The sequence below is a fragment of the Bombina bombina genome, chromosome 3 (assembly GCF_027579735.1).
Source record: "Bombina bombina isolate aBomBom1 chromosome 3, aBomBom1.pri, whole genome shotgun sequence".
Taxonomy (NCBI): Eukaryota; Metazoa; Chordata; class Amphibia; order Anura; family Bombinatoridae; genus Bombina; species Bombina bombina.
This window is the reverse complement of record NC_069501.1, coordinates 845,392,771-845,464,859: the sequence shown is the minus strand read 5'-3', so window position 1 is coordinate 845,464,859 and position 72,089 is coordinate 845,392,771.

Here is a 72,089-nt window from a genome sequence, read left to right as displayed (position 1 = left end):
ATCTGGGGGCTCCCACCCCGGTGATCGGGCCTGCATAGCGACAAGCATCGCCGGGGTTTCACGTTATGTGCAGTGACGTCACATGCAATGACGTGATGACATCACCACGCAACTTTATTTATACTTAATGTTAAGTATAGGAGCAGGGGGCATGCTGCTTAGAAGCCTGTATCTCAGGCATCTAAGCAGCTACAGACCCCCAAGACCCAACGTTGGAAAGGTAATCGCCTAACCTTTCCAACAGTGTAAGTCTTGGGGATCCGGGGAAAAAAAAGTTGGAATTTTTTTTCCAAAAAATAAAAAAATACCTTAAAAAAAAGCTTAGCACCCAGGTGGGAAAGTGCTTAGCACTCAAAGGGTTAAAGGAGAAGTAAACACCTTCAGATTTTTATATAAAATGTTTGGTTATGCATAATGATACAACCTTATGATATATTTTCATTATTTTTTGGGCTACATTTTCAAGTAATTTAGCTCTAAAAATTTAGCAATTTCTAAAAGAATTTGGAATGCACCCTGCTCACATATCAAGGCTAATCCTCCTACATATGTGTCTCTAATTGACTTTATCAGATAACAACTGCAGAACAATTCACTTTACATTAAGTTTACAACCTTGAGTAGCCTTGTAGTCTGTGGACAAAATCCCAGATTAGCATCTTCAAATGTAATTACAAGGTGTTTACTGTCCCTTTAATGACCATTCTGTTCAGGGATGCATACAATGTGCGCTAAACTCTTCTTACCTCAGTTCCTCAACTCTTTTGTCATCCCCTGATTCCCCGTAGCATATAAGCATATGAGACCAGCTGTCCTGTATATCACCTTCATGTATGCTACCTTTGCATATTAAACCTATGTTTACTGCTCTTCCAAAACTGTTGGCAGTCTGTATTTCTGGAGACCACTGGTCAAGTGTTTATCTCCAATGGGGGCCACTTGATCTGAGTAAGTGCTCTGGAAATGTAGTAAGTAGTAGTGCATGGTGGGAGTTGTAGCACAAAATAGACACACGCAGCTGTCTTTATTTATCTTGTGAGTGCCAAGTGAAGTGATCATTATGGAACTGTAAAACAACGTACAAAGTGACATTTATCCAAGCAGTGCATGGTGGGAGTCTACACTGGACACTTGTCTTTTTATTTATCTTGTGAGTGCCTATATAGTACATCAATTAGTTACACCTCTTAGAAACCCTAAAAAAGAGCACAAATTAAAGAGACAGTAATCTACTAGCCACAAACTACCTTAGAATGGTTACTTACTACTCACTATGTTATTGCATTTCATCCTGTTCCTGCAGCTCTTTCCAAATCCGTTCTTCTGTTTTAATAGTGTAAAGGTGCCAGATACTGAAGCTTCACCTCTTTTTTTACTGGGGTTGCCATCTTGGAGGCGGAGCCCGTGACAGAAGCTGGGCACACTCACAGATCAGTAATATCGCCTATTGTTTTTACAGCTGTATAATGTGCTTCAGGTTAGGGTGCATGATACAAAGCAGGAGATGTCCCTTTTTGCTGTGTCTGCATTGCTCTATATTATTGTTGAGATCTTTTTTAAATATATTTGGTGTAATTGTAAAACTGTGTAAAAAATGCATAAATGTAAACCTCACATGATGTATCACGCACACTAACCTGAAGCACAGCTGTAAAAAAAGTGGACAACATTACTGACCTGTGAGTGTGCACTGCCTTTGTCACAGGATGAGAATACTTGATCTCCAAGATGGCAGCCTCCAGTACAAAGAGGAGGAGCTTCAGTATCTGGCACCTTTACGTTTTTAAAACAGGAGAATGGATTTGGAAAGGGCTGCAGGAACACGATGAAAATGCAATAACGCAGTGAGTAGTTACTATTATTTTGTAGCTGTGCACAACAATGTAATGCCCCTTTAATGGTTAATGAGATGATACTTTTAGGTATTAGTCCCTACAAGTTTGTAGTCTAGCACAGTGTGTTTCATAGTGTGGGTAGCATGCTAATTTCAGTAATGAGGAGACTTCATAGGATATCAGGCAATATCAAGTTAAACATACCAAAATCTGTGTGGCAATATTAAAGGGACGTGCAACCCTTTGCATAGATTATATAACATTTAAAGCATGTGCATACTTTCATTATTTTCAGAGTGGTAAACCAGTGCTGCTAAAGCCTTCAAGTAAGATGGTCTACGTCTTTTCTGCATCTCCGTTGCGTCATATGGAAGCCTAGAGGTAGCTCACTGCATTCAATTGCTGGTCTTAACTCAGTGATTTAAAGGGACAGCAAACCCAAAATTGTCATTCATTATTCCAATAGAACATACAATTTTAAACAACTTTCAAATTTACTTTTATTATTACATATGCTTTATGTTCTTGTTACCCTTTGCTGAAGGAACAGCATTGCACTACTGAACCCATCTAGTTAGCCAATCACCAGAGACAAATATATGCAGGCACCAATAACCAGCTAGCTCCCACTAGTGTAGGATATGTGCATATTACATTTTCAACAATAGATACTAAGAGTACAAAGCACATTTGAAAATAGAAGTAATTTTAAAAGTGTCTTATCTGATTCTTGCAAGTTTAATTTTGACTTTCCCTTTAAAGTAGTGAACTCTCCCATTCTTTACTACTGCAACTGTTGAGTACCATTGAAACTAAAGAACTTGTTACTAAATTACAGTGGCATCTACAGAAAATAATTATAAGGCGCTTACCAGAGGCACATCATTGTTGTGGGTGGAGATGTGACTGAGCAGGGCTGGGGGAGCCTGGGCATAGTGGGTTGGGAAAACGAGGGCCAATCACATTTGAGTGGCACATGGGGGCCAATCATTAGGCTAGGGGGAGCTAGTGCTCCTTTGGCGATGCCACTGCTCTGATAGGTACATTGCAGATTATGGCCAACATTACAAGTGGAGCTTAAAAATATTTGTGCTGTAGTCTTAACATCATGCAAGTAATATCAATAGATATTCTATTTTTGCCCTCATTTCACAAGTCAAGAGTTATTTTCATTGCATGTGCTCTAAATCCCTCACAAAACAGATTTCTATAGAGAACACAGTAAAATCCTTGATGGATAAGCTAAGGATATACTAAACTGATGGTGCACAGGTAGTGGATTTCTTCATGAAGTTCTGTACTTAATTTGGGTCTTAAAAGCGATACATTTACAGTGGTATTTTGTATTGGGCTAAACTGCAAAACTAAAGGGACAGTCTACTCCATAATTTTTATTGTTCAGAAATATAGATAATCCCTTTATTAGCCATGCCCCAGTTTGCATAACCAACATGGTTATATTAATACACGTTTTACCTCTGTAATTACCTTGTATCTAAGTCTCTGCAGACTTCCCCTTATCTCAGTTCTTTTGTCAGACTTGCATTTTATCCAATCAGTGCTGACTCATTAGTAACTCCACGGGCATGAACACAATGTTATCTATATGGCACACATGAACGAGCACTGTCTAGCTTTAAAAAATGTCAAAATGCAGGGGGTCCTTCAAGGGCTTGGAAATTAGCATCTGAGCCTATCTAGGTTATGCTTTTAACAAAGAATAGCAAGAGCACAAAGCAAATGTGATGATAAAAGTCAATTGGAAAGTTGGTTGAAATTGCACGCCCTATCTGAATCATGAAAGTTTAATTTTGACTAGACTGTTCCTTTGAGTCAACACTTGTAATACCAGCACAGAAGTTAACAGTATAGCGTGCTCTAAAAAAGGTTCAACCATGGTAAGATGGTTTTGTTAAACTATTTACTCATCCACTTGTAATAGCAGATTGTTGTGCAAAAGATGAACACACCCTGTGCTATTACTGTGCTTCACTTGTATTCTAGCCCTATGTTTGTGCAAAGTAATATATCTCTATAACAGAAACTGGGTTTCCAATGTGCTCTCCCATGTATCCCCAACACACAAAAGTGTTAGATGTACACTCCAATACAAGAGATGGCAGTGAACAAAATCATTTAATTATAAAAACAGCCACATATGACTTTTCTGTTATGCCCTATCAATTTTTTACACTCCACCTGTTCTTTACTGTACTTTTGTCTATCTCTGTTAGATATAAGTCAGACACTGCTATATAGATATTTAAATCTCCAGAGCTTAGCATTTCTTTTTTTTGTAAGCAAGTGGGTTATCATGACACTTACATCCAAATTATAACCCTTTAAATATTGCAGCAAACTACAATCTCAATAATACAAAGTCTGATCCTCATCTCTTTTTCTGCCTTGATCTCTTATGTTATCAATGTGAGTATATCTGGATGTAATTATACAGCACACATATATTACTTATATCAAACTGAATTGTTATCAATGATGTCAAAATTAATGCCACTCTCAAAATGTCTGGATTTTATTAATTTACAGTTTAAATGTGCATGTCTCATATAGAATTCCCATTACCCACACTTGTCTTGACACTCACCATTACTACCAAAGGGATCAGCTGCTCTACTCTAATTATGACTCCCTTTGGATTAAATTTAACTAATCTCTGATGAATCAGTGCAATATAAATAGTATGTGTATTGTTTTACAGTGCTATATGGCATATGTTACTATCCATAGACCTTCCTGATTATGGGTTTGAAAGAAAAGGATCAAAGAATACTGATCTGCAATATGTCCCATGATTCCCAACTGCCTAATTTTCCAATTATGCCATACAATCCTTGGCTCTTACAACTATAAATAGAATTGTTTTCATGAAACTCTTGTATGCATAGTCACTTCCTTGCATTTCAGCATTACTTTTCAAGAGGAGGTTCAGTTGGTTATGACATATCTTTTCTTAAAGGGACAGTCTAGTCAAAATGTTAAACTTTCATGATTCAGATAAGACATTTGATTTTAAACAACTCTCCAATGTACTTTTATCATCAAATTTGCTTTTTTCTGTCAGGGTACCTGATAAGTAACATTGAATAAACTACACATTTATCACAATTTAATAATTCATGTAAGCTAATGTCTCCCCTGACATGAGTCGAATGGGCCATGGCCACAATGGACCAACCCCCCTTTTCCTGATTACAGAACATCAGAGAACAAAAGGAACAAACATTTGTGTAGATAAAAAGGTAGGTCTTTTCAGAGGAATTTTATCACATACCTTCAGATCTAAAAAGCCCATATATAGAGTTTCCTGCCCTAATAAAGATCCAAGAAGATAACGAACTCCTGAAATGAGGGAGTCAGTCTACAATATTCAGCTCTTTGAAGCACAAGTGTATGCACAAAAAACAGGTTTTCATGGAAGTAAACCGCTTTGCATGCAAAAGTTAATTACCCCACGCTGAGTTGAATATACAGAAACCTAGACTCCTCGGCTGAGGTAAAGGTATCTAAGAAAAGCATATAAGAATCTTAATAGCAAAAGGAGAAGTTAGAAATTCATCTATATGAACTGTATAATTCTCAAATATTTCATTGATACTTAGACTGTATAAATATAAATATAAATATATATATATATATATATATATAGTAACAAAAAAGATCAGCACTCAACAACGTTGTAACCACTCAGTGCACGGCCAGTAGATAGATACAAAGGTATGAACTGCACAGGGACAAGACCTGGTGGTGATCTGTATAGTCCCACGCAAAGAAAGCTAGCACACGAGATTAGAAAAAACACCTTCTTTTAATGCCAAAGTAGCATGCTACTTTGGCATTAAAAGAAGGTGTTTTTTCGAATCTCGTGTGCTGGCTTTCTTTGCGTGGGACTATACAGATCACCACCAGGTCTTGTACCTGTGCAGTACATACCTTTGTGTATATATATATATATATATATATTTATATATATGGACCTGGGAAATGTATTTCAGGTTTGTAATAAATTAAATGAACAACTGTATTACCTTATTTTAAAATACATAACATAAATAACGTCTTCTGTGTTTTTCCGGGAATCCATAAGCATTAGAGGTAAGGACCAGGTGTGAAGATGAGATTTCTAAATAAGTACATATACTATGGGGCCTATTTATCAAAGGTCTTGCGGACCTGATTCGACAGTGCGGATAAGGTCCACAAGAGCTCGCTGAATGCGGAGAGCAATACGCTCTCTGTATTCAGCTGCTGGTGCCACGCCGCCCCCTGAAGACTCACGGCCAATGGGCCGCCAGCAGGGAGGTGTCAATCAACCCGATCGTAATCGATCGGGTTGAATTCCGGCGATTCCTGTCCGCCTGCTCAGAGCAGGCGGACAGGGTTATGGAGCAGCGGTCTTTGTGACCGCTGCTCCATAACTGCTGTTTCTGGTGAGTCTGAAGACTCACCTGAAACATGGGACCACAAGCTCCATTCAGAGCTTAATGAATGGGCCCCTATAAGTTAACTTATAAATGCATCATAGATTTCAAGCCTCTTAAACACTGTTGAGACATGTATAAATCAATAACTATAATGTTCATCTGTATGATATAAGATGGTGACTGGGAAATGAAATATGTACCAGTATATCAAATGAACTGATATACAAAATAAGTCAGATATACATATATTTAATATTGGTTTATAGTCCCTCAAAAAAATGTGACTTTTAAACGCATCATTTAAAATATTATAGGTAGTATAACATGTTTAGTATGGAAATACTCAGATTAAATAGTATGAATTGGTCCCATATATGTTGAACATATAATTTATTATTATCAGGTCAGTATATTATCAGTCAGTATATTGAATATACATTTGGATATGCTAACAAAGCCATTTCCTGCTCATGCTGCCCTCTAGTGGTGTATGCGAGAATTGCAACCAAGGGGGGGTTGTGGTGTCAAAGAATCTGAAATGACCATGTGCATTCTCAGAGGATCAATGAAATGTTCAGCTTCGTAGGGCCAATGGAAAGACAGTTTAGAAAGGGCCTATCAGAGACAAGCATCGAATGGTGCGTATCCTGGTTTTCACCAATGATTAGAATAGAAGTGGGTTTTATCACTTGACAAAGTCTCATGCATAGAGAAAAAAGAAGACACATACTGCTGAATTTTGACTGAGTGACTAACTTGCTGCCGTGGACACAGTCTCTAGAAAGCAAAATATTTCTAGAATTGCAATACCTCTCTTATTAAGGTGAACGGATTTATCTGAAAAAGATGAAACTTTCAAATTGGTTTATTTTGTGATGTATACAGTTGATCTATATTTTTAATGTTTTAAATCAAGGTATTCTAAAACTATAGTTAAAAGGGTATTTTGTACTTTAAATGTATGTCCCATTGGCCTGTGTAGCTTAGAAATAATTATATTGATGCTAAGTTATTTTATTGCTAGGAAAAATAATTTGTATTTTGGTATTTATAAGTCAGTCTTAATTATTGTGAAATCTCTTAGATTAATTGGCATATAAATTGTCTGTTGCATTAATAATATACAATTTCTGGTGTTTTAATTGAAGTTATATAGAACCATTTGTGGGCTAAATAGTTTAATTATACTTTTCTGAAAGTTCTCTTAGTTTTATTCAGATTCAGTAAGATTTATGTGAAGTATCTTGTTATAGTGTTAACTAAATACTGCTAAGTTAGCAGTTCATATTTCGGCATTGGACTAAGAATTGTTGGCCAATTATAGACTGTTCTGGTATTTTCATTTGTGGTAATTTTAATAAGTAATTCATTGTGAGAAAGGTTAATTTTTAGAGATATATTTCACAATCTGTTTTGTATAAGAAATAACAGAATAAGCGTATATAATTGATTCATAATCTAGTTTTTACATAAATATAATTCAAGGTATCTATAAAGATAACTAATCAAGAACAAAGAAATTAATATTAATTATTAATATTCATAATTATAGGATATACAGTACAACATTTATTGGATGGCAACTGCTAAGATAAGTACACAAACATTTTATTGGAGGTTACTGCTGAGATAATAATAAATTATATTGTAACCCTAGTATATCCAACAGTTCTCTGCATATTTTTTGTTGAAAGCTAAACCTAGGTAGGCTAATATCTAAGCCCTTGAAGGCTCCCTCTTATCTCAGTGCGTTTTGACAGTTTTTCACAGCAAGACAGCGCTAGTTCATGTGTGTCATAAGATTACATTGTGCTCACTCACATGGAATTATTATGAGGCAGCACTGGTTGGATTAAATGCAAGTCTGTCAAAAGAACTTAAATAAGGAGGCAGTCTGAAGAGACTTATATTTAATGCTCCCGCTCAAGCATTAACTGCTTGTATTATGCACTCGTATTATAAGTTAAAAGTAAAATGTTATCACTCACACGCCAACCCGGTGCATGCAAGAAGCCAAAGTTACAATATTGCGTGCGCGACAACCTATTCCCCCATAGAAGTCAATGGAGAATAAAAAGTTATTATATATAGGTATAGATATATACAGATATATATAGGAAGATCTATTTTAAAATACATAAAACATATTCTGCTCTGTGAAAAACATTGTAATGTCAAATATTCACATTAAATGCACAGTATAACACTTTATTAAAATTAAATATTTCATAAATATGCTTTCACATGCTTAGATACAAGGTAATCACAGTGGTAAAAAATATATTATTATAACAATGTTGGTTATGGGGAATGGGTAATAAAGGGATTGTCTACCTTTTTAAACAATACAAATTCCGGCGTAGACTGTCCCTTTAAGTGTAATAATAATAACTACTATTTATATAGCGCCTTTCTCCCAGTGGGACTCAAAGCACTTGCTCTCGGAATTCACCAAATCGGCAGCTGAATAGTAATAGTTGTGACCTTGGATCTTTTAAACAGGTTTTTTGTTGTAGTCAGGGCATTTACCAACTGAGCTAACTCACCAGGCTGTTCTTGACTGCCAAATGTCCTTTTGAATAAGGAAAACAGTAAAAGTGTAGGTGTGGTTCATTTGATTGTGTGAGGATAAATAATTTGTTATAAAAATATATACATTTATCCTAATCCTATCACTATTTACTCGTTATAAATAAAAAGACAAAGGGCCCTATTCCTGGATTAAATCATCACTCTTGGAAGTCTCAAAGAGTGGAATTGTGTAAAATGTAAAAGGTAACAATGAAGCTCTCTGAATGTTAAATCTTTCAGGGGATTCTTTCAGGGGATTCAAAGTGTGACAAGGAGCCCCCAACAATCGCCTAGATTACAAGTTTTGAGCGCTAAAGGGAAATTAACAAACGTAACAAAAGTGGCGATATTTAGTCCCCTACAGCGCTGCCATTACAAGTTTTAAAAAACATAGCTTGTGCGGGCGATATGGTGCTTTTAAGCTCCATACCGCACCAAAAACAAGCGCTGTTTTGACGTGCTCGTGCACGCTTTCCCCTTAGACATCAATGGGGAGAGTGGGTCAGAAAAAAGTCTAACACCTGGGATCGCGGAAAGAAAAGCTCTGTAACGCAGCCCCATTGATGTCTATGGGGAAAAAGAAAATACAGTTTAAACACCCTAACATAAACCCTACGTCTAAACACCCCTAATCTGCTGTCCCCAACATAGCCAACACCTATCGCCGCCACCTAAATAAAGTTATTATCCTCTAATCTGCCGCTCCTGAATTCGCTGCAACTATATAAAGTTATTAACCCCTATTCCGCCGCACACCAACATCGCCGCAACTAAATAAAGTTATTAACCCCTAAACCTCTGGCCTCCCACATCACTACCACTAATAAACCTATTAACCCCTAAACCGCCAGCCCCCCACATCGCAACAACCTAAATTAACATATTAACACCTAAACCTACCTCTTAACCTAACCCTATCCCTAAACCTAACCCTAACCCTAACAACCCCTAACTTTCACATAATTAAAATAGAGCTAAATTAAATTTACAATTATTAACTAAATAATACCTATTTAAAACTAAATAAATTTTTTATTTTGGGGGGTTGGTTAGGTGGTGGGTTTTACTTTTGGGGGTCTGTATTTTTTTTTTTACAGGTAAAAGAGCTGTTTAACTTAGGGCAATGCCCTACAAAAGGCCCTTTTAAGGGCCATTGATAGTTTATTGTAGGCTAGGTTTTTTTATTTTGGGTGGCCTTTTTTATTTTGATAGGGCTATTAGATTAGGTGTAATTCTTTTTTATTTTTGATAATTTCGTTTGTTATTTTTCATACTTTAGTGTTTGAGAGGTCCCAACGCTGCTTTTTAACGCCCACTGGTATTACGAGTCTGGCAGGAGAGAGTCTATCGCTCACTTTTTTTCTGCGACTCGAGCTTACCGCAAATCCACCTACATAAATTGCGTATCCTATCTTTTTAATGGGATTTGCCTAACGCCGGTATTACGAGTCTTGGAAAAAGTGAGCGGTACACCCTCTCCTGTCAAGACTCCTACCGCATTTAAAAGTCAGTAGTTAAGACTTTTATGGACTAACGCTGTAACATAAAACTCTTAACTAAAGTTCTACAAAGTACACTAACACCCATAAACTACCAAATAACCCCTAAACCGAGCTCCCCCCCCACATCGGAAACATTTAAATAAAGTTTTTAACCCCTAATCTGCCGACCGGACATCGTTGCCACTGTAATAAATATATTAACCCCTAAACCGCCGCACTCCCGCCTCACAAACACTAGTTACATTTTATTAACCCACCTATCTACATTTATTAACCCCTAATCTGCCGACCCCAATGTCGCCGCTACTATATTAAATTTATTAACCCCTAAACCTAAGTCTAACCCTAAGTCTTACCCCCCTAACTTAAATATAATTTAAATAAAACGAAAGAAAATTACTACAATTAAATAAATTATTCCTATTTAAAACTAAATACTTACCTATAAAATAAACCCTAAGCTAGCTACAATATAACTAATATCTTAGCTTATATTTATTTTACAGGCAACTTTGTATTTATTTTAACTAGTTACAATAGTTATTAAATACTTATTAACTATTTAATAGCTACCTAGTTAAAATAAGTACAAATTTACCTGTAAAATAAATTTTAACCTAAATTACACCTAACACTACATTATCGTTAAATTAATTACATAAACTGGGGAACTTCCGGGAGGCGGCCATGACAGGTCGCACATTTCTACTCTGCTCTAACTTCTCAGAAATTTTTGCTTGACAAAATCATTTTGTGAGCTCATCTGTTAACTCCACAATCATATTTACACTTTACCAGAGATCCTGCATCAGATGATCTCATAATTTTTGTGATTAATGAGATTTTGAGTGCCCAGAGCATATTTTAAGGCTGAGGCCTTTATCTTACCCCCCCCCCCCCCACCCGGCGAGGCACATCTGGGGCTTGTCGTTAAGCAGCACGCAGTGCTGATTCCAACGTACCTGTAGTGTACTGCTCATTATACCTTGAGGGGATCCCACATCTTTATTTATCAGATGGAGTCAGATGGCACCCTTTCATGCAAACAAACTAAGGAGACGCTAGATGCACATTTCTTATGTCTGGGGAGTGCTTTAACTACTGCTTGAGTAAACTCGCAGCCTAGCACTAACATCGACAGTGGAGTGCACACAGTACCGGTATCAATAGCCAAATGTAAGGATATATTCGTGCTGCAGCGAGCTGATATTCCGTTGGGGGACAAGTGGTGCATAAACTATACAACTGTACCAACTCGGCACAAACATCTGGTGGAGTTCGTGGGGATAACCCCTAATATGCCTTCCCAAAATACCTGATGTCCTGTATCCAGGTCCAGCATTAGCTCTGAGTGCCATGGTCTAAGCGATCGCATGGAGTGGCTCACCGCTACATATTTAGCTGCTGGGACCCTGCAGACCGTTAAATTGCCTCTGGAAGGTGTCCTGTGTGCACCCGTAATTCCGGCCCTACTTTCACCCCACTCCGGATTTAGTCTTTTGGATTACACTAGCTGGCAACAATACAGGCAGCACCTTGGACTTGTGTCTTGCAAAACAGGTGTGGGCTAAACGCTAATGCATAGATGATCAGAGATGCTGAACAATGACTTTATGCAGGCATCTCTACAAATGGACAATCAAGCTTTTACGGTCATCATTGGGACAATATTGAGAAATAATGCTCCCTAAAAAGGCCCTCTATATCGTAAGGTTTTATGTTCATTTCACTTGCTCCTAGTTGTATTTTTCTGTTCACAATTCTAATATTGACAGTCTACCTACTAGTTAGAGGTCTATTAAGGCCGTTAGGTTAAATTGCTGCAGACATTTTTTCCTACATATAGATAACTGGTGGTTAATGTTTTATACAATGCTTGACTAATATATAATTACAGGACAAACTACTATATCTATAACGATCCTGATGCATAGCCCATATTTACATTTTTTATATTTGGATGTTTTCAATTTTTATAATGATTTTGTACATGTCAGTTTGAGTCCCTATAAAGTACTTAGAGCAACATACTGAAGATGACTATCTTACAAAGACCTGCTGGGTATAGCAATAGAAGCCGATACTTATATAGCATCTACTGGACTGAGCTTTGAAAAGAAAGATAGAATAGCGAACCAAGGATATTTGATGTAAATGTAACTACATGCAGAAATTTGTGTATATTTGCTGGTCAAATGTAATTACTTTCTCTTTCTCTGAAGAATAATTTTGCCAAAGCTTTTTCTTATTCTGGTTTCCAGAGTTGCATCTGAAGGCATCTATTTCTTTTTCCTAGTAGCATGTCCTGGATCTCGCTGTCTAGGATTCTATCAGCCAATCGGAATTAAGGTAGGAAAAAACCTATTGGCTGATGCAATCAGCCAATAGGATTGAGGTTGCCTTCTATTGGCTGATTGGAACAGCCAATAGAATGCGAGCCCAATCCTATTGGCTGATTGGATCAGCCAATCGGATTGAACTTCAATCCTATTGGCTGATTGGATCAGCCAATAGGATTTTTCCTACCTTAATTCCCGATTGGCTGATAGAATCCTATCAGCCAATCGGAATTCAAGGGACGCCATCTTGGATGACGTCATTTAAAGGAACCTTCATTCACCCGCTCCGGATGGATGAAGATAGAAGATGCCATCTGGATGAAGACTTCTGCCGCTTGGAGGACCTCTTCTGCCCGGATCAGATGAAGACTTCTGCCCCTCTGGAGGTCCACTTGTGCCCGGCTGGGTGAAGACGTCTCAAGGTAGGGTGATCTTCAAGGGGGTAGTGTTAGGTTTTATTAAGGGGGGATTGGGTGGGTTTTAGAGTAGGGTTGGGTGTGTGGGTGGTGGGTTGTAATGTTGGGGGGGTATTGTATTTTTTTTTACAGGTAAAAGAGCTGATTACTTTGGGGCAATGCCCCACAAAAGGCCCTTTTAAGGGCTATTTTGTAATTTAGTATAGGGTAAGGAATTTTATTATTTTGGGGGGCTTTTTTATTTTATTAGGGGGATTAGATTAGGTGTAATTAGTTTAAAAAATGTGCAATTATTTTTTTATTTTCTATAATTTAGTGTTTGTTGTTTTTCGCACTTTAGTTTATTTAATTTAATTGTAGTTAATTGTAGTTAGTTTATGTAATTAATTTAATGATAGTGTAGTGTTAGGTGTAATTGTAATTTAGGTTAGGTTTTATTTTACAGGTATATTTGTCTTTATTTTATCTAGGTAGCTATTAAATAGTTAATAATTATTTAATAATTATTGTACCTAGTTAAAATAAATACAAAGTTGCCTGTAAAATAAAAATAAATCCTAAGCTAGCTAGCTATTAGTTATATTGTAGCTATCTTAGGGTTTATGTTATAGGTAAGTATTTAGTTTTAAATAGGAATAATTTATTTAATTGTAATTATTTTATTTAGATTTATTTAAATTATATTTAAATTAGGGGGGTGTTAGGGTTAGGGTTAGACTTAGGTTTAGGGGTTAATAACTTTATTATAGTGGCGGCGACGTTGGCGGCAGGAGATTAGGGGTTAATAAGTGTAGGTAGGTTGCGGCTACCTTGGAAGGGCAGATTAGGGGTTAGTAAATATAATGTAGGGTTTGGCGATGTTGGGGGCAGCAGATTAGGGGTTCATAGGGATAATGTAGGTGGCGGCGGTGTCCGGAGCGGCAGAGTAGGGGTTAATAATTATAATGTAGGTGGCGACGATGTCGGGGACGGCAGATTAGGGGTTAATAAGTGTAAGATTAGGGGTGTTTAGACTAGGGGTTCATGTTAGGGTGTTAGGTGTAGACATAAAATGTATTTCCCCATAGGAATCAATGGGCCTGCGTTAGGAGCTGAACGCTGCTTTTTTGCAGGTGTTAGGTTTTTGTTCAGCCGGCTCAGCCCCATTGTTTCCTATGGGGAAATCGTGCACGAGCACGTTTAGCCAGCTTACTGCTACCGTAAGCAACGCTGGTATTGAGGTGAGATGTGGAGCTAAATTTTGCTCTACGCTCACCTTTTTGCGGATAACGCCGGGTTTAAAAAAACCTGTAATACCAGATTTGTCTTAAGGTTACCGCAAAACTCATAATCTCGGTGATAGTTTATAATTTTTAGAGTAGTGTTGGGATTTTTTAATGCGTAGTTTAGTTTAATTTAATTGGAAGTTAGTTTAATTTTAGTTTAATAATTATATGAGTTTAATTGTTAGTTTAAACTTAGTTTTTTTTTAATTTGACAGGTAAAATTTAATTTAATTTAAGATAGGGAAATTGTAATTTTAATCTAAAATTAGGGTTATGGTTAGGTTTAGGGGTTACTAGTTTAATTTAGTTTATTGTGATGTGGGGGGCTTATGATTTAGAGGTTAATAGTTTAATTTAGTATATTGTGGGGGGCTTGTGGTTTAGGGTTTAATAGGTTTATTATAGTGGCGGCGGTGTAGGGCTTAATAACTTTAGTATAAGTGGGGGCGATGTGGGTGAATGGCGAGGATGGTGGTTTAGGTGTTAATATGTTTATTATAGTGGTGACGATGTCAGGGAGCAGCGGAATAGGCGTTAATAAAAAAATTTAGTGGCAGCGATGTCGGCAGCGGCAGATTAGGGGTTAATAAGTTTAATATAGTATTTGCGATGTGGGAGGGCCTCAATTTAGGGGTTAAGAGGTAGTTTATGGGTGGTTAGTGTACTTTGTAAAACGTATAACTACTGACTTTAGATGGCATTACGGATCTTGTTGTTTTAGGCTGTAGTGCCATTTTTTTAGCCAGAACACAAAACTCGTAATACCAGCGCTATGGGAATGCCATGAAAAAACGTAATTTTTACGAGTGCTGTACTGACGTTGCGTTACAGGCTAAAAAGGTTGCGGTACACCTATACCGACAAGACTTGTAATGGCTGTGGTGCTGTTTTAACGCTGAAAATACCATATTTCATACTTAAAAGACGAACGCATTGACTTGTAATCTAGCTGACTGATAGTAACATTGTTTTTGAAGCACATGCAAATGAAATGACATTGTTTTCTTGCATTCATTTCTAGTTTTACATGCATATATATTTTCTATTAGTTTTGAAACATGCTCATTACCTTCATTCAGCAAGAAAAAAAACCCCAATTCTTAGAGAATATGAGACCTGTTATAGAATTTCAGACAGTCCCAAGTAATGCCCCTGTTCAGCCAACTCGCATGACTGCAAGATTTTGCAATAGAAAAATAAAGTACCCTTTGAAATTTGCACTTTTTGGAAATTACATGGTAAATTTAATACAATTTCTACTCAGCACATTAAATATGATTTTTTTCCCTGCATACTTTAAATAATAAATTTACTGCATAATGTAATTTCACATTTTGCTGCACATTTTAATATTAATTGTAACGCGTATTATTATAATACAATTTTAATGCATACTTTGATTATGGTTTTTAATTGTACTTTCAATACACGTTGGGCCAGATTACAAGTGGAGCTCTATTTAACGCCCCCGCTCGCGCATTAGCGAAGTAAATTTTTTGCACACGTCAGGTTGCTCGTATTATGCACTCGTATTATAAGTTCAAAGTAAAAGCTAACCCGATGCACGCAAAAAGCCAAAGTTACAATATCATGTGCGCAATAACCTATTCTCCCCATAGAAGTCAAGGGAGAATAAAAAGTGATTATATATAGGTATAGATAGATACAGATATATGTATATAGGAAGATCTATTTAAAAATACATAAAACATATTCTGCTATGTGAAAAACAATGGAATGTCAAATATTCACAGTAAATGCACAGTACAGTTATTAAAACTAAATATTTCATAAATATGCTTTCACATGTTTTCATCTACTTAACTGCAAAGCGTTCCAATGCACTTATATTTATGTCTATATACAGTATCTCACAAAAGTGAGTACACCCCTCACATTTTTCTAAATATTTTATTATATCTTTTCATGTGACAACACGGAAGAAATGACACTTTGCTACAATGTAAAGTGTGAGTGTACAGCCTGTATAACAGTGTAAATTTGCTGTCCCATCAAAATAACTCAACACACAGCCATTAATGTCTAAACCATTGGCAACAAAAGTGAGTACACCCCTAAGTGGAAATATCCAAATTGGACCCAAAGTGTAAAAATTTTGTGTGGCCACCATTATTTTACAGCACTGCCTTAACCCTCTTGGGGATGGAGTTCCCCAGAGCTTCACAGGTTGCCACTGGAGTCCTCTTCCACTCCTCCATGACGATATCACAGAGCTGGTTGATGTTAGAGACCTTGCGCTCCCCCACATTCCGTTTGACTGAGGATGCCCCACAGATGCTCAATAGGGTTTAGGTCTGGAGACATGTTTGGCCAGTCCATCACCTTTACCCTCAGCTTCTTTAGCAAGGCAGTGGTCATCTTGGAGGTGTGTTTAGGGTGGTTATCATGTTGGAATACTGCCCTGCGGCCCAGTCTCAGAAGAGAGGGGATCATGCTCTGCTCCAGTATGTCAAAGTACATGTTGGCATTCATGGTTCCCTCAATGAACTGTAGCTCCCCAGTGCTGGCAGAACTCATGCAGGCCCCAGACCATGACACTCCACACTCCACCACTATGCTTGACTGTAGGCAAGACACACTTGTCTTTGTATTCCTCACCTAGTTGCCGCCACACATGCTTGACACCATCTGAACCAAATAAGTTTATCTTGGTCTCATTAGAGCACAGGACATGGTTCCATGGTTAGTCTGCTTGTCTTCAGCAAACTGTTTGTGGGCTTTCTTGTGCATTATCTTTAGAAAAGGCTTCCTTCTGGAACGACAGCCATGCAGACCAATTTGATGCAGTGTGCAGCATATGGTCTGAGCACTGACAAGCTGATCCCCCACCCCTTCAACCTCTGCAGCAATGCTGGCAGCACTCATGCATCTATTTCCCAAAGACAAGCTCTGGATATGACGCTGAGCACGTGCACTCAACTTCTTTGGTCGACCATGGCAAGGCCTGTTCTGAGTGGAACCTGTCCTGTGAAACCACTGTATGGTCTTGCCCACTGTGCTGCAGCTCAGTTTCAGGGTCTTGACAATCTTCTTATAACCTAGGCCATCTTTATGTAGAGCAACATTTTTTTTCAGATCCTCAGAGAGTTCTTTGCCATGAGGTGCTATGTTGAACTTCCAGTGACCAGTATGAGAGAGTGTGAGAGCGATAACACCAAATTTAACACACTTGCTCCCCATTCACACCTGAGACCTTGTAACACTAATGAGTCACATGACACCGGGGAGGGAAAATGGCTAATTGGGCCCAATTTGAAATTTTCCACTTAGGGGTGTACTCACTTCTGTTGCCAATGAGTTAGACATTAATGGCTGGGTGTTGAGTTATTTTGATGGGGACAGCAAATTTACACTGTTATACAGGCTGTACACATACTGCTTTACATTGTAGCAAAGTGTCATTTCTTCAGTGTTGTCACATTAAAAGATATAATAAAATATTTACAAAAATGTGAGAGGTGTACTCCCTTTTGTGAGATACTGTATATATGCATATGTATTTATGTATTTATATGTGTTTATATGTCTGTAACTACATATATACAAAAATAAATGCCACTGTCCTGTATGTGCCCCCACATAAAATGTAGGGTATGTCCTTTAGTGAAATTAGCTATCAAGGTAAAATTGACCTTTTGTGTGTTTTTTTGGAAAGCTTTAGTGACGATGAAGACCATGTTTAATCATCCGGGGGAGGGTGTCACTTATCTAGTAAAACCCAGAAGTAATAGGCTGCTTTACAGAGAAGAAGTAAGCTGTCTGGGGATGAATATAAAACCCTCTCAATCTAAAAACAATTTAAGGCCAGAAACCTTCAAAACCCTCCATTTGAAAGCAATATCCTGCTCTTGCAAAAGGCATATGTTAAAAAAAATGTAAAAAGCACACATTTTTGCATGCTGGAGGTCTCCATGCACTTAAAACAGGACCTAGAGACTCTATAACCAACTGTTTTAAAATAAAGCACTTATATAAGTTGTAATAGCCAGGCAATAACTAGTGAATAGCTCAGTGCAGGGGACCCAGCAGTTAGGCAGTTAAAGATGCACTGAATGATGTGCTTGTCTTTGTGCATTTGAAGACAAGGCAAATATGATACCATAGCAGCCACAGCTTTTTTTCCAGTTTGAGATGTATTAGTTTTGATTACAGGTACTCTACATCTACAAGATGCAAATATTTATTTCTTAAACCTGGATTTTCTTTCTGGAAGATTATAGGTATAAGGAATACACTGAATAAACAACTATCTATTGTGATTGATGCATTTTGTTAATCAGGTGACACATGAAGAGTACAGTAAATGATGCAAAGAATAGAAGGTTCTTAGGGCATAAGATAGCTATCAATAACTTGGACAGCAAGATACATTTATCTTCTTAAAATATATACTTTTTCAGTGGGTATGTAGCTAAAATATATATTGTGCTCTACAAAAGCATTACAAGCATGTAAGAATGACACCAATTCACAGCTATAATACAATGTCATACTAATTATATCCTAGGTGAAAAGCTTAAAAAAAGAATCTCTTTACCATACAGAGTTCAATGTGAAATAATGTTTAAAATAATAGTAATATGCTTTTCTGCTGAAAAAGGTTATATGAATTAGGAATCAGGTAAATTGCTATAAAATTACCTATGGCCTACATAAACCGAATAAAATCAATTTAATATTGAGTACCATAACCACCATTTTAGGGATATTGTTTTAAGTGTGAAATCAATATTCCAAACTCCAGAAAAATGCATTGATGCTCATTTAGGAACTACTGTAAAATACCCGCCTGAAAAACAGCGCAATGTTGCTGATAGGTACATTGAACTACAAAAAAAAAAAAAAAATCCTCTATGCAATGTTTATTTAAGGAAAATAAAATTGCATTGCAGTAGGTATTCATTATTTATTTTTCCAAATTTCGTTATACTCCTCCAGAAATAGTGAATATTTTGGGCTCCATTTATCAAGCTACAGATGCCGTTTTGGAGTCCTTGCGGTGCAGGGTTGCTCATGCAACCTGCAACAACAAGTCAAGAGTCATCAGGCTTAAGACTCATTCATCCATGATTATTTTGACAATCCTTGCTTTGACCAGTTAGCTGTGTGAGAGCAAGCACAGGGTTGCACAGCAAATGCTTATGCACCAAATAAATCTGGGCAGGTTCCCTAGCTGGAAACTTTGCCTGCCTACTAGTTAATACATTGGGCCCTATGTTTTCAAGAATGTTTCAGGATGTCTCACCTTGATACATGTCACACACTGCTTGCTTAAGTCATTACAGGATGTAATTTACATTTAGTCCTAATTGATCACAATCAAAGAAGATACGATAAACATACTTAAAGGGACATGACACCCACATTTTTTCTTTCATGATTTAGAAAGAGAATGCATTTTTAAACATCTTTCTAATTTACTTCTATTATCTAATTTGTTTTATTCTCTTGATATTCATTGCTGAAAAGCATATCTAGATATGCTCAGTAGCTGCTGATTGGTTGCTGCACATAGAAGCCTCATGTGATTGGCTCACCCATGTGCATTGCTTTTTCTTCAAATAAGGATATCTAAAAAATGAAGCAAAATAAATAATAGAAGTAAATTGTTATGTGGTTTAAATTTGTATGTTCTATCTGAATCATGAAAGAAAGATTTTGGGTTTAGTGGCCCTTTAACTTGAGGGGCTAGATTACAAGTGGCATGCTAGTGATATCGGAATATTATGGGTGTGTTAATTTGCTTGTGTTGTACAAGTTAAAGTAAACATGTTTGCTTGAGTACAATCAAATTTGACACACTTCGGGTTAGCACGACTGAAGGCCTCGAGTAAAGGGTTAGAGCTAAAATGACAGTTGCACCGAAATCAAAATAAAAACATTATATACTGTTACATTTATATAAACACTATCTGCTAAAAAGTATTCATATAAATATTATTACATTTCTTTTTATAAGGGTTCAAAGGTATATGACCATGTATTTGACTGCATAGGGATATAATACATATATAAGTGTCTAAAAAATAATTATATCATAGAATTTTAATGTGTTTCACTGTGTACAGGACATCCTCAAACGAAACACTTTTTACTTGAGGACAAATTACAATTGTGTTGCAGGAAAAAATTGCTACAATCTAAGAGCAGGAAATATATGTGGAATGCATTTTACTTGAAGTTATTTGAAAATAAGGTGTAGGAAATCAATGAAAACATCTCCACAAAACTCTCCCCTTTGATTTGAAAGCTTCAAGCACTCCCTAAAGACTCTTCTGTTCAGGGATGCATATAATCTACACTATCCTTCCCTAATACCAGTTCCTCTCCTCCATTGCTATCCACCATGAACCTCCTTAGAATGTAAGCCTAAGAGCCCAACCGCTTGCAGATTACCTTCACAAGAGCTGACTGCAATAGTGTGACTTTAGGCAGGGCCCTCTACCCATTTGAGCCCAAAAATTGCTACCTTGTATACTGCCTATGTTTATAGCGCTGCGGAATCTGTTGGCACTCTACAAATAACCGATAATAATAATGAAGAAGAAAACGCTTGTGAATAAGACTTACTTTACATACATACAACCAATCATCTTAAATATAATGGTTATCAATCTCACAATAATTTTATTACAATTAATCAGTTAATAGGAAACATAAAAATGCTAAGTAACATAATACGTTTAATAATTACGTCCAAACCTTGCTAACCTTCACAATATCCACAATATCCAGTGACATGAAATAACAGTAACATATCAGCAACAAATACGAACCACCATGGCAACACGTTATATGGACCTGTCAAAGTACCAATTATAAGTACCGGTAGACTTTATGCAACTTAACAATGGACCTGCTGCAACCAATCCAGAGCAGATACAGGAAACATTCATAGCAGCGTGCTTGTAAAAAGGGGAGAGGAAATCACCAGAACGGTTTTGTTTTCAACTCTTTTAAATAACCTATTTTTTTTATTGGTTCAAACATATTTACAAGCTTGGACCAATAATATAGGGAATATATCTCTTTACTATGGTTACTAGTTTAATGTACATATATATATATATATATAAACCTGTGCCTGAACATTTCATTCCTAAACCTATTATATTTCAGATATTCAAGCAATATCGTATTAAGAAAATGAGTCACAGTAATGTGCTGTTAACTTAGCCTTGAGCTATCTGCTTTTCTAAATGTTCATTACCAAGACACTGACGCACCTTTTCAGTGTAACTATAAATCTGCAGCATTAGAGGCAGGTTTATTATCATGGTATAATGCCATTCACACAGCTTAAGCCATTCCTTTCCGTTTGCTAGTTTTTTTTGGTCTTACATGTATGTTTATTAACATAGAGCACATTTAGGGCCAGATTACGAGTGACACTTACAGTTAAGCGCAAACAATATCGTCTGTTTGCGCATTTTGGATGTAGCGCTCGTATTACAAGTTGAAAGTAAACTCGACTGAGCACAATTTAAAGCGTGTCAGGATAACCAGAGCTCTGTCACAAGCATGTCACAAAACACATGAAAAATACATTAAAAAGTACTGTTGCACTTATAATAACACTATCTAATAAAATTATTTTAAAAACATTGCAAAAAAATGTTATAAGGGCTTAAAGATATGAGGTCTAAGGAGTTAGAAAAAAAAAGTCTGCAAAGGGCTTTAAAGTGAAGGTCAACTTCACGCAACTGCCCCACGGCATTGGATAAACTTTGCAAAATGAGGGAGATTTTAATTCATCCAATTTTTTATATTTTAATATTTTTTTTAAAAATTTACCTTTTGAGTGCTCAGACGATAAACGCATCTCTCCCGCCCGGCATTTTGTCAAATTGATTGACAGATGAAGATTCTTAAAAGAACGAATTGTTACCAGAGTATAAAGTAGAGGAGGAGGAGTGTATGCACTATCCCTCATGAAGTGCATAGGATGTTTATCTGACCTGCTGTATCACGTATGATGTGTTGCTGTTTACTTTGCAAAATAAATGTCACTGCTTGATGACCACACAGACAGTTTCTGTCTTATTATATATATACACGTTACAATAATTGCACTCTCTGGATTTAAACCACAGCAACTTTAATGTGTAACGTTTCGGGGCATTCACCCCTTCCTCAGACAGGGTTGGAACTTGTATACTGTGGTGTTTTGCACCCTGGTATTTGTCTTTCCAGCAAGTAGGAGTGCACTTTTTACCAATTTATAAATATATATATATATATATATATATATATATATATTTATATGTGTGTGTGTGTGTGTGTGTGTGTGTGTATATATATATATATTTATATGTGTGTGTGTGTGTGTGTACTTTGGAGCCCTTTGCAGTCAAGTAGATGAAAACATGTAAAAGCATATTTATGCAATATTCATCTTTAATAAAGTGTTATACTGTGTATTTACTGTAAATATTTCACATTCCAATGTTCTGCACATAGGGGAATATATTCTAAGTATTTTTAAACAGATATTCCCATATATATATATATATATATATATATAGATATATAGATATATATATATATATATATATATATATATATAAGTATAAGTATATGGGGCTAAATTATCAAGCTCCGAATAGTATAAGTATAAGTATATGGGGCTAAATTATCAAGCTCCGAATAGAGCTTGATGCCCCTGTTTCCGCGAAACAGTAGTTATGAAGCAGCGGTCTAAAGACCGCTGCTCCATAACTGGTCCGCAGCCTCTAAGGCTGCGGTCTTTAATCCGCCCGATCCTATATGATCTGGCTGATTGACACCCCCTGCTAGCGGCCAATTGGCTGCAAAACTGCAGGGGGCGGCATCGCACAAGCAGTTCACTAGAACTGCTTGTGCAATGATAAATGCCGACAGCATGTGCTGTCAGCATTTATCGATGTGCGGCAGACATGATACGGTACATCGTATAATGTCTGTCCACACTTTAATAAATTGGCCCCTATATCTATACCTATATATAATCATAGATAGATATATATTTTACCAAAATACCATCAGATATGTATAGAAATATGTATTTATAAATAAATAGAACATATTGTGCATATCTTCATGTTGCATTAGCACACTTGAGAATATGCGATCAGGTTTGCGTGCGAGTAGGGTGTTAGGGTTTTTCCTACTTTTCTTGCGCCATTGAGTTCTATGCTGGAATACATTAACTAGATCAGGGTAGTCTAACTTCTTTTTGCGCGCATCGAGTTAGTGCATGAGTGAAAACTTTTTACTTTCAACATGTAATACGAGCACTATCCGACACACGCAAAAAGATTAATTCTCGTGGAGTTAGCGTGCAAGCGATAAACACCACTCCACTCCTAATCTGGCCCTGTGTTAAATACTTGGTTATTTCTTTCCTATCGCATGGAGAGTCCACAACGTCATTCCAATTACTAGTGGAATATTCAACTCCTGACAAGCAGGAGGAGGCAAGGAGCACCCCCGCAAAGCTGTTAAGTGTAACTTCCCTTACCCATAATCCCCAGTCATTCTCTTTGCCTTTGTCAATGGAGGATGTGCGAAGTTTGTGTATAAAGATATTTAATCCTTTTATGGGTACTTTTCCCTGCAAGCAAGGATTGGGGTCTGGCAGTGTCCATGTCAATCTCTTTAGTAAGCATTTCCAGTTTGTTGCACTTCCGTTTGGTCTTGCCACGGCTCCCAGAATATTCACAAAGGTTCTGGGAGCTCTTTTGGCAGCGGTCAGATCACAGGGAATTGCTCTGGCACCTTACCTAGATGACATCTTGGTTTAGGCCTCATCTTTTCAACTAGCAAACTCTTATACATAGATGTTGCTGTCTTTTCTACGTTTCCACGGATGGAAATTGAATCAGGAAAAGAGTTCCCTTGTTCCAGCTACAAGGGTGTGTTTCTTAGGGACTATCATAGATTCCCTGCCCATGAAAATGTCAGGAAATCCAAACTTCTTGTTTTGTGCCTTTCTCTCCAGTATGCTATTCGTCCATCAGTGGCTCAATGTATGGAGGTTATTGGTCTGATGTTTGCTTCCATGGACATCATTTCTTTTGCTCGGTTCCATCTGAGACCTCTGCAACTATGCATGCTCAGTCAGTGGAATGGAGACCATTCAGATTTATTGCAGAAGATAGATCTGGACCCTTAACCAGGGACGCTCTCTCATGGTGGATTTCACAGTAAAATCTGGCTTGGGGCACTTGCATCCTGAGATCTTCCTGGGTGATTGTGACTACGGATGCCAGCCTGTTAGGCTGGGGAGCAGTTTGGGGCTCTCTGTGCAGGAGTCTTCTCTCCCCATAAACATCTTGGAGTTGAGAGCAATCTTCTATGCCTTGGTAGCTTGGCCCAAATAATCTTTAGTCTAGTGTATCAGATTCCAGTCGGACAACATCACCTCAGTGGCTTACATCAACCACCAGAGAGGAACTCAGAGTTCCTTAGCAATGAAGGAGGTGACTCACATTCTGCAGTGGGCGGAAGCTCACATTTGTCTCTTATCTGACATCCACATTCCAGGGGTGGACAATTGGAAGGCGGATTTTCAGAGCAGACAGACTTTTCATTCTGAGGAGTGGGCTCTCCATCCGGAAGTGTTCTTTTAGATAACTCTCAGGTGGGGGGCTCCAGATTTGGATCTGATGGCATCTCGTCAAAACGCCAAACTTCCAAGGTACGGTTCAAGGTCAAGAGATCCTTAGGCTGCTCTGATAGATGCTCTGGCGGTTCCTTGAAATTTCTCTCTAGCATACCTGTTTCCTCCATTAGCTCTCCTTCCACGAGTCATTGTTCGTATCAAACAAGAGAGAGTGTCTGTGACTCTAATAGCTCCTGCTTGGCCTCGCAGGATCTGGTTCATAGATCTAGTGAAGATGTCATCTCTTTCACCTTGGAGGTTACCTCTGAGGAAGGACCTTCTAATTCAGGGTCCATTACTCCATCCAAATTTAGATTCTCTGAAGCTGACTGCTCTTCTAGATGTGGTTTTTATGAAGCGGTCATTGATACTATGCTTCAGGCTCATAAACCTGTTACTTGCAAGATTTACCATAAGGTATGGCGTAAATAAATTCATTGGTGCGAATCTAAAGGGTTTCTCCTGGAGCCGGGTGAGGATTCCCTGAATTTTATCTTTTCTTCAGGATGGCCTGGAGAAAGGTTTGTCAGTCAGTACTCTGAAGGGTTAGATTTCCGCACTGTCTATTCTTCTGCACAGACGTCTGGTAGATTTGCCAGATGTTCAAACTTTTGTTCAGGCCCTGGTCAGAATCAGGCCTGTGTTTAAACCTGTTGCTCCTCCTTGGAGCCTTAACCTAGTTCTAAAACTTTTGCAGCAGGCTCAGCTTGAGCCGATGCATGTTATTGATATAAAATTGTAATCTTGGAAAGTTTAGTTTCTTCTTGCTATTTATTCTGCTCGCAGAGTGTCTGAGCTTTCGGCTCTGCAGTGTGATTCCCCGTACCTTATTTTTCATGCAGAAAAGGCAGTCCTTCGTAATAAAATGGGTTTTCTCCCTAACGTTGTGTCGTACTGAAACATCACAAAATTGTTGTTCCTTCTTTTTGTCCTAATCCTTCTTCCCATAAGGAACGTCTTTTGCATAACCTGGATGTTGTGCGTGCTCTAAAATTTTACCTACAAGTTACTAAAGATTTTCGAAAATCTTCTGCCCTGTTTGTTGTTTTCTCTGGAAAGCGTAAGGGTCAAAAGGCCACTTATACTGCTCTTTCCCTCTGGTAAAGAAGTATGATTCGTTTTGCTTATGAGACAGCTAGACAGCAGCCTTCTGAGAGAATTACGGCTCATTCTCATCTTGGGCTTTCAAAAATGAAGCTTCTGTGGAACATATTTTCAAGGCGGCAACATGCTCCTCTTTGCATACTTTTTCCAAATTCTACAAATGTGATACTTTTGCCTCAGCTGAGGCCTCTTTTAAAAAAAAAAAGTTCTTCAAGCGGTGGTTCCTTCTGTTAAAGTCCCCCTGCCAAGGGCCGGACTGGGACCGAAAAGAGGCATTTTAGGACAAAGAGGCCCACTCCCCCCACTCCGCTCACCATTTCTTATTTAAAGGGACAGTCTAGTCAAAATTAAACTTTCATGATTCAGATAGGGCATGTCACTTTAAAAAAACTTTTCCAATTTACATTTATCATAAATTTTGCTTTGTTCTCTTAGTGTTCTTTGTTGAAAGCTAAACCTAGATAGGCTCATATGCTAATTTCTAAGGCCTTGAAGGCCACCTCTTTGGATGCATTTGACAGTTTATCACAGCTAGAGGCCTTTAGTTCATGTGTGCCATATAGATAACATTGCGCTCACGCCCGTGGAGTTAGGTATGAGAGGGCACTGATTGACTAAAATGCATGTCTGTTAAAATAACTGAGATAAGGGGACAGTCTGCAGAGACTTAGATAATAAGGTAATCACAGAGGTTAAAAGTATCTTAATATAACTGTGTTGGTTATGCAAAACTGGGGAATGGGTAATAAAGGGATTATCTATCTTTTAAACAATAACAATTCTGGAGTAGAATTTGTATTGTTTAAAAATTGCTAGAAGCCTCTTATTTATTAGGGACTCTAATGATTATTATCCTACAACAAATGAGAAATAAATAAAGTACAAAAACACAAATACATACAAATTGCCCAAAGAAGATAAAATAAAAGCTCCAGCTTCACAGCGATTCAAATATCTGTATATGACAAACTATGTATAGGTAAAGATGTTAACAGTCCTTTTATGTAGACACTGAAATCAACCTCTTGGCATCACAGATAAGCATCCAACATATAAGCTTTGTGGAAAATATTAGGATATTTACTCAAAAAAGGATGAACTTCAAAGGGATTAACATAAAGTTTAGTAGCCTATAGTTTAACCAGGAACCCCTGGCCCGTGAGTCCCCCAAACATCGATCTGCCTTACCCCCCCCCCTCTCCCAGAGGGCAAGTCAAGTCCTACTGTAGAATGTATAGTGTTAGGGAACTTAGGGGCATAATTGAACATTACTAATCAGGGGCTTAGGTGTTCAGACACCCGGTGAGGGCTACTCCTGTGGCTGATGGGGTTTACAGGGTGGGCCCTGGGGCTGATGAGGTTTACAAGGGGGGTGCTGAGGCTGATGGTTATGGGGGGGGGGCACTGAGGCTGATGATAGTTACAGGGGAGGGCCCTGGGGGTGATGATGGTTACAAGGGGGGTCCTGGGGCTGATGGTGGTCACAGTGGGGCCCTGGGGCTGATGGTGGTTACAGGGGGGCCCTGGGGCTGATGGTGGTTACAGGGGGGCCCTGGGGCTGACAGTGGTTACAGGGGGGACCTGGGGCTGATGGTGGTTACGGGGGGGGGGTGCTGGGGCTGATGGTGGTTACAGGGGGGCCCTGGGTCTGATGGTGGTTACAGGGGGTGCTGTGGCTGGTTTAGGTTACACAGGTGGGGCTGAGGCTGACTGGGGTTACAAGGGGGGTAATGAGGCTGATTGTGGTTACAAGTTGGACCCTGGGGCTAATGGGGGTTACAGGGTGGGGGTGCTGAGGCTGATCGTTACAGGGGGGGGCCCTAGGGCTGATGGTGGTTACAGGGAGGCCCTGGGGCTGATGAGATTTAGAGCCTCAGCATCCACCCTGTAAACCCAATCAGCCCCAGGACCCCCACTGTAAATCCCATCAGCCCCAGGGCCCCCCCTGTAACTCCCATCAGCCCCAGCCCCCCCCCCTGTAACTCCAATCAGCCCCAGGGCTTTCCCCTGTAACTCCCATCAGCCTCAGGGCCCACCTGTAACTCCCATCAGCCCCAGGGCCCCCCCTGTGTATCCCATTAGCCCCAGGGCAACCCCTATAACTCCAATCAGCCCCAGGGCCCCCATGAAAACCCCATCAGCCCCAGGACCCCCTGTAAATCCCATCAACCCTAGGGCCCTCCCTGTAACTCCCATCAGCCCCAGGGTCCTCCCTGTAACTCCCATTAGCCCCAGGGCACTCCCTGTAACTCCCATCAGCCCCAGGGTTCCCCTGAAACTGCCATCAGCCCCAGCCCCCCCCCCTTTAACTACCATCAGCCCCAGGTCCCCCTTTAACTACCATCAGCCCCAGGCCCCCCCTGTAACCACCATCAGCCCCAGCCCCCCCCCGTAACTGACATCAGCCCCAGGGCCCTCCCTGTAACTCCCATCAGCCCCAGGGTCCCCCTGTAACTCCCATTAGCCCCAGGGCACCCCCTGTAACTCCCATCAGCCCCAGGGTCCCCCTGTAAATCCCATCAGCTCCAGAGTCCCCTGTATCTTCCATTAGCCCCAGGGCCCAAACTGCAACTCCTATTAGCACCAGAGCCCCCCTGTAACTCCAATGAGCCTCATCAGAGTTATCACCCCCCTGTAAACCCCATCAGCCCCAGCCCCTCCCCCTTTAACTACCATCAGCCCCAGCCCCAGCCCCCCCCCCCCCTGTAGCTACCATCAGCCCCAGGGCCCACTGTAACTTCCATAAGCCTCAAGGCCCTCCCTGTAACTCCCATCAGCCCCAGGGTCCTGCCTGTAACTCCCATCAGCCCCAGGGCCCTCCCTGTAACTCCCATCAGCCCCAGGGTCCCCCTGAAACTGCCATCAGCCCCAGGCCCCCCTTTAACTACCATCAGCCCCAGGCCCCCCCTGTAACTACCATCAGCCACAGGCCCCCCGTGTAACCACCATCAGCCCCAGCCCCCCCCCCCCCTGTAACTACCATCAGCCGCAGGGCCCTCCCTGTAACTCCCATCAGCCCCAGGGTCCCCCTGTAACTCCCATTAGCCCCAGGGCACCCCCCTGTAACTCCCATCAGCCCCAGGGTCCCCCTGTAATTCCCATCAGCTCCAGAGTCCCCTGTATCTTCCATTAGCCCCAGGGCCCAAACTGTAACTCCTATTAGCCCCAGAGCCCCCCTGTAACTCCAATCAGCCTCAATAGAGTCATCACCCCCTGTAAACCCCATCAGCCCCAGCCCCCCCCTTTAACTACCATCAGCCCCAGAGCCCCCCCTTTAACCACCATCAGCCCCAGGGCCCCTCCTGTAACCACCATCAGCCCCAGCCCCCCCCTGTAGCTACAATCAGCCCCAGGGCCCCCTGTAACTCCCATCAGCCCCAGGGCCCTCCCTGTAACTCCCATCAGCCCCAGGGTCCCCCTTTAACTACCATCAGCCCCAGGCCCCCCCTGTAACCACCATCAGCCACAGGCCCCCTGTGTAACCAGCCCCCCCGTAACTCCCATCAGCCCCAGGGCCCCCTGTAACTCCCATCAGCTCTAGGGCCCTCACTGTAACTCCCATCAGCCCCAGGCCCCCCTGTAACTCCCATCAGCCCCAATTAGACTCAACACCCCCCTGTAACCCCCATCAGCCTCAGCCCCCCCTGTAACCCCCATAAGCACCAGCCCCTATCGCCTTGAGTTGTCTCCATCTCCACAGTGTTACACTGTCAGTGTGTTACAACACACTTGAGCGTGCACCCGCCGCTGCCCAAGCCCCGTCCCTCCCGCCGCCACCCAAGCCCTTCCCCTCCAGTTGCCGCCCTCGGTAATATAAATTTAACAAAAAAAATCTGGCTTTAATTTTTTTTCTTTAAAACTGCCTTCTACAAAATTGATCACACACACACATAGCCTAAGCCTAGCCTACCATTCTCGACTCCTGCTCTCCTGGCTGTCTCACTTTACGATTACCAACTTCTTCTCTGTCTTCAGGCTGCTATGCAGCTTCTCCTCACTGGTTGGCCCCATCGTTATTCTAAGAGCCTGCGCGCTATAAAGTGAGCACTACACAAAACACGAAAGGCACACATAAAAAATAAAATAAAAAACCACTCACTGACACGGTCTACTCTCATGGGCCTTTTTGGGGACATGGGTCTGTCTGGAGCTGCAGCTTCAATAGCCCCTATGTTAATCCGGCCCTGGAGCTAAATTAATCTGCGACCCAACCGCTGCAACGGCACCACACTATAAAACATTTTTGGGGCACTCAATATGCAATGTTAGTGGGCGGGGCTAAGATAACCGGCAGCCCACCGGGCATTTGCCTGCTATGCCCTATGGTCAGTCCGGGCCTGCTTCTCCCTCCCTTTTCATTCCGTGTCCTCTAGCTTGGGTATTGGTTCCCACTAGTAATTGGAATGACGTTGTGGACTCTCCATGCCATAGGAAAGAAAACAAAATGTATGCTTGCCTGATACATTTCTTTGTTTCCGGGCATTGAGAGTCCGCGACCCCACCCTCTTTTTAAATAATGTTTGGCAGTTTTTTTGAGTAAACCTCAGGCACCTCTATATCCTTGTGTTTTCTTTTTCCATTTTCCTTCGGCTTAATGACTGGGGATTATGGGTAAGGGAAGTTACACTTAACAGCTTTGCTGGGGTGCTCTTTGCCTCCTCCTGCTGGCCAGGAGTTGAATATTGCACTAGTAATTGGAATGACATTGTGGACTCTCCATGCCGTAGGAAATATGCTCTTGCTAACTCTAAGAGAATATGCCATTTGCTGTTTAATATACCCTTGTCCAGGGCTTGCAGCATACAGCACTTACATGTATATGTGTTCTAGAGCTCTTATTCTGAAAGTACACAGATTTCTATTTAGCCTCCTGTTTATTCATACATATAGATAGAGCTAAACATATGTTGTGTGTTTGCAAGCAAACACACATCATGGGCTGGCAACAGGTTGATTTATAGAACATTGTATAACCTGGTAGCAGAACTGTACTCTGTTGTGCAGCTGACTCATGTCATAGTTCACTATATGACTAAAACAATTCAAAATAGTGTTAGTTACTTCCATTAAGATACAAATGACCAGGTTAAATAGCCTCTAACATGTGGACGATCACCATACTTATAAAGCCGTATCACCTGCAGTTTTACATGTGAAACACTTATATACAATTATTTATCAAATGCAATATATATATATATATATATATATATATATATATATAATTTATATCTGCTTTCTGTTTAACATTGGTACATTGGTCTAAAATAAAAAAATAGAAATTAAGGGCAAGATTACAAACGGAGCTGTAAATATCGCTTTAGTGAAAGCGATATTTGCGCTCCACTGAGTAATACCAGCACACACTAAAGTGCGCTGGTATTACAAGTTAGGTGCACGAGAGCGCACTTCCATAGGCTCCAATGGGAGCCCCGCTCTTATGCCATCAGAGACGGCAAACAAAATTAAAGCTTTTGAACCCTCCCACCTTTGTAAATCACAGTTTATCGTATAGCTGAGCAGAAATAAGGTATCAGAAAGGTAGGAAAGGCAAGCAGGGTATGGTGAGGTGCAAAGAAAGAACTGCCACTTAGAATAAAAGAATTAACTGGAAGGGTTTCATGGACTCTCACAACCATGAAAGAAAGGAATTAATCAGGTAAGTATAAATTATATTTTCTTTCATAAGGTGGTGAGAGTCCACAAGCCATAACGTGTGAAATTTATTACCCAAGCTGTGGAGTCCACAAGAATATCGGTGGGCCAAAAGAATTAAGGCAGTTTTTATATACAAGACACAGCGTGAAGGACTTTCCTGCCAAAAAAACAGCCTACAAAGAAGCAATCTAAAGAAGGCCCAGTTGCCACTTTGCAAATTTGTTCAACAGAAGCCTATTATTAAAGGCCCAAGAAGAAAAAACTCATCTGGTGGAATGACTGCAATATGTATAGGGTATGGCTTTTCCACCACTTATAAAGCTTGTGAATTACTTGTTTAAGCCAATAAGCTAAAGGAACAGCTGTAGAGGTTTGATCCCTATAAGGATCTGAAAATGTACAAATAAATTTGAACTTGTCTGTAGTTTACAACAAATAAACAATGTAAAATTCTAGCCATAGCCAGGTTATGGAAACATCTCTCTTTAGAGAATGTAGGATTTGGACATGAAAAAGGAACTACAATCTCTTAATTACGGTTCTAAGAAGAAACAATCTTTGGTTAAAAACAATATGAAGTTTTGAATACCACTTTATCCAAGCAAAAAATAAGGAACAGGGATTCAAAGACTCTCCAAGCAGATGAAAATGCTAAAGAAAAGGACTTCCAAAGATAGGAATTGATGTCAATATCCTGCATGGATTCTAAAGGAGAATCCTAAAGAGCAGAAAAAAACAAAGTTGAATCCCATAGAGGAAAATATAAATTAGTAACATGTTTAAATCTAACCATTTCCTCAACAAAGGCTTGAATATCTGGAAGATTAGCTATTTTCCTGAGATATAAAACTGAAATAGCAGAAATTTTGCCCATTAAAGTATTGTCTGACAAAACCATATCTAGGCCAGCTTGAAGATACAGGAGGATTCTTGAAACCCTAAAGAAGTGCTAACGAAAATCAAGATCCTCACACCGGGCAAGAAAAAGTTACCAAGTCTTATGATAAATCCTTCTAGTTACGACGTCCTAGCCAGAAGAAGGCTATCAACTATAGTATCAGTAAACCCCCAGTGTTTCAAAAACAGATGATCAATCTACAAACTGTCAAATTTAAAGATTGTAAATCTTGGAAAAATAGAGGATCTGGAGACAATAAATCTTGGCGCTGTGGAGGAGTCCAAATTGAAGAGCTGGACATCTGAATTAGATCTTCATTCCAGGTCCTTCAGGGCCAGGCTATGGTAATCAGAATAACTGAGGCCATTTTGTGTCTGATCCAAGCTATTATTCTTGTGAGAAGCACAAATTTAAACTAGATAAGGAACCACTGGGTCACCAGAGTATCTATCAACCCTGCTTTCTAATTCCTGGATTTGGAACAGTATCTGGGAGATTGAAATTGAGGAGAGAAGCCATCAAGTCCATTTTCAGAAGACCCCATGTGAGAACAATCTGAATAAAATTGTCCTGATTGAGAGACTATTTCCCCCTCTGCTTTCCCATTGTGGGGAATTACTGATAAGATTGCATTCTGCCCAGGATAAAATTTGAACTACCACCTTCATTGACAAAAGACTTTGAGTCCCTCCCTGATGTTTGACGTATGCTACGGCTGTGACATTGTCTGACTGAAAACAAATATAACCTTTCTTTAATAGATGGGGCCATGACTAGGGAACTATCAAAAATGCCCCAAGCTTTAATATGTTTATGATAACCTCGTCTCTTTAGAAGATCAAACTCCTTGAGCTCTCTGAATTACAAAACTTCACCCAAACCCAAGAGACAGGCATCTGTAGACATGATTACCCAATAATGATGAAGAAAAGATGTACCAAGGGTAACTAAATGGCCTTCTTTCCATCAGAATAGAGAATGCTTTATTGAGAAGTCTAGAACTATTTACAGAACTAAAAGAGTAATTTTCCATCCACTGTTGTAGCATACAAAGTTAAAGAGGGCACACATGAAAACAAGCAAAAGGAACCGCTTCTGAGACAGCTACCATCAGACCAACAACCTCCATACATTAAGCTATTATTGGAAGAACTATGGCCTGAAGACTGGCACAACCCCTCTGTAATTTGAGTCTATAGATGTTCCCTGAAAACAGACCTTGGTATTGTGAGACAGAACTCTTAGGCATGTTGATCTTCCAACTGTGCTTCTGTGTGTGGGAAATTGCCAGAAGCAGAACCTAAACAAAAATGTCTTCCAGGTAAGGGGATACAGAATTAACCTGAATTCTGATTACTGCCTAAAAGCTCCCCAAAACCAGGGAGCAGTAGCCACCCCAAAAGGATGGAGAATAAACTGAAATTGCCTATTCAGAAAAGCAAACCTGATGAACTGATGACGGTCCTAATGAATGGGGATATGAAAGGATACACCCTGCAAATCTATGGAGGACAAGAACTGACCATGTTGTACTTGAGGTAAGATCATTCAAATGGTCTCCATTTTAAAAGTAGAAACTCTCAGAATTTAGTTTGAAATCTTTAATTCCAGGAAGGAAATAGAAAGAACCCCCTTATCTGGAACAATAAAAAGGGTTGTAATACAAACTTAGCCTTTGTTCTGAAACAGGGACGGAAGTTATGGCTCCTAAAGTTCAAAGAACTGATACACAGAAGAAGCCAAAGCTTCTTGAAAATCTCTATGTTTATAGAATTCAGGCCTTAGAGAAAAGGATGAGATTTTAGCTCTTAGAGGAGTGAAAATGGATGCTAGATCTGCTAATCCCTTAGAAAGATTATCGTGAGACAGAAAAACACCTGTTCCTCCTGTAACTGAGGAAATGACGATGACTAAACCATATCCGAAGAGAATCCCTCCAAGAAAGAACGGTATTATAGACTTCTCTTAGAAACAATAACAGCAGGCCAAGATTTTAGCCAAAATGCCTTTTTGGTCAACATGTAAAAGCCCATGTTTTGAGTATTGATGAAGAAAAATTAATCAGCCGTTCTACGGAGATTAATATGGCTGTGTAATCTACAAATGAGGCCTTATCAGAAATTAAAATGGCTAACCATTCTCTTAGATGAAGTGATTGACGATTTAAGTAATCTGCTTCCTAGTTTTTTACTCCCGGAATGTGAACAGCACACAGCATGCAGTGGTTTTCCTCTGCCCAAGACAGAACATGAGAAACTTCTTGCATGGCAAGGAAACTTTGAGTCTCTCCCTGATGATTGATATAAGCCACAGCCATGATGTCTGACTGAAAACAAGAGCAAGAGTGAAGAGCCCGAAGGATTGCATGAAGTTGTAGAACATTGATGGGTAGCCTTGCCTCCTGAGACTACACTCCCTGCGCCCTCCGGCACTCACAAACAGCTCACCAACCTATTAGACTTGTGTCTGTAGTGACCACAGTCCAACTAGGCTGAAGAAAAGAGGCTTCAAGGGTCAAAAAGGACTGTCCCTTTACTAAGAGAGAGATTGTTTGACAGAGGAACTGAGTTTAATTCTCTGCTCCAGATGAATGTAATAGGTTGACCACTGATGAAGCACGGATAGCTGAAGGGGACGAAGATGAAAATGAGCAAAAGGAACTGTGTCTGAAGCCACTATAAGAGCTACTGCTTCCATACACTTTGCTACAGAAGGGGAATGAGTCATCTGTAGAGACCAACAGGCTTTTTGTAGTTTGTGTTTGTGAGTTTCTGTGAGAAACAAATGCATTTGAACAGAGTCTATTATCAATCCAAGAAAGACTACTCTTGTAGATGGGGATAAAGAACTCTGGGGAACATTGATGTTCCATCCATGATTCTGAAAGAAGGAAATTACCCTCTGGGTATGAGAGGATGCTAGGGAAAAGGACGGGGCTTGGATCAAGATGTTGTCCAAATAAGGATCAATGAAGATTCCCTGTGTTCTGCCAACAGAGCCCCTAAAACCTTTGTAAAGATGTGAGGGGTAGTGGCTAAACCAAAGAGTAGAGACAAAAATTGGTAATGCTTGTTGAGAAAAATAAAATCTTAGGAACTGGAAATGGTCTTTGGGATGTGTAGAAAAGCATCCTTCAAATCTGTGGTTGTCATAAATTAAACCCTTTTGTACCAGGGGCAAAATTGTGTGGTTTGTCTTCATGTCTTTTGTTCAGTGACTTTAGATCCAGAATAGGATGATATGAGTTTTTGAGCTTTTTATGGAACAATAAAGAGTTTGGAAAAAAAACCTTGTCCCTGTTGAGAGACTGGGACAGGATGTATTAATCCCAGATTCTCTAAATTCTGAAGACATTGAATAAAGGCAGCTGCCTTTTGAGGCTCCTTTGAAATGTAAGATAGATGAAACCATTCCCAGGAAGGCCTGGTGCAAAATCTTATACAGTAACTTATGTAAGCGTGTGTGGCGGCAACCAGGTGAGGATTACAAAGACAAGTGTGTCTTGCCTACAGAAAGTGTCATGGTCTGGGCCTGCATGAGTGCTGTCTGCACTGGGGAGCTACAGTTCATTGAGGCAACCATGAATGCCAACATGTACTGTGACATACTAAAGCAGAGCATGATCCCCTCCCTTCGGAGACTGGGCTGCAGGGTAGTATTCCAACATGATAACGACCCCAAACACACCTCCAAGATGACCACTGCCTTGCTAAAGAAGCTGAGGGTAAAGGTGATGGACTGGCCAAGCATGTCTCCAGACCTAAACCCTATTGAGTATCTGTGGGGCATCCTCAAACAGAAGGTGGGGGAGCGCAAGGTCTCTAACATCCACCAGCTCCGTGATGTTGTCATTGAGGAGTGGAAGAGGACTCCAGTGGCAACCTGTGAAGCTCTAGTGAACTCCATGCCCAAGAGGGTTAAGGCAGTGCTGGAAAATAATGGTGGCCACACAAAATATTGACACTTTGGGCCCAATTTGGACATTTCCACTTAGGGGTGTACTCACTTTTGTTGCCAACGGTTTAGACATTAATGGCTGTGTGTTGAGCTATTTTGAGGGGACAGCAAATTTACACTGTTATACAGGCTATACACTCACTACTTTACATTGTACCAAAGTGTCATTTCCTCGGTGTTGTCACATGAAAAGATACTTACAAAAATGTGAGGGGTGTACTCACTTTTGTTAGATACTGTATATATACAGTATATACATACACATGCACACACACACACACACACACACACTGTATACTACAAAAACACATACATTTTTTTAAATTATCTGTATTTGCAACTATCTGAGATCTTAAATATTAGCTTTAACAAGTTATGATTTGGAGTTTCCATTTTTAAAATAGATTTTAATTGATTCCATTTGTTACTTACACACTAACATGGTCAAGTTCGAAAGCAGGACATGTCTTAGGCTGTCTGGTTACAATTGCTAGAGGCACGATCCATTTTAATAAAATTAGCTTACAATAATTGCAGCAAACCCTGTGCGTTGCAGGAAAGCTGCAACAGGTTCTGTGGACCACTGAATGACATGCAGTCTGTGGGGCCTATTTATGAAAGGCCTGTCGGACATAATCCGACATTGCGGATCATGTCCGACAGACTTCGCTGAATGCGGAGAGCAATACGGTCTCCGCATTCAGCATTGCACCAGCAGCTCTTGTGAACTGCTGGTGCAACGCTGCCCACTGCAGATTTGCGGCCAATCGGACGCTAGCAGGGGGGTGTCAATCAACTCGATCGTATTCGATCGGGTTGAATTGCGGCGATCTCTGTCCGCCTCCTCAGAGCAGGTGGACAGGTTATGGAGCAGCGGTCTTTAGAACGCTGCTTCATAGCTGGTGTTTCTGGTGAGCCTGAAGGCTCGCCAGAAACACAGGGCTTCAAGCTCCATACGGAGCTTGATAGATATGCCCCAATATATGCTTGTTGATACTTGCTAAAATAGAATCATATTTAATTTATTTGATATGATTAAAGGGACATATAAAACTAAATAATAACTAGTAGACAAAATAATATATTAAAAGCAAAGATTAGCCTAATGATAATATCCAGATGTATTCTTTAAAATTATATTAGTTATTTCGGGTAGCACTCGTATTACAAGTTGAAAGTAAAAAGTTTTCGCTTGCACGCTAACACGATGCATGTAAGTATTTTAAAAGAACAGCTTCAATGTAAACTTTCATGAATGAAAGTGGCCCTGTTTTTAATAGTATTTTTAAAAACAGGGCTTTTATTTCGTGAAAGTTGACATCCACTTTAACTACAAAGGGCTGCAATGCACTTATATAGTTGTCTATATGTGTGTACGTGATATGAAAAAAAATGTTATGGTTTATTGTAAATCCGCATTTTGCTTCCAATTTTGATGTGTACAATTTATACTCCTTTTTATGCTTAATTCCATTACAGTGTACATTCAATATTATTTTATTGTGCATTACACTGTATATATCTGTCTTGTTTTCATGCATGGAAATGTAGTGTATGCCCCTTAAAGATATACACAGTTATCGAGGTAAAATTCCTTTAAAGATCTTGTAGAGCAGACAAATGTTTTCAAAGATTCTTGCATGAGTAGTAGACTTTAGAAAATAGGGCCCTTTGCCAAAGGGTTAAGGAACATTGTGGCAAAGGTTGTGACTGCTCTGACATAAATAATTTAAGGAGGTGGCCATAAAAAGTAGATTTGGTTGTTCACAGAGTCCATCAGTGTGCGACAATCAACTAAACACCTGAAATAATAGGTTTTAATATTGTTCAAACTTCACAGATACTTGTTTTCAAAGTCAATAAATGAATTATAATTTAAGATATTTTATTAACCTTCTCCCATCTATGGCTGCAGGTTCTCACAAGAAAACCTGCAGTTCGTATTTATGAAGCAGTGGTCATCAGACCGCTGCTTCCCTAACCTTTCGCCACCTCTTATGTGGCGAATTTCAATCTCCCTGGTCTTGTCCGACCTGGAAGATTCACAGCTCCTGCCTGTGCGTAATTGGCTGTGCGCTGGCAGGGGCGGGATTGCACGCAAACGCAAAATAGTGCTCGTCTGCAATGCTGAATTCCCGCTGCGAAATTCTGCCCGCCAGAGGCGAGCTGCGGCGGACAGGGGTGCATATGTGCACCCCTGTCTGCTGCATTATGATAAACCGACCCCTTAGTATAATTCACAAACATTTGCTATAATTTATTATTATACAATCACAGATTTTTTTAAAAAAAATTCAGCTTCACAGGAAAATATATTTTAAAATAGGAGAATGAATTATATATCATTGCCCTGGAACATACAAGAAAAATTCCCTACAAGACTCACAGACATCAAACTCCAAGCACACAAGAAAAGTTTTCCCTGCAAGGAAAAACATCACTGACGCAGGGTTGGCTCCAGAACAAATGAAATGGGGGGGGCATTTTTTTTTTTCACGAGGGGGCGCGCATTTACAAAGCATGTATTAGAGTCAAAATAAGAGCAGACCTACATATTCTGCAGAAAAGTGTAGCTTCTGGCTGGCTTATCCCCCACTATTAACATTTGGAGAGTATGTGCTAAATCACTAGGTAAAAGAATGAAATCTAAATCCTATGCAGTGCATTAAAACAGAGCCATTAAACTTGAGTGAGACCACCAGTGCAATAGCTCCTTAAAAACCATTCACCCCTTAATCACCATGATCCAAAACCCTTAAACTCATTCTCAAATCTCAATCATGTCCCCTAAACAGCCATGCACCCCAAACCCCCCAATGCAATTAACCCCTTTGTTTGCAATAGCAGTGAGGATACTAGGTTTTCAGGTACTGGTAATTTTGTAGATTAGATTTAGCTATACCTGTTTTGCAATAACTAACAAATATCAGGCTACTTAATAGAATAGAAGCCGGTAGCCATTTATAGACTTATATTTATATGATACAATCATATTCTTATCATGGTCTATTGCTTAAGAAAATTAGTAACTCATGATAGTTAGGTAAAAATAATAGGGTTAAAGTCCAAAAAGTCTCTAACTTCCAATTCCAATTAAGAGGTTAAGACACGGAGCTCCTTGCAGATGCGTGATGCAACCTCACAATTCGGCAGCAAACTCCATCCCCAGCATTACATAACAATTAATTATTTTATTTATTATTTTTAAAGCGTATGATCATATCAATATTTTTTGAGGGGGCACAGCATTCCATTTGGGTGAGCATTGCCCCCCAATGCCCCCCCTTGGAGCCGACCCTGCACTGACGTCCTCTTCAATCAAACAATGTGTGAAAATCTTTCCCACATTTGTTGGCTCATTTTAAAATCTTCACTTTGTCTCTCACTCTGTTTTATGAGTAGTTACCCACCCTCCCCTGTCTGCTCTTACACTTTTCCACTATTAAAATCTGTATTTTCTCACAAACATTCACTCTCATTTTACAACAGACTCACAAACAGACATCACCTGCAAACTCCAAACACATACAAAAATATCTCCTCCACCCCCCCACCCTAAAGGTTTACTCATGCTTTAATTGTTATTATGTGTAATTATCACTTAACCTGACTCACTACAGGAAGCACCATTATTGTCTTATACAAAACTGCTCTGTTATCTACCTCTGCTACAGCTTTCATATATCCTCAAATCACATCACTACAAAGACAATGGGACCGATTTATCAAAGTCTGTCGGACATGATACGCTGTAGCGTATTATGTCTGCTAGACATCGCTGAATGCCGACAACATACACTGTCAGCATTTAACATTGCACAAGTAGTTCTAGTTAACTGCTTGTGCAATGCCACCCCCTGCAGATTCACGTCCAATCGGCCGGTAGCAGGGGGTGTCAATCAACCCAATCGTATAGGATCGGGCGGATTGTTGTCCGCAGCCTCAGAGGCAGTAGACCAGTTAAGGAGCAGTGGTCTTAAGGCTTGCGCGGAAACAGGGGCATTAGGGGCCATTCGGCCCTTGATAAATCAGCCCCAATGTCTCTGATTTCTGTTACATCATTTTCTCCTTTAGATTGTAAGCTTGAGAGCCTTTCAAACTGTAGCTTACTTTATATAAAAGAGCATCTACTACTGATTGTGCTCCAGGGCAGGGCTCCCCTCACCTTTTGTGGAAAATGTCACTGTGACTGTTTCAAGGAACTTTTTGTATTGTTTGTTGAAGACATTTGTGAAATGTAGGAAACACACCCTTAAATAACTTGTCATTGTAACTCTAGTATTGTTTATACCTTAAAGGGATATTAAACCCAAATGTTTTCTTTCATGATTCAGATAGCGCATGCAATTTTAAGCAGCTTTCTGATTTACTCCTATTATCAATTTTTCTTCATTCTCTTGGAATCTTTATTTGAAAAAGTAGGAATGTAAGCTAAGGAGCCGGCTCATTTTTGGTTCAGCACCCTGGATAGAGCTTGCTGATTGGGGGCTACATTTAGTCACCAATAAGCAAGCACGACCCAGGTTCTTTTAAGAAAGCTGCTTAAAATTGCATGCTCTATCTGGATCATGATCGTTATTTTTTACGTTTAGTGTCCCTTTAATGAATGCAATGTACCTCTGTATAGCGCTGCGTAAATTTTTGGCGCTTCATAAATAAATGTTAATAATAATAATACTCCAGTACAGTGGAATCCACTACAAGCTCTCTAGTGAGAATGGGACAATAAAAGTAGCTGTGGTATAGTACAGTTAACAAATACAAACTAATTAATACATGTATGTAATATTTGACTGTGCTCTGTGAATTTATAGTAAATGTAGAAACTCTGGAACATCAGTTTTTATAATAGGCTTCAAACAGTTCATATATGTATTTTCATTTATTTAAAAAGCTACTATAATTACAGCCTTAGAAACCTGACAATAAGTTTCACTTACAAAAGTTTTATTTAACATTTTTCTGGTTTGGAGAATAAGTTTGTAAATAAAATTTAAAAATTATATATATACACATACAAAACACGGAAGGGGACTGCACTCTCAGACCGGACCGGGTACACATCCCATGACCCAGCAACATGCTCAGCCCTGGGTGCTCACTGGCACTCACAGGAAATTGTGCTGTCCCCAGAGTCACAGGCAGTTAACCCCAGACAGGTCTGGGTGCAAGAACCATAGGGAAAATTACAAACAAATTAATACAACACACAGAGAAAGTCCAGCACTCACTTAAAGCTCTCAGCTAAGATTAAAAACAAAAATGGAAAGGTTAGTTACCACATTTGGCCAAATGAGACAAGCCCAGGTACGTCAAGGTCCCTTCCAAAAAACCTGGGATTAAAACAGCCACACAATGCAAGCTCTCAATCCAACAAATTGGGAACAAGTGAAGGGTGCAAAGGCTTATGTAATCACCCCAGACATATAAAAAACACGGAAAGGGACTGCAATCTCAGACCGGACCAGGTACACTTCCCATGACCCATATTTATATATACATACTCTATGGTTTATTTAAAATATATACCTTTACTTTTATCAATCAATGGGAAGACACATTCAGTAAAACTATTGTTTAACTTATTTATAAGTAGAAAGTCTGTTACACTATGTATTTTTTAGTAGACATGGTATTCAGATGTTGCATTAGCATTCAAATGTAGAAAAAGGCCCTTAGTGCCGTTCGGCTTTATTCAAGCTGCATTTATTTATGTGAAATTGGACATTGTTTCTCTCAATTACCCTTCAGGGACTGTATGAGCAGATCCTTCCATATTGGAAATAGGTGTACACGCTAATTATCTTACATTTATCACACTTTCTAATTGAGACATTTTTTCCTTGACATTTGAAATATAAACTTCACTGCGAGAGCCCTACCTTTATTACAAAATACTGTGCATATATTTCCTATAAATATTTATATCTGTGTTAATATATATTTCTTATGTATGGTTCAGAAAATGAGAATGTGACCATGGTTATCAATATCTTTATTTAAAATTTAGCTATAGTGAAACATGTAGTTTTCTTTATGTATTTATTATGCTTAGAAATACACAGTAAAACAAACCTCAGTTTCATGTCTTTTTTAGAAACACCTGCATCTAAAAGCTCTTCATTTGTTTATGTATCTGAGCCATATGCATTTCCCAATTAAAATCTATTATTCAGGACAAACACATTTCGCTTTGGTGTCAGAACAAAAGACTGTTCAAAAGCCTTTTTTTAGCACTTTTAAATAATAAATGGAAAACATTTTAATTAAGCACATATATTTTTGTATATTTTTTTTAATAGCAATTACATTAGAACTGACGTAATATAGCATCTACTTTTGTGTTTTAATATTAAGGTAATACAAAATAACTCAATGAGGACAGGATATACTAACAAAAACAATTGATACACCTCACACATAATATTCAGCAGGAACACATATGGTGCATTAATATAATTTATTACTGGCATAATGCTAAATCATTTTCCTTTATTCCTTTCCACTTTTTTTACTGAAAAAAATGATTACCTATTTGGAACACGTAGAGAATGTATTTTAAAGATAATACAAATGTGAGTGAAAAATTAAATATGGCTCATTATCATGTATATTAATTACCCGAGAACTTTCAGAATCAGCTGATTCGGAGACAACAATGATTACCAACAATGCTGTTGGTATGTTTTCAGTGTAACTCTGTACTGGCAGCAATGGGGTTAAGTGCTGTGTTTTGCTAACATTTTCTTTGACAGTTCTTGTTGCATGTTACCAGCATAAAATATGTCAAGTAAAACATAAAGACATGACAGATAAAATATTTAAAGCGACACTGTACTCAAAAAAAAAATATTTCGTGATTCAGATAGAGCATGCAATTTTAAGCAACTTTCTAATTTACTCCTATTATCAAATGTTCTTTATTCTCTTGGTATCTTTATTTGAAATGCAAGAATGAAAGTTTAGATGCCGGCCCATTTTTGGTGAACAACCTAGGTTGTCCTTGCTGATTGGTGGATAAATTCATCCACCAATCAAAAAACTGCTGTCCAGAGTTCTGAACCAAGAAAAACGCTTAGATGCCTTTTTTCATATAAAGATAGCAAGCGAACAAAGAAAATTTGATAATAGGAGAAAATTAGAAAGTTGCTTAAAATTGCATGCTCTATCTGAATCACGAAAGAAAATTTTTGGGTACAGTGTCCCTTTAATTTAATTTATATACCAATATTTAAACATCATGTACTGCTATTCATCTGTACTGTATTATCCAGAATATGTTAATGTTCAGTAATGACCCATAACACTGTATATACACTGATGTCCCTCAGTGCCACCGTAACTCACAATCCTCAGATGCGCACTAATGACCGCTATCCCACATTGCACTGCAGATCTTTGCAGCAACTAAAATGATAACACTTGCACTATTAACTAATTATGCACCCATAAGACACCATTAATTTGTTATACAACCAAGGACTCATCCCCTACTCAGCTGGGTTCATTTAAGTGTATAGCTACTGATCCAGACTGTGCCCCTCATACAACATTCGTTGGTTCATTTTAAAACCACAAATCACATGACAGTACAGACCTCTTCACCTCTGCTAATCTCCCAATAACAACTAGTGCTTTAAAATAATTAATTAAAGCACTACATGTCCAAAATTTCATCTCAGTCAACATCATCTCTGCTTTGATTGAGAGGCTGCACATCTCTTGTGATATAACAAAACTGCTACGCGTTTCTCAGCTATAAGCAACGTTTCATCAGACATCCTGATGAAACAGCACTTATAGCTAAGAAACACATTGCCGTTTTGTTTTATTACAGAAGGTAACTTTGTTGTTCCCTGTTTGAGTGATAAGTACTTTCCCACCTGGGTGCTAAGCTGATTTAATTTATTTTTTTATTTTGTGAAAAAAAATGTTTTAACTTTTTTTATTAAGACTTACACCATTGGAAAGTTTGGCGATTACCTTTCCAATGGTGGGTCTTGGGGGGGGGGTCTGTAGCTGCATAGATGCCTGAGATACAGGCTTCTAAGCAGCATGCCTCCTTTCCCTATACTTTGTATTGACAAATTGTTAATAATGTTGTGCGGTGACATCATCACGTCATTGCGCGTGATGTCACCGTGCAAAACGTGATGTCCCGGCGATGCCTGTCACTCTACAGGCACGATCGCCGGGGTAGGAGTGGGTGGGAGCCCCCAGATCTCCCTCAAGGTGGGAGAGTGCTAGTGACGGCTCTGAGCTGTCATTAGCACCAGAATGGGAAACTCTGTGACGACTGAGAGCCGTCATTAGCACTCAAAGGGTTAATGTGTTTTTAATTTTGAATAAAAATGTTTAATTGGAGGCACGACTGATTCCTGTGTATCCTCAACCGGTAGCTGCTGTGGGTGATGATTACCCCTACCTGGAGTCAGTAGGGGTGTGAATCAGCACAAGTGCTGCTGGCTTTGTGAGTACATACTGTATGTTTAAGCAGTGAAATTGTTTGCATATTGCTCTAGGAGGTGCCTTCTGTTTGTTTCTGTTTTTCAGAATGGACGTGGAGTCTTTTAACCTAAAGATGAGCGACCTTGGTGGAACATATGAACTGTTCATAATAATTATTTGGACATTAGTTCTAAATGTGTGACTCTTACTATTGTGAATTAGAACCCTATTATAGATGTTATTGTTAGTGAGTGTGCCCCCTAATACCTAGGGTGTTTTTCTCAGCCCAGTTCCAATGGCACTAGATATAGTGATCTGTTATAAAATTTAACCATAACTAAACATTCTCAATAAAATACATTTTGCTTTTCATTTTTGAGGTGTCAGTCTGATTACCCATCCTATTTCTCTCTGCACGTTTGATCTGTAATTAGCCATTCTGGTAAAATGGATGAAGTTATATTACATTAAGGCAGTAGGAAACATATACTTGTATGAGGTTAAATGAGGTCTGTGGAGTTGCTTTAATAGAACATTACTTAGAGGAAATAGGGCTTTATAAAAAGATTTACTTTCAGTGAGAGGATTAAAGTTGTTAAATAGATGTTGCATAGTATTCCATATCTTAATCCAAAAACAAAGATAAAGTGATGAAAATTGAACTGGTGCAGAAAAAAACAGCTTATTTTCCCATAGACTATTTAAGCAAAAACATGCAATTCCTGTTATTTTCTAAATCAAAATAAACTGCATTAACATTTAATGCACAACATTTTTAGTTTAACATTTCTTTCCCTTTTAGTGTTTGAAATTACAACATTCAACATAAAAAAGTACTCTCCATGGTTCTGTAGAAGTGCATTTAGGCTGCTGTCCATGGTTCTAAAGAGTAATAAAAATAAATTATTTTTAACATGGGTGTGCTAAGAGACAGAGAAAAAAACTATGGTCACTATGTAACATTTAAAGGGATACTAAACCCAATTTTATTTTCTTCCCTGATTCAGATAGAACATGCAATTTTAAGCAACTTTCTAATTTACTCCTATTATCAATTTTGCTTTGTTCTCTTGCTATCTTTATTTAAAAAGCAGGAATGTTAAACTTAGGAGCCGGCCCATTTTTGGTTGAGAACCTGGATTATGCTTGCTTATTGGTGGCTTAAATGTAGCCACCAATAAGCAATCGCTATCCAGGGTGCTGAACTTAAAATGGGCTGTCTGGTAAGCATTACATTCCTGCTTTTTAAATTCCTGTCTCTTAGCACACCTGTGTTAAAAATAATTTATTTTTAATATTGCTCTTTAGAACCATGGACAGCAGCTTAAATGCACCTATAACACTTCTATAGTTTAGTATCCCTTTAAGAAGACATACAAAAGAAAGTTGGACATATTTTCTTTTGGAAGAAGGACCATCATAGTCATTAAAGTAGAAGTGTCCTTACAAAAGTACTTTTAAAGGGATATGAAACACAAAAAAATTGTTTCATGATTCAGATAGAGCATAATTTTGTTAACAACTTTCAAATTTACTTTTGTTATACGTTTTGCTTCATTCCCTTGGTATGCTTTGTTGAAGGAGCAGTAAAACACTACTGGGAGCTAGCTAAACACACCAGTAAGCCAATTACAAGAGATAGGAAGAAATAACACAATTCTATGGTTATGTGGAACATTAACAGATATTGTCATTACACTTTTAATGAATATTTTCAAGCTTAAAGAGACATTACACACTAAATAAGTCATTGCTTGAATGATATAATCAGAGCAAAAATTAGCCTGAGAATAATTTATACATATATTTTTAAAAATTATCTTTGTGGGCATCGCCATATTGTAACTAAGGTTACCTTTTCTGCTGAGGCCAATTAGGAATGTGTACAACCAATGACTGCGTGGAATATAGCTGTGTCTGAACTTCCCTTATTTAACATGAATTGGAAAGCCCACAATATTCAGAATTAAATTACAAGAAGGAGAACAAAATAAATAATGAAAGTTTATTGCAAAGTTGTTTTACTGCATGTAATTAAACAATTTATATTAATATCTTGAGGTGTTTAAAGGGTCATGAAACCCAAATTTTTTATTTTATGATTCAGATAGAGAATACAATTTTAAACAACTTTCTAATTTACTTCTATTATCTAATTTGTTTCATTCTCTTGGTATCATTTATTGAAAGAGCAGCAATGCACTACTGGTTTCTAACTTAACACATGAGTGAGCCAATGACAATCGGTATATATATATATATATATATACAAAACACGGAAGGGAACTGCACTCTCATACCGGACCGGGTACACATCCTATGACCCTGCAACATGGCCAGCCCTGGTGCCACTGGCACTCACAGGAAGCTGTGCTGTCCCCAGAGCCACAAGCAGTTAACCCCAGACAGGTCTGGGTGCAAGAACCATAGGGAAAATTACAAAACAAATTAATACAACGCACTGAGAAAACCCAGCACTCACTTACAAGCTCTCAGCTAAGATTTAAAAGCAAAACTGGAAAGGTTAGTCACCGCATCTGGCCAAATGGGACAAGCTCAGGTACCACGTCAAGGTCCTTTCCAAATACCTGAGACCCTATAACAGCCACACAATGCAAGCTTTCAAATCCAAACAAACTGAAAACAAAAAAAGGGTGCACAGGAATATGTAATCACCCTAGACATATACAAAACACGGAAGGGAACTGCACTCTCATACCGGACCGGGGTACACATCCTATGACCCTGCAACATGCCCAGCCTGGGTGCCACTGGCACTACACAGGAAGCTGTGCTGTCCCCAGAGCCACAAGCAGTTAACCCCAGACAGGTCTGGGTGCAAGAACCATAGGGAAAATTACAAAACAAATTAATACAACACACAGAGAAAACCCAGCACTCACTTACAAGCTCTCAGCTAAGATTTAAAGCAAAACTGGAAAGGTTAGTCACCGCATCTGGCCAAATGGGACAAGCTCAGGTACCACGTCAAGGTCCTTTCCAAATACCTGAGACCCTATAACAGCCACACAATGCAAGCTTTCAAATCCAAACAAACTGTGGCTGTTATAGGGTCTCAGGTATTTGGAAAGGACCTTGACGTGGTACCTGAGCTTGTCCCATTTGGCCAGATGCGGTGACTAACCTTTCCAGTTTGCTTTTAAATCTTAGCTGAGAGCTTGTAAGTGAGTGCTGGGTTTTCTCTGTGTGTTGTATTAATTTGTTTTGTAATTTTCCCTATGGTTCTTGCACCCAGACCTGTCTGGGGTTAACTGCTTGTGGCTCTGGGGACAGCACAGCTTCCTGTGAGTGCCAGTGGCACCCAGGGCTGGGCATGTTGCAGGGTCATAGGATGTGTACCCGGTTCCGGTATGAGAGTGCAGTTCCCTTCCGTGTTTTGTATATGTCTAGGGTGATTACATATTCCTGTGCACCCTTTTTTTGTTTTCAGTTTGTTTGGATTTGAAAGCTTGCATTGTGTGGCTGTTATAGGGTCTCAGGTATTTGGAAAGGACCTTGACGTGGTACCTGAGCTTGTCCCATTTGGCCAGATGCGGTGACTAACCTTTCCCAGTTTTGCTTTTTAAATCTTAGCTGAGAGCTTGTAAGTGAGTGCTGGGTTTTCTCTGTGTGGTTGTATTAATTTGTTTTGTAATTTTCTCCTATGGTTCTTGCACCCAGACCTGTCTGGGTTAACTGCTTGTGGCTCTGGGGACAGCACAGCTTCCTGTGAGTGCCAGTGGCACCCAGGGCTGGGCATGTTGCAGGGTCATAGGATGTGTACCCGTCCGGTATGAGAGTGCAGTTCCCTTCCGTGTTTTGTATATGTTTAGGGTGATTACATATTCCCTGTGCACCCTTTTTTTGTTTTCAGTTTGTTTGGATTTTGAAAGCTTGCATTGTGTGGCTGTTATAGGGTCCTCAGGTATTTGGAAAGGACCTTGACGTGGTACCTGAGCTTGTCCCATTTGGCCAGATGCGGTGACTAACCTTTCCAGTTTTGCTTTTAAATCTTAGCTGAGAGCTTGTAAGTGAGTGCTGGGTTTTCTCTGTGTGTTATATATATAATATATATATATATATATATATATATATATATATATAATAAATATATACAGGGGAGTGCAGAATTATTAGGCAAGTTGTATGTTTGAGGATTAATTTTATTATTGAACAACAACCAGTTCTCAATGAACCCGAAAAACTCATTAATATCAAAGCTGAATAGTTTTGGAAGTAGTTTTAGTTTGTTTTTAGTTATAGCTATTTTAGGGGGATATCTGTGTGTGCAGGTGACCTATTACTGTGTCATAATTATTAGGCAACTTAACAAAAAACAAATATATACCCATTTCAATATTATTTTTTACCAGTGAAACCAATATAACATCTCAACATTCACAAATATACATTTCTGACATTCAAAAACAAAACAAAAACAAATCAGTGACCAATATAGCCACACTCAAAAGCCTGCCATCCATGGATTCTGTCAGTGTTTTGATCTGTTCACCATCAACATTGCGTGCAGCAGCAACCACAGCCTCCCAGACACTGTTCAGAGAGGTGTACTGTTTTCCCTCCTTGTAAATCTCACATTTGATTATGGACCAACAGGTTCTCAATGGGGTTCAGATCAGGTGAACAAGGAGGGCCATGTCATTAGATTTTCTTCTTTTATACCCTTTCTTGCCAGCCACGCTGTGGAGTACTTGGACGCGTTTGATGGAGCATTGTCCTGCATGAAAAATCATGTTTTTCTTGAAGGATGCAGACTTCTTCCTGTACCCCTGCTTGAAGAAGGTGTCTTCGCAGAAACTGGCAGTAGGACTGGGAGTTGAGCTTGACTCCATCCTCAACCCGAAAAGGGCACTACAAGCTCATCTTTGATGATACCAGCCCAAACCAGTACTCCACCTTGCTGGCGTCTGAGTCGGACTGGAGCTCTCTCTGCCCTTTACCAATCCAGCCACGGGCCCATCCATCTGCCCATCAAGACTCACTCTCATTTCATCAGTCCATAAAACCTTAGAAAAATCAGTCTTGAGATATTTCTTGGCCCAGTCTTGACGTTTCAGCTTGTGTGTCTTGTTCAGTGGTGGTCGTCTTTCAGCCTTTCTTACCTTGGCCATGTCTCTGAGTATTGCACACCTTGTGCTTTTGGGCACTCCAGTGATGTTGCAGCTCTGAAATATGGCCAAACTGGTTTGCAAGTGGCATCTTGGCAGCTGCACGCTTGACTTTTCTCAGTTCATGGGCAGTTATTTTGCGCCTTGGTTTTTTCCACACGCTTCTTGCGACCCTGTTGACTATTTTGAATGAAACGCTTGATTGTTCGATGATCACGCTTCAGAAGCTTTGCAATTTTAAGAGTGCTGCATCCCTCTGCAAGATATCTCACTATTTTTTTACTTTTCTGAGCCTGTCAAGTCCTTCTTTTGACCCATTTTGCCAAAGGAAAGGAAGTTGCCTAATAATTATGCACACCTGATATAGGGTGTTGATGTCATTAGACCACACCCCTTCTCATTACAGAGATGCACATCACCTAATATGCTTAATTGGTAGTAGGCTTTCGAGCCTATACAGCTTGGAGTAAGACAACATGCATAAAGAGGATGATGTGGTCAAATACTCATTTGCCTAATAATTCTGCACTCCCTGTATATATGCAGCAACCAATCAACAGCTAGCACTTAGATTCATGCTGCTCCTGAGCTTGCCTAGATAAACATTTCAGCAAAGGATAACAATAGAATGAAGCAAATTAATAATAGAAGTAAATTGGAAAGTTGTTTAAAATTGTATTCTCTATCTGAATCGCGAAAGAAAATGTTTGGGTTTCATGTCTCTTTAAATGGTTTATATATTTATCTTCTTCAAAACCAACAAAAGATGGCTTACAAGGACTCTTAAGAGCCAGAAGTTAATTTGCTTTACTACGACAAACAAACGTGTTGATAAAGGGACAGTAAACACCTTGTAATGACTAAATTTTTGCTGTTTGGCAATAAGTTAACATTCTTGGTTAGTTTCAAAATGTTTATAATGCATCAACATTTTTCTACAATTATTTTACAATAGACAAACTCCGCCCACCACTTGCCTTATTTTGAAGTAGCCAAACCAAGCTTGTTACTTGAATAGACAATGCTAACCACAGTCATTCTTGCAAACTCATCATTAGTTTGCAGTTTATATCTTACCATCTTTGCAAAAGCCAATTAGGCAATAAATATGTTGCAGGGTTTAGACTTGTGAAGCTTGCCATGTGCTCTTCCATGCTTACTACACAATTAAGCATTTTAATATTGCAATATCAATGTGTTTACAATCATTTTTAATGTCCTATCTAATTATTAGGTGTGTTCTGCTGATTTATCATGCCCCGCATGCACCTGTTTCTGCGCGAGCCTTCAGGCTCACTGGAAACCGGAGTTAAAGAAGCAGCGGTCATTAAGACTGCTACTCCTAAACTCGTCCGCCACTTCTGAGGTGGCAGAGAGCAATCAGCCTGATCGGATACGATCGGTTGATTGACACCTGCTACTAGCGGCCAATTGGACGCGAAATGTACAGGAGGGCGGTATAGCACAAGCATTTCACGAGAAATGGTTGTGTAATAATAAATGCCCACAGCCTATGCTGTCGGCATTTATCGTTGTCCGCCCACACAATAATAAATCCACCTCATCGACTTGAAGTTATAAATTACTCTACAAAATGCAGCTAGACACAGTACACTGTAATAATATTTTTTTTCCCACTATAAAATACAATAGCAAAGCCCTTTAACCTAACTTTGCTACTAGAATAAACTTTTGTTAGGATAAAATAAAATTTTGTTAGGATATGAAAGAATCAAAGGTTGCAGAAGTTGTAGATAATATGTGGTTTAGAATTCCCTACTGCAAAGAATGTGACCATGTGTCTTAAACCTTTCAGAGCAGTAGATGCCTGCAGTGCAAAGTGGTTTAGCCTGAGGTCTCTCTCAGCCCAGCGGAAAATGATCAGTTTGAAAGCCAAGCAATATGGTAGTAAAATGGAGCTGCAGTAGGCAGATAAAGTGCAAGATACAGTAAAATAAAGACTCGCTAACAAACTACATTTTAACAGAATACACTGAAGAGAGCAGTGCGCCATCAGTGTGCGAACACTTTTTCCCAGGAGTTTCTTTTTTATTCTAAAGAGCTCTCTCCCTCTAGAAACATATATGGATTAAAACTCAAAAACATTGACTTCCTTTTATTGAATGTATAGATAAAGGCTAGAGCTTCTTGAATAGATTTGAAAATATGAAAGGGAAGGTGTGTAGGCCAGTTGGATTCTTTTAAGAGCTGCAATCCCATGCACTACTAATCAGAATACAATGTTTTGAATATAAATGCTACTAATAAAAAAATATTTAACAAAACTGTACATAGAGCAGGCTTTAAAACAACAATCGTGTATCACATTATGCATCCCTATATTTTTATCAGTAATAATAGTGCTGAATTAACACATGAAGATCTCAGTTTTGGTGAATTTGGGGGGCCAGACAGAATGTACAGGAGGGCAGAAGGGGTGTCCTTGGGGAACACAACATAAAAAGTCCCTTGAATGTTGCTTATCTTACTTTCTTTGCTGTGGGACAATTAGGGACAGATATTATCTTGCTCCTACACATATAAACCAATCACTGTACATGCAGGAGTCTCAGGTTCTTCAGTCTATACAACGGACTCCAGCTCTATGGGAAGAGTGGGTAACAGCCAACATTACAGGAAAAGCATGTCAAATCAAGTGTATTGAAAAGTTTATTTTTTTAATTACAAATAATTAATAATACATGAAAAATGTATCAATTTTAAGTTTAATTTCCCTTTATATGGGAAGATTCTTGGTCATTATGGAGAGATAAAAGATACATCTGTTATTTTCATCTCCATGAAACTCTCTCTCCAAAGTAGACAATTTTTTCTCCTAAAGTTTGGTGTTCCTATTCTTTTTTCAGCCAATAATATTTACACACAACTGTCCCAGACATTTACACACAATTGCACACTCCCACACACTGGTCATCCTTGACATATATTACAATTGCTGTTTAAATATTAAAAATACATAATATACAAAAAACACACAAGTAACAATGAAGAAGTGATAACAAAAGGTAAGCCAGAGACATTTGTACTGTGCTATAAAAGGACACTAGAAAGGAGCAGCTGTCAGCATGGGTGATGAATGAATGTGAAACTCCCTGCTAATACAATATTTTATAGCAATAGATATTTTCCATTTCTAGGAGCTGTGCTAAGATTCCAAGTGAACGTCAGGTCAGTGCTGATGTGGTTAGAAGCTTGCCTGCACTGCAGCAAACATACTAAACATGCAGCTCAACTCAAGCATCCATATATTCCTCTTGGCAGTGAGCTGAACAGAAAAATTCATTGTAATTCTTATTTGTTAAGGGAGATGAAAATATTTCTAATTTTACTTTCGTATTCAAACTATACACTGGTAAATAAAACATATTGTCCAGTTTTCCATATATGCTATAAGATTTAGCCCTAATAATATGGCTAGCAAAGTACACAGATAGATAACAGACATTGTGTACTATGATTAATATATATTTGCTTATTTACAATTACATTTATATCCACATATAGACATGTATGTACATGCACACACATGCATATGTGTATATAAGTGCAAAAAATCAAAATAGTAATCTGTAATACATTTTTAAAATGCCCTATATAAAGCAACAAAGAAGAAATACATTAACGTCCATTTAATACTATTTTATCAGAATAAAAATTTGCAAACATTTGCGTCATAAGTCCGCCATTTATTAAAACATAGACTGTAACATTTAACTCTGCACTGCATCATAAAACAGAACTGCTGCTATATCCTTGAATATTTACTTTTTCTTTATCTTAGATTTTTACAGATTTTAATAACTGGCAAAACTGCTGGCGTCATCAAATATGTCTGCTTTCTCATGATCACTAGAGTATGACAAAAAGTAGGACTATTTGATTAAATTATTAATTTTAAGAGCATTACTCTTGCAGCAGTAAAATCTGCATTGGCTCTTCATTAACTTTAATCTTTATTATACGTTATTTGTTGTAAAAGCAGAGAAATCAATCTAGCCAATATACCAACTGATACATCCAATGAGTATTTTGTCCATGTTCTAACAGAAGATATTAAATGAAAGTAAGAGAAAGGTTCAGCTCTAATTCCATTAATGGTTTGTAAAAACAATACCAAGAAGAATGAACACCTTCTCCAAATCCCACACCTACAATTTACAATGCTGAATATATTTGTATATTTAATAGAATCTGTTCATTCTTTTCCCACATGATTTAGCAAAACAACATTTACTTGGTTATTTCATAAAGTGGGTCAATATTTCTATATGTACATACTGTAGAATTAGATTTGACCTTGTTACCTAATTTGAGTTTAGAGCAATATGATGCTTATTCATTTCCTCTAACAGTATCTAGGGTACAGATGGTCTTGCAAAGAGAATAAAGTCACCTGATAATGTTTGATGCCAATTGCCACAGTACTTGTGCAACAGTTCCTAGAAGGGAAATTTAAATCACAGTATGCTCCTGGTCTTTGTAATAAAACCTCACCCTTACATATCAAACTGGTGAAACTCATACCAGATGCCATAGCAGACGGTTTCCCCTCAGGGGCACAAGAAAATCAGCTAGGGTCATATGCGTACACATTCTTCTAACCTTAACCATAAAATTATGTTAGAATGAAATGTCAGGTGTAATTTAGTTTTCTCTCCTCATACTCCAGTAAATAAGGTTATAGATTATTACTTTATAAAGAATAATTAATGGTGAAATAATTAGTGTTATCTCACTTTCTACAAATGTACAAGTGAACAGAAGTTTTAGTAAGTAACACTGAGGGGTATCAAGTCACTCCAAGGTGAAAATAGAGTAACTGGATTTTATTAAAGGTCTAATACCAGTATACCAGTAATACCAGTATATATGATCTTTTTGAGATTTTTTATTGTACAGCAAAGTTTATCTAGACTGAATTTACCTTGAAGCAAATAACATGAAAATCTAAAGTTGTTGACCCTGTGCAATGCACATGCAAGTTCAAAACCAGCGGTCTGCTTCCTAAACCATTTGCCATCTCAGAGAGTCATCATCCTTGACTGACTCTCCTGAGTTAAACTGACACACCATGTGCACAAGAGCAGGGGGGGAGGGGTTGAACAAAAAAGTAGATATTTTGCTTCCCATGCTTTGCTTGATTTGAAAATCATATGGTCTTGGCAAAACAGGTGATATTTATTTGTTATCATCCTACATGATTGAATGGTTGTTGGAATCTACTATTTTATTGTCAGCATGAAGAATAGGCACGGTGAACACAGCCATGAGATGGAATCCACAAATGAAAGAAAAACTGGAGAAGGAGAGAAACAGAGAAGGTGCAGAAACACAGACACAAACTGCAGAGGCACATAGGTCCTCATTCCAGTCACAGCAAATTGCTTTGCAACATACACAGCATGTTTTGCTTTGGTTTTTGCAAGATGTTTAACCCTTTCCAGCCAGGACTTATTTGTCTACATTGGAACTGTAAACAAATAAGTAAAAATTGAATTAACTGATCGTTCATGGGATAGTGCGATTTCAATGAGAGGGTCAGGGGGGCGGGGGGTGCCTATGATACCAGGCACGCCCTCCAGCCTACCATCCCATTTACAAAGCGACTATGGCTTCAGGACAGCCAAACAGCTAAGACGTTCCATGCCGTCCTAATGGCGCTAAAGCCCAGTGTAGATAGGATGGCATGGAACATTCTAACTGTGGTAAAAGTTAATTAAAAGCCATTATAAAAAAAATAGAAACAAAAAACCTCTGCTATACCTTGCTTGGGAGCAATTCAACACCACTATTCCAACCAATCAAAAACACATTTTCAGCTGTTTGTTAAATTCTTTCTTTTTTTTATGTATTTTTTTGCTTTTCAAATTATACACATATTTATTCCTGTTTTGAGTGAGCTTGTTTGTTTTTATACAGTTACACAGTTTTTATTGGAATTGATAGTTAATATGATGATGCTTAGTTAATATGTTAATTAATCAGATTTTTATTTTCAATAAAAAGATAAAATCACCACCATTTTAAACTGTGAAAGTAGTATACAAATGGCATATAGTCATCTAAATGTTCATTTATCTTTGCAAATAAGTGCTTAACATTTTAAAATGCTAATTATAATGTCACTCAAAGTGATATGAAATTGATAAAGAGATAAGAAACCCAAATTTTTCCTTTGTGATTCAGATAGAACTTATAATTTTAAACAACTTTCCAATTTACTTCTAATATCTAATCTGCTTAGTTCTCTTGATATCCTTTGTTTAAAGTATGCCTAGGTAGGTCTCAGAGGTGGAAGCTAGCAGCAGATTGGTGGCTGTACATATCTTTTTTTTTTTTATTGGATTACCAGTGTGTTTAGCCAGCTCCCAGTAGTTCACTGCTGCTCCTTCAACAAAGGATACCAAGAGAATGAAGCAAAATTGATAAAAGAAATACATTGGAAAGTTGTTTAAAAATGTATACTATGGGGCATATTTATCAAAGCGTCAACTGAAAATACGCTTGAATCCTGCATCGTATTTGTCACGAGATTGATCCGCCATAGTTAACAAAGCATCAAGATCGTCAAATGTTGAAATGTGTGACGAAATATACGCTCCCACAATCTCAATCCGACGCAGATCGATGCGTCATTACAGATGTTTCAAATTCAGATTCAACTCTATTTGACCCTTTTCCAAATGTATCAAACATTTAACAGGTACGCTTGCGTCTATTCAGACGCAGCGTACCTAGTTTTCAAGCCGCCACCCTTGAGGCCGCGGGTGCCATAGGACTCAATGGGAGTCTGAAAACACAGAAAGCTTATGTTTCAATGCGGCATGAGAATTAAGGTATATTACATAATAAAAAAATTAGAAACTCTATTAAAATTGTATACCCTTTCTAAATCAAACAATATTATTGCTACACATTTGGTGCACTAGTAGATATAGGGATAAAAATGAAAAATACATTACTACTTATGGATTATGCTACAAAATTTGTCTCTCATTACAAAGCAAGGGGACAATATTATTTCTCCAAATTCTGTTGCAAAGTGTTGACCCAAACTTGTCGCACTAATAGATATAGAGATGAAAATAAAATACACAAAATAATATAGCTAACTTCCTTTTTATTTTTTATGAAAAATCTATATGCACCATGTTTAACCCTTTGAGTGCTAAGCACTTTTTTCCACCTGGGTGCTAAGCTGTTTAAAATGTTTTTTTTATTTTTTGAAATATTTTTTTTTTAACTTTTTTTTTTTTTTTCAGACTTACACTGTTGTAAAGGTTAGGCGATTGCCTTCCAACGGTGGGGTGTTGGGGGTCTGTAGCTGCTTAGATGCCTGAGATACAGGCTTCTAAGCAGCATGCCTCCTTTTCTATTCTTAACATTGTTATTTTTAAATAAAGTTGCGTGGTGACGTCATCACGTTGTTGCGGGTGACATCATCACGTCATTGCAACGTGAAGTCACCACGCATAACGTGAAGACCCGTCACTATACAGGCCCGATCGCCGAGGTAGAAGCGGGTGGAGCCCCCAGATATCCCTCAAGGTGGGAGATTGCTAGTGACGCTCTGAGCCCGTCGTTAGCACCTGAGTGGGAAACTCTGCAACGGCTCAAAGCCGTCGTTAGCGCTGAAAGAGTTAAAGGGACAGTCTACACCAAAAATTTCCTTATTTAAAAAGATAGATAATCCCTTTATTTACCCATTTCCCTGTTTTTGCATAACCAACACAGAGTTATATTAATATGCTTTTTACCTCTGTGATTACCTTGTATCTAAGCCTTTGCAGACAGCCTCCTTATCTAAGTGCCTTTGACAGACATGCAGTGTAGTCAATCAGTGAAGACTCCTAAATAACTTCAGCGGGAGTGAGCACAATGTTATCTATATGATACATGTGAACTAGCACAGGTCTAACTGTGAAAAACTTTCAAAATGCTCTGAGCTAGGAGGCGGTTTTCAACTGTTTAGAAATCAGTTTGAGCCTAGCTAGGTTTAGCTTTTCAAAAATACCACCAAGGGAACAAAGCAAATTTGATTATAAAAGTAAATTGGAAAGTTGTTTAAAATTGGATGCCCTATCTGAATCATGAAAGTTTAGTTTTGACTTTACTGTCCCTTTAAGCCATGTAATACAAGTCCCACTCTCCACTTCGCACCAATTTTGTAGCAACACTTTTCGCACCAATTATGACGCAAATTCCCAAACAACCTACACACTAGTGAATTTTTCAACCACTTTTGATTGGAATATGCATAATCACATGATTTATGACATCAGCCAATATGATTCAAATATACATTTTAACTATCACTAACTAATCAAATTGCTCAATACTTGTGTCATTGATCACTCATCAGAACTTGTAAGTGCCATTTGTTACATTGTGTATTATACTTTGAAAGTATGTATATGTGAAATTAGTATTAAAGATAAACATTGATGCTGACAATGATTTTAAAATTCAAATTGATGTTTTATTCAATATAATCTTAAACTGATAGCTCAAAGGGATAGCCCACATAACATTAACTGTCAAGATTCAGATACAGCAGAAATTAAAATCACCTCTTTACTGGTCATGCTATTTTCAGTGTATTTCTTCCTTCTCTTGAATTTATTTTTCAGTAAGAAATGTCATTTTATATGTCAGCCCATTTTATAACACCTGTGTAGGGGTGGTTTTTAAAACTAGATTGCAATCAGGAGGGGTTACACAGGTACAGAGAGAAAACTGTCTCAGCTCTTAAAATATCCATTGATTGCAAATAAATACATATGATACCCTGATGACATGCTATATTCGCAATTATTTAAGCTCAGAATAATAATACATTTACACTATATACATATAGTGGTATAAATAAACACAGAGATATGGCAGACAACATTGTTTAGAACAAAAAAAGGAACTTAGGGACATGTAAATATATTTGCAAAAGATTTCTGACATAACACACACACACACATATATATATATATATATATATATATATATATATGTATATATATATATATATATATATATATATACAAACACACACAAGTATGTGCAAAGATATATGTACAAATTCTAGCATTAATAATCATTTATAAAAAAAACATGAGATAAAAGCATATCATGACTTCTAGAAATACAAATACATAGTGATTTATGCGAAAGTATCATATAACAAATTAATATAAAAATAACTTTCTATGAGATATTGTTTGTTGAGGTATACATCTATCTATTTCTTGGACATTAACAGATGAAAAATAAAAGATTAGCTTTAGAGAAATGTGCTTGTTCATGGACAGTAATGAAATGGTATAAATAAAGTTGGGAAAAACCTGAATAACCGCGTCATCGATGACTGTTAGTTAACAACAGTCCAATGCTCCTCGCGCCGTACTTGACGCGCATGTTTTTTACGCTTTTTTTCTATAAATAAGGGGATCGTATGTGGATCCGCGTCAGCGATGCCTGGCGAGCGTATTGATGCCGGCGAATGCACCGAGATTGATGCTTTGATAAATATGCCCCTATATCTGAATTATAAAAGAAAATGTTTAAGTAACATAACCCTTTAATTGCACACATCATAAATAATATTAGGCATTCAAAAGATATTAAAATAATAATCTATCATTGTTTTGCTACCACAAAGGTCTCTGAAACTTTTTTGTGAAATCCTACTTAAAAACACATGAAATATGCATTTTTTTGTGTACTTCCAAAACCAGAAGCAAATATTCTTCCCAATATGGAATCATCATATATCTATGATCATATATATATATGCTTCCATACAGCAACAGAGAAAAATAACAAAAACATTATTATTCATCACAGGAAACAAACTTAGGAAGTATGATATAAACAAAAGGCCTATGGTGTACTGTTTACCTCTAACAAATGACAAGTGATCACTCACCTCAACAGCAAAAATGACAAACAAGCATGCATTTTGGGAAATATATATGGCCACAATATTTTTTGTTGATTTATACAAAACTCTTATGTCTGCATTAGTACAATCAGTACAAGAGTAATAACTGGACAGCAAAAACAAACAGTATCCAATAAAAACCCTTCAACTCTCTTATCATATTGCCATAACTCATAAAGGGACAGTAAACACCTTGAAATTACAATATATTTATGTTGTGTTGCTGTGGAACAATATATCAGTCCAAACATGCTTGAAACAAATTAATTTCATTTTTTTCTGCAATTATCAACAGCCAAACTCCACCTACCATTTGCCTTATTTGGAGGAGCCAATCTGGGTTTTAGTTTGCAGACAACAAGGCTAGTCATTGCCATAATGTTAGAATAAAATACATTGTTTTGCAATTGTTATCAGTTAAACCCAATTAGAGAAAATATGTTGCAGGGTTAGTCTTGACAACTCAGGGTGCATTTTAAGTTCTGACAATAAAAAAATGCTCAATTGTCACAGCTAAATTGCATGAAACAGTTTAAAAAAAATAAAGAAATATATTGCAAAGCTGTTTCATTACAGATAACTAGACATTTTATATAAAAATCTCAAGGTGGGTGATACAGACGACTTAGCCCTTTCTATCCAAAGAAACCAGTGCACTGGGAGCCACCAAGTATAACAGTCCCAAAAGCATGGTGACAAAAAGCCCACCTTCAGGCCAGATGATCACAAGGGAAGAGGGTCTGACAAGTCATCCAGATAAGAACTCATAATAGCTAAAGACATATCAACAATTAAGATGGTGAAGGGTAGCAAGTTGTCACTCTATGGAATAGAAGAATGACCACACTCCTGCTCCTCTTTTTAAAAAAACCTCTGTGTCTAACTTTCTCTAACACTTCTGTTAACCCCCTTTCTCACAGGAGTTGAAACCTTAGCTTTGAGTTTTCCTTTGACTAGGATTCCCTGGATAATGAAAGGGCCAGTTCTTCTGCTTGTCTTACTGTGTGTGAATGAAATACCCTTTCTCACTCCACTGACATCACAGTCTGGGCAAGTGCTCAAAGGCAGAGGCATTACCCTTAATGGATCTTATACAGCCCTACACATGGACTCTAAGATGGTATCCTAATACTATGGTTGATTCTGGTCCTCAAGCTGTATTTCAGATACAAACGGGCACCTCTTAAACAACATGGAGGACACATCACTCTTTAAAATATATGTGTGTTTATAGAAGGTGTACAGGTGCAACACATCATCTTCACAAATATGCCATCTTCTTTTTGTGTGGATGTGGTATGGGAAGCACTGTGAAGATATGTCTAAAAACAGATAGGAAAAAGCTACAAAATATAATTAGTTATCTCTTTGGGCCCTAGCAAAATGATCATTGATAAAAAAAATCAAGATTACAACTAGCTTTCAAATGTTTTGTTATCAAAAGGAGTATTACTTATACAAAGCATGGTATTTCCTGTCTTATCCCTACTAGTCTGCTTAAAGCTTGGAGCTTGTCAGTTCTCTCTACATGAGTGAGTACAAGTCAGTGTGCACTGTGTCTAGAAGTCAAGCTCAGACAGTGTTTGACTAGTTTGCAAGTAACATTGAAATAAGAAAAACAATAAAGATTTCTGATAAAGTGTTAATCTGAGAAGGAAAAACTCTACATTACTTTAACAAAAAAAACATTCTATCTGCATATTTACATGTAAAATTATTGTGCTTGTGTATTGTGGGTAAATAAAAGGTCCATGATATAGGAACATAAAGTTGTTAAGATGACCCTGTAAGCATCATTCTACTCTTAATCAATGTAGAAGTAGTGGTGTATACAAAGAGGTAACATTTTAAAGAATACCTTTTGAGGGTAATTTTCTTGGTGTGTATACAATATGTTATGTTTTGTTTGTGTTAGTTGGATTTTTTTTTTTTTTTATGATGAGCAAATTTGTGGAGTACAACGCCAGCTTAGTCAAACAATATCACCCATTTCTTTAAGAAGAATTATATAATGTTTTACATTTAACTTAAATTGTATGGTTTGATTTTTTATTACTGCACATTGTTTTTTTTAATATTATTTGCAAGTTGTTACCAAATGGCAAACAATGAAATATTATTTTTTTAACAGATTTACAAATGCTAGAAGCACAGTGTAAAAAAAACTCTATTCATTATCATGTGACTAAATATAAATAAATAAAATAAAAACAAGGATCAAAATCAGTCAGGTTCTTTTGAATCAACTCAGTTAAACTATTGTCAGAAACATGCACTGTTATAAAATAAATCAATCTTTTACTACCTGGATATATATCCAAGTTTAACTGACTTTGTACAGGGACTTCACAAATATGCTGTCTATTTGGTTTTGATTATTTTTTTCTTCTTGTTTTTAACAGACTTTGCTCCTGCTTTAAAAACAGTAAAAGTAAGTCAAAAATTACATCAGAAAGTCAAAAGTTAGTTAAAAAATAAAATGAAAAATCCTTGAAGGAGAATATAATTGTATATGAATTGTAAGGTCTAAATAAAAGCATTTAAATTAGGTATATTGGATTCAACAAGAAAATTAAGTCTTTTTATAATAATTTCAATAGCAAAAATAATAATTTTTTTAATAACCAACTGGAACTGATCTGCAAAATTAGATATTATGTATTACTTTTTTGAAAACTGGACAGTGGGTTTTTAACATTTTTAAGGATATCTACACGCTTGGATTATGATCTTTCTCATTTAGAAATTAAAGAAATAACCTTAATTATAAGGGATAACTACGCTTTACACATTAATCATAGAAGAACTGGTATAAAAAAAAATGTATATACTATTTGTGTGAAACAAATACAACATTATAATTGCATTAAAAAGTTAAAGTAATTTATATTATCAGTATTATTAAAATAAAAGCCTATTTTTGTACAATTAAAGCTTGAGGAGTCTTTTCTCACTCTAAAGTCAATACTGAAGAACAGGGACAAACTGCCACAAGCATAACTAAACCCATTGATTAATTTATTAAACGCAAATACATTAAAAAATATGCTTTAAGATTGATAAAGAAAACATTGCCTTTTTTCCCCTTAAATGTTGCATTATTTATACACTAACATTTTAGCTTTATTCTGTAACATTCCATAAAACTGAAATGATTCTTAAAGTTAATATGAATGTTTTAGACTTGATAATATAAATCAGACAGTCAAGTTGTTAATTTTCCAATTATTATTATTTTAATTTGATTATTTTTATATATACATGTGCAATTAAAATGCTCAAACATTTTACGCTAAGTTTAATTATGTTTTAATAACTGATAAATACTACAACGTAATATGCTATTTTTTTTTAAAAAAAAAAAGGTAGATCCCTTTCAGCAGTTAATCAACCCCCTGGGTGCCATAAACTCACAAGGCTGGAATTTAACCCTTTGATTGCATGGAAGATGCCAGTAATTTCACTTTTTATTGCCCAAAACGCCACGAGGAGCAAGACACTCTTGCATAGCCGACTTGCAGCAGTGATAAGACCCCTTGATTGCCTTCTTTACTTCTGCAGTTTCCTGGAAGGTGGAGTGTATTGAGACTGGCTGCCTCATACAAAATAGCAGCTGGGGCTGAATAAAATGTGGTTTTCCTTATGCATGCAGAGAGGGGCTAACCACGCCAAACCTGTGTCTGGTATTACTTTTACATAGATTAAAATAAGTTTTAAAATAAAACCTGTAATTATGCTGTATATTATTAAATATTCCTTTTTTTGGGACTCTTTTTAAAAACGAATTGGCATTTCAGGACTGGAATTATAGAAAATGAACCTTATGAAATCCCACCAACCATCATTTCTGTGATGCGCATTAGCCTTCCACATCTGCTTATATAGTATTCTCTTTGCTTTTGCTTCATTTTAGTTTAAAATATTTATTAGGTCTGTCAGTGTCTTCTCGGTAGGAATCAAACTGCTTCAACTCTTTAATATGTAATAGACAAAGTCTTTTCCTTCTAGTCTTAACATATTCACCTATGACAACTGAATATATTTAAGATGAAGAATCTATTTGTGTGCCTGCTGCTAACTACGTGTGGTTATATGTATAAGAAAACAACACAGAGCACTTCAGGGGTAAACAAGTGCAAACGAGAAACCAAATGGAAAAAAGACGAGTTTAAGAAATAAAATCAAGGCTGCAAGGATGCGTTTATGTGTGATTACCCATAATACCTGCACAGTATAAAATGCTAATCCACTAATGTAAATTTACAACTCACAGGTAACACTGAAGTCCATTTTTGTATTGCAATGTGTGTGGGTTATGCTGATTGGACAAGTTATCATCAGTGGTTGCTCTAAGGTGCTGCGTGGAGCTGTTATGCATTATGTTATTTCATTACTGTAATACCATTGAATCTTAAAGGTACCAGTTTTCAAGGATTTTTTTTTACGCAAAGCAAAGAGAGAGATAAATGTGGTTAAAATGTGGTTATTTAAAAAAAAAAAAAAAAAAAAAAAAGGTGTTAGATGAGGTCCCACACCGAAGCATTGGACCCTTGCAATTGCAAGAATTTTGTGTAGTGTTGCAATAAATCAACATACAGTCAAAGTGTACAAAACGTTTCCGAATAGAATAGATTCATACTTAAAGGACATTGTACTGTAACATTTTCTCCACTTGAATATGTTCCCAATTATCTGTTGTTGTTTATTTTTGTGTTGGAGTGTATCACATTGTTTTACAACTAGCTTCTTGACCTTAATTTTGTCATTTAAAACAACTTATCTCATCTGTTGAAACCACACCTTTACTGAATATATGAATACTTTAGTATTATCTATAGAAATGCTATGTAAACAAAAGTCAGAAAGCAGTAAGTTCCAAGTGGGGTATGGAATAGATAGGTAATATAATTTTTATTTTCAGTTGCTATCTCTAAGCATTGGCCAATGTGAATAGATATAGATAGATGATAGATAGATAGCTAGATAGATAGATAGTGAGGTCTGCTATTTCTGCAGGCTCAGTCCATTTATATGGACATGTTGCTGATAACAATGGATTGTGGATTCAGTCAGCAAAAACAGGTATTTATATACACAAATAAGCTTAAAGGATCAGTTTCCCATACATGAATTTAACAAGTCAATGGGAACACATTTATGGGGAAAACTATTTTTACACTATATTGTCCATTTAATTGGCTGCACTTGTTTTTCAAAGGCAAAACTCCACCACCACTTGCTTTATTTGAATGAGCCAAGCCAGACTTGTTGCTGGCAAAATGTTCTGGGTACATTTAAGAAAATTATGACCTATAGAAAAAACATACATACATTTTAAGTGCATATTGCTAACTGACAGCACACTGTAAGTAGTTATGCTTCTACAATTAATAGCAAAACATGTATTCTAGTTTTTAGACTGAATAAAAGGTAAATATATCCCATGTATCTTGTTAATGGAAGACAATGTTCCCAGCAAGGGAACCAGACACTGTTCGTCTTTATCATTGCCCAAAAGAAGTTCTTGTGTAGGGTCCCCTTTTGCTTTTGAATGATTGCACCGCTAAGCATCCAAGTCAGCCCCTACTGTTGGTAAATAGAGCCCACAGTATATATCTATTGATCTATCAATCTGTATATAGTATCACATAGATAGGTGCTCACGAGATAGGAGCAAACTATTTTATTACAGTGATAATGTTTCAATGTAACTCATGCATTCTTTAAGGTACAAATTAAAGGGACATGAAACCTTATTTTTTTCTTTCATGATTCAGATAGAGATTATCTATCTGCTTCATTCTTTAAATATCCTTTCTTGAAGAAATAGCAATTCACATGGGCATCTATGTGCAGCAATCAATCAGCAGCTACTAATCATATTTAGATATGTTTTTAAAAAAAGGACATCAAGAGAATAAAGCAAATTAGCTAATAGAAGTAAATTGGAAAATTGTTTAAAATTGCATGCTCTCTAAATCATGAAAGAAAGAAAAATTGGGTTTCATGTCCCTTTAACAAATGCATAATAAAAAGACAATGCTATATATCACTTACTTATGTCCTTTAATTTGTGTCATGTGACAGCCATCAGCCAATTGCAGACTTATATCAGGAGCTGGTGCCTCATAAATTGCGTATATAAAAAGAATGTGCACGATTTGGCTTTTAAATTCAGATAGAGCATGTCATTATTAAAGCCTTTCCAATTTACTTCTATTATCAAATTGTGCACATTCTAAATCATTAAAGTTTAATTTTGAGTACAGTGTCCCTTTAAGACCATCTATCATAAGTATCCCTCCATGTATTAAGCTGTTAATGCAGCAGTTCTCTCCCTCCACCACCTCAGAGGCTGCTGACTTAAAATATACCACACTGACTAATGCAGGATGATTAGCAAATCTCGGCCTCGTACAGTGTATTGTTCTAGAGCAGGGATAGGGTGGCACATGTTTTTAGTTGTGCCATGATAAATGTTGGCAGCATATACTACCTCGCTCTCGCTGGTTAGAATGGAGGTGGAGAGGTTCAAAGTTCTTTTGCCATTATATAATAAAACATTTTATATAATATTTCTAGGTGTTTTATGCCCCTTTAAGAAGGGAAGGTGCAATAACTGTAAAACAGAAATAGGACAGCAATTGATTGCCTCAAGTTAATATTCACTAAAAAAAAATTCTGATGTCTGCATTCAAATTAAAATAAGTAATATTTTGCTAAGTATCAAATATATTTGAAAAAAGAACCAATGATAAATGTTTAAATATTTTATCAATTTTATCTCATTTCTTGTAACTTCAGTCAAATCTAATAATGATCTGATAGGAAATTTACATGCAGAAATAACTGTCAAAGGAAAGAGGTTTCAAAAACTGAACGTTGCTAGATTCATTAAAGGTTGTCCTGAAAATGATCTGCTACTAAAACTCGTGTTTTGCAATTTATGAAGTAAGAACATTTTAAGGGAGTTATATATTTCAGGATTAGAAAGCGAGTATACTTATTTGCAATTTATTAGGGAATTAAATCCAAATTACATTATTTTTTTATATTTATTTTTTTATGTAATTTAGTTATTAAAGTTTTTTTCTTACATTTAATGTTATAAAATAATCTCACATTTCATAAGATATTTTACTGAATTTACAGTAATCCTTACTGTGCAGTGTTAGTAAGGCTGAGCAAGATGTTCCTTCATATGTTACGGACAGAATTTAAAATGATATGGTATTATATTATATTATTACATTATGTAGGATAGAGGAGATTGATTTTGGGATTTTCACTGCTAAACTACAAAGAGATATAGATCAATATATGGGACTAAAACTCCCTAAATGTTCTCCTGTCAAATGCTGCTACTTAGTTTGTCTTAAAGTGATTGTAAAACACTCATGTACAGTATATGTTAAGAATGATATAGTTAGCAAAATGTTACTTTTTTTAAATATTCCTAACATTTTAAATTATTTTAATATTTACATATATATGTTAGTTCCACTCTTTTGCTTTTCTCAGTCTTCACTGAAGTCACGTGTTGAGTGGGCGGGGCAGCTACATGCATCACAGACTAGTGTTTCTTTTCTCAGTCTTCACTGAAGTCACGTGTTAAGTGGGCGGGGCAGCTACATGCATCACAGACTTGTGTTTCTTTTCTCAGTCTTCACTGAAGTCACGTGTTAAGTGGGCGGGGCAGCTACATGCATCACAGACTAGTGTTTCTTTTCTCAGTCTTCACTGAAGACACGTTTGAGTGGGCGGGGCAGCTACATGCATCACAGACTAGTGTTTCTTTTCTCAGTCTTCACTGAAGTCACGTGTTGAGTGGGCGGGGCAGCTACATGCATAACAGACTAGTGTTTCTTTTCTCAGTCTTCACTGAAGTCATGTGTTGAGTGGGCGGGGCAGCTACATGCATTATAGACTAGTGTTTCTTTTTTCAGTCTTCACTGAAGTCACGTGTTAAGTGGGCGGGGCAGCTACATGCATCACAGACTACTGTTTCTTTTCTCAGTCTTCACTGAAGTCACGTGTTGAGTGGGCGGGGCAGCTACATGCATCACAGACTAGTGTTTATTTTCTCAGTCTTCACTGAAGTCACGTGTTGAGTGGGCGGGGCAGCTACATGCATCACAGACTAGTGTTTATTTTCTCAGTCTTCACTGAAGTCACGTGTTGAGTGGGCGGGGCAGCTACATGCATTACAGACTAGTGTTTCTTTTCTCAGTCTTCACTGAAGTCACGTGTTGAGTGGGCGGGGCAGCTACATGCATTATAGACTAGTGTTTCTTTTTTCAGTCTTCACTGAAGTCACGTGTTGAGTGGGCGGGACAGCTACACACATCAGACATCTCCTACACTAGTGGGAGCTAGCTGCTAATTGGTGCCTGCACACATTTGCTCTTGCGATTGGCTAACCAGATGTGCTCACCTAGCTGTAAGTTGTGTAATGCTGCTTCTTCAGCAAATGATAACAAGATAATGAAGCAAATTTTATAATGGAAGTAAATTGGAAAGTTGTTGGAAATTGTATGTTCTATCCAAATATTGAAATACATGTTTGGTGTTTCCTGACCCTTTAAAGTTAATTTGCTGAGTTTACAATCACTTTAAAGTGTCAGTAAACCTAAAAAATAATGTTATATAATTCTGCACATAGTGCAGAATTATATAACATTATTTTAGTGCTATTGTTATAAAACCCTTTTTTCCCTTTGAATTTTGTAAAAATATGCCAGTTTTACAGACCCGCTCTCTGCTCTCTGCTGAGCAGGTCTGTTTTTTTTACACAGCGCATCGGGCCAGCTGTATAGTCACAGCCCCGCCCGACCGCGCCATAGCATTAAGTGCAGCTCGCTCCTGCTCTGTCTTAATGCTATGGCGCGGTCGGGCGGGGCTGTGACTATACAGCTGGCCCGATGCGCTGTGTAAAAAAAACAGACCTGCTCAGCAGAGAGCAGAGAGCGGGTCTGTAAAACTGGCATATTTTTAAAAAATTCAAAGGGAAAAAAAGCTTTTATAACAATAGCACTAAAATAATGTTATATAATTCTGCACTATGTGCAGAATTATAGAACATTATTTTTTAGGTTTACTGTCCCTTTAACTTGTATTTTAAAACCTTTATATGTCTGCTACTATTTTTTTTCACAAAAAAAAACAAAACAAAAAGCTCCTACTAGACAATAAAATCTATTTGCATGCCAAACTTCATAAATATGTGTGCAGTGCTTTTTGTTGTAGATTTGAGTAATCATTTTCTATGTTAAATGGACAGTAAATTCAAAATTAAACTTGTATGGGTCAGATATAGCATGCAATTAAAAAAGCTTTCCAATTGTATTATTACATTTGTTTTATTTTCTTGTATCTTAAAGAATAAACCTAGAAATGTTCATAAAACCTCAGGACTGTGCACTTGAATTCAGCACTCAACGGCAGCAGCGTTTACAATGGTTGAAGACATCTTATACATTGTTTTAAATAAGGCTGCCATAGAATGCTAAGATGTGCATTCTCTGGGGCTCCTTTGAGCCTTCCTAAGTTTATTCTTCAAAACTGAATTTAAAGAGAGCGAAGTAAATTTTAGCATAAAGTAAATTGGAAAGTTTTTTTTAATTGCTGTATTTGAACTATGAAAGTTTAATTTTACTTTACTGTCCCTTTAAGAGTATAGAGAAGTACACATTTTCATCATTTGATAACAACATTTAATAACACATGATTTAGATGCAGAATAAAAAATTTGAAACATTCCAATTTACTTCTACTATTATATTTGCTTCATTATCTTGGTATCCTTTGTTAAAGGAGCATCAATACACTACTGGGTGCAAGCTAAACACATTGGGTAAAACAACAAGAAATATATAAATGTAGCCGCCAATCAAAAGCAAGCTCCCAGTACTTGGTTGCTCCTGATCATACCTAGGTTGCTTTTCAACAATTCATATGAAAAGAATAAAGCAAATTAGAAAAAAATAAGTACATTGTAAATTTCCTGAAAATAATATTCTCTATGTGAATGATGAAAGTTTAATTTTGACTTTCAACACTTTCAACACTTCCAGTCACACAAAACTACTAAGTCTCACATGCAAAGTGTCTAGGTGGCATATGTGTTCCAAAAAACCCCCATTATGATACAGCAGCCATATTGCCCAAGCGTGTTATGCCAATGGTGAAAGAGTTTGTCTCTGCTCTGCAGGAATAAGTATCTGGAAACATGCTCCCATTCACACTAATAGTTCTGGGAATTCAGCCACTGACAAGAAACCACAAATATGCCACGGTGGGAGGATTATACTAGAAATTGTCATCAAAACTAAACTATCAACATAGTATGGTGCATTTACTTTGTTGCAAAAAATAGCTATTTTAGTTATTAAACTAACAAATCTTTTAAGTATTTTTTTTTTCAAGCAAACTATATTGTCACATATAAAGTATGGTGCAAAATGTATTTTTTCTTAGTTAACACCAATACATGTACATGCTCATAATATATGCGCTATGAGAGCCCAAAAGCCAATGTAGTGAATTCCCGAGTGACAAAAGTAAAACTAGGACTGCTGACCCACGATTTTAACAGCTGACTGAGGGTTAGGGGAATTGACTACTGCAGCAGGACTCACAGATGAAAAACTACTTCAAAATGAAATCTTATTAAAGCATCTTAAAAAGTACACAGTTAAGCAACGTCAACAAGAATGTCTGTCATGGTTGTATTTTCAGGCCTAACTTATTTGGTGCAGATGCTCTATTCATCGTTAGTAATACATATTTATCAATATTCAGCCTTTAGAAAAACACATTCAAACAAAAGAAAAATATAGTCACTATGAGATAAAATAGTGATTATGTTGAGGAAGTTTGTGATGTAAAAAATGTCACTTTTATATTTGAGGAATTCATTTATAATGAATATTAATAACTAGTTACAAGCTTTACTGTTTTCTCAGTAATGAATATTGTAACAAACGGTTGTCAACAAATACACGTCACATGCTCATGTTTTAATATAGTAAATGGGTTTTTCGGCCAACAAACAAAATCAGTGATATTCATTGGTGACTCTCCAATGAATTAAAGGGACACTGTGCCCAAAAATTTTCTTTTGTAATTCAGAAAGACCATGCAATTTTAAGCAACTTTCTAATTTACTCCTATTATCAATTTTTCTTCGTTCTCTTGCTATCATTATTTGAAAAAGAAGGCATCTAAGCTTTTTTTTTTGTTTCAGTACTCTGGACAGCACTTTTTTATTGGTGGATGAATTTATCCACCAGTCAGCAAGGACAACCCAGGTTGTTCACCAAAAATGGGCAGGCATCTAAACTTACATTCTTGCATTTCAAATAAAGATACCAAATGAAAGAAGAACATTTGATAATAGGAGTAAATTAGAAAGTTGCTTAAAATTTCATGCTCAATCTGAATCACAAAAGAAAATTTTTGGGTACAGTGTCCCTTTAAGTTCCTATTTTATGCTTTGAAGTGGATTTGCTGCAATTCACTTACCTCACCATTCTTTAGTTAATCAGCTGCAGAGAATAACATACACCTAGATTACAAGTTTTGCGCTATAGAGGGTGTGAAACGAATGCAACAAAAGTTGCGTTATTTCACCCTCCATATCGCTGCTATTACGAGTTTTTGAAAAGCCGGCTTGTGCGTGCAATATGGTTGCATTTAACTCCATACCGCACAAAATACAAACGCTGCTTTGAGATGCTCGTGCACGCTTTTCCCATAGACATCAATGAGGAGAGAGTGTTAGAAAAAAACCTAACACCTAAAGCGCGGAATGAAAAGCTCCGTAACGCAACCCCATTGATGTCTATGGGGAAAAAAAGTTACGTTTAAACCTAACACCCTAACATAAACCCCACGTCTAAACACCCC